General features: G+C 40.7%; 1 protein-coding gene and 2 pseudogenes across 1 annotated transcript; all 3 read right to left on the minus strand.

The window, feature by feature from the left end:
- LOC102190745 (DLA class II histocompatibility antigen, DR-1 beta chain-like) lies at positions 2,804-18,750 on the minus strand. The gene is made up of 6 exons (XM_018039087.1): positions 18,639-18,750; positions 10,192-10,461; positions 7,302-7,583; positions 5,372-5,482; positions 4,890-4,913; positions 2,804-4,584 (listed from the first exon to the last, which is right to left on the minus strand). Exons 1-6 carry the CDS (start codon positions 18,703-18,705, stop codon positions 4,571-4,573), a joined length of 768 nt encoding a protein of 255 aa, XP_017894576.1. The 5' UTR covers positions 18,706-18,750; the 3' UTR covers positions 2,804-4,570.
- LOC102190472 lies at positions 32,659-37,024 on the minus strand (annotated as a pseudogene).
- Positions 50,556-66,804, minus strand: LOC102181488 (annotated as a pseudogene).

The following is a 72,089-nucleotide window of genomic DNA, read 5'->3' on the forward strand; positions in this document are numbered from 1 at the left end:
CTCCATTCCAAGCTCTAGAGATCTTGCTTTCAGTCTGTAAATTTGCCTTATATAGATGGTTCTTGTACGTGGAATCCTCTGACAAGTAGTCTTTCGTGTTTGACTTATTTCCCTGATAATAGCTCAGTTGGTAAAGAATTCTCCTGCAGTGCAGCAGACCCTGGTTTGATTCCTGGGTCAGGAAGTTCCCCTGGAGAAAGGAAAGGCTACCCACTCTAGTATCCTGGCCTGGAGAATTCCATGGACTATACAGTCCATGGGGTCACAAAGAGTTGGACACAACTGAGCAATGTTCACTTATTTCCCTTAGGATATTTTTGAAGGTCATCCATTTTGCAGCATGTATAACAAATTTTTTAGATGTTTTTCGCTTGTTCTTTTTTTATTGCTAAATAGTTTTCCATTGCATAGATACAATGCATTTTGCTTTTCCATTCGTTAACTGATGGATATTAAGATTGTTTCCAGTTTTGTGTTATAACGACTAATATTGCTAAGAACATTTTCATGTGTGTGTGTGTGTGTGTGTGTGTGTGTGTGTGAAGTATCCATTTTGTTTAAAGGAATGAGTTTGGGTTATTCTTGACAAACAACTTGGAACTCTCTGTATTAATCTAAACCTCAAATGTCCAGGGAGCTAATTCTGGACTCACATAGCAAATAATAGGGCTTCCAAGGTGGCACAGTGGTAAAGAATCTGCCTGCCAGTGCAGGAGATGCAAGAGATGGGTGTTCGATCTCTGAATCCTCCTCACGAAGATCCCCTAGAGTAGGAAATGGCAACCCACTCCAGTCCTCTCTTGGAAAATTCCGTGGACAGAGGAGCCTGGTGGGCTAGAGTCCCTGGGGTCACAAGGAGTCAGACATGACTGAGCAACTGAGCACACACACATAACAAATAATAAGTCAGTGCAAAACAGTGCTTAATAAAATAGATGTATAATAGACTTTAGCATTTTTAAAAGTGAATAATTCCTCATTATGTGTCCTTTAAAAAAATTCCTTGAAAAATATAGTTTTCCTCATAAAATTAAGAGCCAGCATATATTCGAAAATCAAAAAAACAATCCTCCTGCTTATTTGCTTTTGGGGTGGAAGGAAGTGGCTTATGGCTGGTACTTAAGTCTCAGTGTTAAAAAAAAAAAATCCCTGAAATGACACTGTTATTTAAATACCTATCATCCTTCATGAGGCAGTTACAAAAAATACAATCGAATAGACACTGTATTTCCATACTGTAAAATCATCCTCCTTACCTCATGGACCATTTCTTTCTCTTAAAAGAGAAAGATGATTTTAAATCTCTCCTTCCCTTTGTGCATCAGAGGAGGCAGGCCCATGTCACAAAGGTGAAACGTCATTTATGTGAGCCTCCATCGTCATCCATGATCCTCCCAATGTGTGAGGAAGTGGGTCTGCTGGGAACACTAAGGGAAAAGTTTGGTTGCTTCTTATAAAACCACATGGGAAGCAACAGTTCTCTTTTCCTGCCTTTCACATCATTGGTGATGCCATTGGCCTGGTAAATCGACCAACTCTGGAAATTCCCTACCTTGGTCTATCCGTTATGTGAAATAATAAGTTAAAGGAAAATAAAGCTAATTAGATTGGATTCTTCTGCTACGAGCAGCAGAAAGTGTCTTCATAGATATATTCATACAATAGACTCTAGTGCTACCATGTAATTTCACACTACAGGCCTCAAATAAAATGAAACATTCCAATCAGAGAACATTATGACAGTACAGTTGCAACCTTGGGATCAAATAAAACATCACAACTGTATGCACATGACAGACATGATTTATCAAATCTCTACAGGATGATAACCTGTTTCACACAAATAACACATAGTATAATTCAGTTCAGTTCAGTTCAGTCGCTCAGTCGTGTCTGACTCTTTGCGACCCCATGAATCGCAGCATGCCAGGCCTCCCTGTCCATAACCATCTCCCGGAGTTCACTCAGACTCATGTCCATCGAGTCCGTGATGCCATCCAGCCATCTCATCCTCTGTCGTCCCCTTCTCCTCCTGCCCCCAATCCCTCCCAGCATCAGAGTCTTTTCCAATGAGTTAACTCTTCGCATGAGGTGGCCAAAGTACTGGAGTTTCAGCTTTAGCATCATTCCTCCCAAGGAACACCCAGGACTGATCTCCTTCAGAATGGACTGGTTGGATCTCCTTGCAGTCCAACGGACTCTCAAGAGTCTTCTCCAACACCACAGTTGAAAAGCATCAATTCTTCAGCACTCAGCTTTCTTCACAGTCCAACTCTTACATCCATACATGACTACTGAAAAAACCATTGCCTTGACTAGACGGACCTTAGTCGGCAAAGTAATGTCTCTGCTGTTGAATATGCTATCTAGGTTGGTCATAACTTTCCTTCCAAGGAGTAAGCATCTTTTAATTTCATGGCTGCAGTCACCATCTGCAGTGATTTTGGAGCCCCAAAAATAAAGTCTGACACTGTTTCCACTGTTTCCCCATCTATTTCCCACGAAGTGATGGGACCGGATGCCATGATCATTGTTTTCTGAATGATACGCAAAAACAAACTTTGCATTTGCTTGAAAATAATAGATGTGCAGGACTGTGAAGAATTCAACAATTACTTTGTAATAAACTTCTGAATCTATTGCCTACTGTTTTGATTTAATTTGCATTTGAAATTGACTCTTCAGATGGAGTAGGCTTCCCTGATGGCTCAATGGGTAAAGAACCCACCTGCAAGGCAGGAGACTGGGTTTAATCCCTGGATCGGGAAGATCCGCTGGAGGAGGAAATGGCAACCCACTCCAGTATTCTTGCCTGGAAAACATGGACAGAGGAGCCTGGCAGGCTACAGTCCATGGGGTCACAAAGAGTTGGATACGAGTGAGCATGCACATTGACTTCAGATGGAATACAACAGCAGAACCCACCGTCTTCGTAAGCAATTTAATTGCCTAAGCCTGAGCTAGGAGGAAGGCCTTAATTCCTTCTATCATGGTGGTTTCTTGAGCTAGAAGAACCACCATGGTTTCTGAGCCTATCCAACTCTTTTCTATTATTAAAGTCTTTGGAACTTAAAACTATATTCTTACTTACAATTATAGTTCAACAATCTTTAATGCAAGGGTCAAAAAAATTTGATTTACTTTTCCAGCTTGTTATCTATCATATACTTTTGGTCAAATTTGTTTGAATCATTCCAGTTTGCTTTTAGTTTTTAAGCATCACTTTGTTAATCTTTTAAAGTTATTTTTATTACATAGAATATTTGAATGTTCCTCTAGTTGAAACTATTAAATGAAATAAATTCAATGAAGTCTGACTTTCATATTTGTCCCCTTTAATCTATTCTCTCATTTGCCCAAAAGATAACAATTTTTTTTAAGTTCTGCCATTGTTTCTATTTACAAATATAAGTAGATGATAGATAGATATTCTCTTCCTCTATCTTAGTTTTTGAAATGTTATATACTGTACAAATCTCCTAAACCTACTGAAAGTACATTTTGGAGATTATTCTAAAGTAGAGAGCCTCATTTTTCTTCCAGTTGTAGGATATTTTTTTTTGTTTGGATGAACATCCCTGTATTCATAAATTTTCCTCTGTTTTTCAGAATTGTCTCTGATTTCTAAGATGAGATCCATACTGGATTTTCTTGTAACAGACAATAGTTTATCACACACTCTAGGGGGACTCAGAAATGCATCTTTTCCACTAGAGTTGTGGCTTTGTCTTAGTGGCCTTCTGAAACCTACTTACAGGGAGGAATACACCCCAGCCAAAGCATGCACGTCACTGATGTTTATCTGAGAGAGAAAAAGATTTAAATATTGAAGCCCACTATTAGTCTAATTAAAGAGGAGTTCAGGAGTGAACTAACCCAGGATTAGATACTTTGTTTAAAAAATCATGGCAAAGGAGAAAAAAACCCAGCAATATACATTTTGTAACTTTTAAATAATAGCAGATTACTATACAGTGTGTTTATCTTTGAGGTTGCAAAGATGTAGGAAACCACTACCATGGAGGGAATTAAGGCCTTTCTTCTAGCTCAGGAAAACATACCTGAGGACAGAATGCAGAAAACTCAAGGGAAAAACAGGGAAGGGAGCAAGGAAACCTCCAGATCCACAAATGACCAAATTTAGGAATATATGAGAAATAATAACCATCATTGTTTTGTGATGCTACCTGCCACTTCTGTTTTCTTTCTACTTCTTTCCTTGAAACTGTATAAAGCAGATGATTGCCAGTCCATATTTGTTTGCGATAAAAAGTTATAATATGGACAGAAGATGAGATCCAAGGCACAGGAGGCACTAAAGGTTGAAAACAAAGGGGACCAGGAAAGAATGAAGATAAGGTACGGTGATCAATACTGAGAACATCTAGGTCAAATGTGGGAGCCAAGGAAACCAACAAGAAGGAGATTTTCTGCAGGGTCACTCAACCAGGAGCAAACGAGATCCTGAAAGCACTCTTGCTGTGGAGGAATAGGAGCCAAGCAGGAGACCCTTTCAGGCCGTGAAGAAGCTGGGACAGAAGGTTCTTCTTTGAGTGTTACCATCTTCACTTCAGCTCAGGGGTCCTTCAGGAAGCAGAGGACAGTGTCATTTCCAGTCTTACTTTACAAGCAGCATTTCCCCTTGTCTCTGCCTCTCAGAGCCTTCTATTAAAGCATTGCAGTAAGAAGGGGAAATTTTCTTAAGTCTCCTTGGGCTAAAGCCACTTTACAGTTCAAACCTTCTGTTTAGTGGACAGAAGAAGCTTCAGTGTAAACTGCATGATCAGAAGTCAGATCCACAGTCTTTCTGTTTCTCTCCTGTCTTGTCACCTCTACCATCTGCTCTAGGAGACTAAATATGATTCTAAAAGAGAGTTAAAGAGCATTACCTATAGGCTGAAGTGCAGGGTGTCCTGGAAAAGAGGAAGAAAGACATATACTTAAAATATGGAGGTAAATCCATCCCCAAACACAATGTTCCCAGACCCAGAGCACTCTCCTAAGATTTCTCTCACACCACAGCCCACATCACGGATGCCAGGATAGAGAGGAGAACCAACACGAAGAACATGAAGCTTCTCTCACACAAACCCAGTGTAATTTCATCAGCCTTAGTGTCTCTTCCTGCATTTGCCCCAGGATCTCCACCCCAAATTTCATATGTGTTAACCATTTTCTGATCTTTATAGGCCATCACCTTTTATGTTTCAACCATGGCTAATCATGGGCTGTTAATTTCTGGATTTTCAGGAAATTTGAGGTCAACTAAGTAATGAGAGACTTTGTACAGGGTCACTGAACTACGCGAGCAAAGTCATGTTTCTTCTCCCAAAAGCCTGTGAGGAGTATCATCTGCCAACTGGTTACCCACCTTTCTTACTCCTGAAATGGATGAACAGCCCCACACCAAGGAAGAGCAGACCCAGAACAAAGCCTCCAACTCCACTTATCAGCTTCCTCTGAGCAGAGTCAGACTGTGCTCCTAAGAAAAGAAGCTAATTTTAGTCATTTTTATCCCAAATACAACTTCTCTATTTCAATCTTTAAGACTGAGAATTTTTTAATGTATTTATTTTTTGTTTTAGTTGAAGGATAATTGCTTTACAGAATTGTGATGGTTTCTGCCAAATGTCAACATGAATCAGCCAAAAGTATATATATGTCCCCTCCCCCTTGAACCTCCGGCCCATCTCCCTCCCCATCCCACCCCTCTAGGTTACAGAGCCCCTGTTTGAGTGCCCTGAGTCATACAGCTATCTATTTTACATATGGTGATGTAAGTTTCCATGTTACGCTCTCCATACATCTCACTCTTTCCTTCCTTTCCCCGTCCCGTGTCCATATAAGTCTGTTCTCTATGTATATGTCTCTACTGCTGCCCTGCAGAAACTTTCATCAGTACCATCTGCCTAGATTCCGTATATATGTGTTAGTACATGATATTTCTCTTTCTCTTTCTGACCTACTTCACTCTGTATACTAGGGTCTAGGTTCATCCACCTCTTTAGAACTGACTCAAATACATTCCTTTATATGGTTGAGTTTCTGCCAAATGTCAATTTGTATATACGTACACTGTATATATGTACCACAGGTTTTTTATCCATTCATCTGTCGGTGGAGATCTAGGTTGCTTCCATGTTCTAGCTATTGTAAATAGTGCTGCAATGAACATTGAGGTACACGTGTCTTTTTAATTTTGGTTTCTTCAGGGTATATGCCTAGTAGTGGGATTTTTGGGTCATATGGTGATTTTATTCCTAGTTTTTTAAGGAATCTCCATACCACCTTCCAAAGTGGCTGCATAAGATTGAGAATTTTTTACTAAACTTTTTATTTTGTATTGCAGTATGGCTAATTAACAATATTGTGACAGTTTCAGGCAGACAGCAAAGGAACTAAGCCAGACATATACATGTATCCATTCTCCCCCAAGGGAAAAGGAAATGACATCCCATTCCAGTATTCTTATCTGGGAAATCCCATGGATAGAGGAGACTGGTGGGCTACAGTCCATGGGGTAACAAAGAGCTGGACATGAGTTAGCGACTAAACAATAACAATTCTCCCCTAAACTCCCCTCCCATCCAGGCTACTACATAACATTGAGCAGACCTATTATAAGACTGAGAGTTTCGAGAAGGGGGAAAGAAGGCTGTCCTGGTAGAACTAGAATAACTGGCAATTCCTACAAAAATTTGTCTTAAAAATCACACAGAGTAGCTTCAAGATTCAGGCACTGAACTCATTTAAACATTGCAGTCTTGATATAAGGGCACAGGACTTCAGTATTAGATAGATGAGGAACCTGGGACTGAATGAGGTTAAATTGTGGTGACAGAACTAATAAAGGGCACAGCTGAGGTTGAACTCCACCCGTGTCAGGAAGATTTCTACACTGTAAAGGATTCACCTTTTCTCAGATTACAGTGAACAACTCAGAGCAACAGTGTCGGAAGTACAAGCCCAGCCTGAGGCAGGAGACTAGTGCCCAGGTCACAGGGTGACCAGGACTTGAAATTTCATGGAGGCTCAGACCAGGGACACCTCTTTTCTCCTTGTCAGGAAGAAATGCCTCCCCAGGGGTGTGTAGGTATTTGGAGAAACTATGCCAAGATATCCGTAAAGTATCAGAGGATTTCTATCACGGGATAAAGGTCTCCCCCAATAACCTCAGCTGAAGAACAGGAGAACATGAGAAAATGAACACATGGTGAAGGGAGAGGAGACACCTGACACTCAGGGGAAAACAAGCCCCCTCCACGGTGGGTGAGGAACTTAGCAGATAGAGAGCTTCTCACTCCATTCCACTGTGAGAGGGCTCGTCCGGCTGGGGTGCTCCACTTGGCAGGTGTAGACCTCTCCACCCTGAGGAACTGTTTCAAGCATCACCACGGTCTGGAAGGTCCAGTCTCCATTCTGGATCAGGCCTGTGGAGATCACCCCAGCCTCCTCTTCGTGGCCGTTCCGGAACCACCTGACTTCAATGTGGCCTGGGTAGAATCCATTCACAGAGCAGACCAGGAGGCTGTGGTGCTGCAGGGGCTGGGTCTTTGCAGGATACACAGTCACTGCAGGCTCCACTGGGAGAGAAAAGGTGGAGGAAATCAGTGAGCAAGACGAAGTGAGTCTCCTTGATTGGTTGCCTTTCTAAACCAATCACCAGAGCAGACTGCAGTCTCAGGTAAGCCAGACAGGCCATTCGGCCCAACTTTAGGAGCTAGTACTGTGAGCCTTGGCTTTAATTCTTACAGCACTGGCCCACTAGATTTGAAAGATGTTGAAAAAATATGTGGGTGTGTTTCATAGTGTGAAAAATAATTCACTGTTGAACTGAAGCATTGACAAATCTTTCAAGGCATACAGTGTATTGATTAAAAGCATGATTTCTGAAGCCAGACAGCCTGGATTAACATCCAGGCTCTTCCTCTTAGTGACTGGGAGAATTTTTACATTTCCATGTGCCTCAGCTTTCTATCTATAAAAGCGGATTATTATCCTAATTTACCTCTCAGCGCTATGTGAGGATTATTGCATGTAAGGTATGTAAAACAATAACTGGAACTTGGCCATGAAATTAAAAGACGCTTACTCCTTGGAAGAAAAGTTATGACCAACCTAGATAGCATATTGAGAAGCAGAGACATTACTTTGCCAACAAATGTCTGTTTAGTCAAGGCTATGGTTTTTCCAGTGGTCATGTATGGATGTGAGAGTTGGACTGTGAAGAAAGCTGAGTGCCAAAGAACTGATGCTTTTGAACTGCGGTGTTGGAGAAGACTCTTGAGAGTCCCTTGGACTGCAAGGAGATCCAACCAGTCCATTCTAAAGGAGATCAGCCCTGGGTGTTCTTTGGAAGGAATGATGCTAAAGCTGAAACTTCAGTACTTTGGCTACCTCATGTGAAGAGTTGACTCATTGGAAAGACTCTGATGCTGGGAGGGATTGGAGGCAGGAGGAGAAGAGGACGACAGAGGATGAGATGGCTGGATGGCATCTCCGACTCAATGGACGTGAATTTGAGTGAACTCCGGGAGATGGTGAAGGACAGGGAGGCCTGGCATGCTGCGATTCATGGGGTCGCAAAGAGTTGGACACAACTGAGTGACTGAACTGAACTGAGTCTTCAATATATGTTAGCTATTGTTATCCTTGTTTAATTGAAGAGAAAATATGAATCAAAGTGTCGATAAATTAGGGAACAGCAGTGGGGTAGGTGTGGATATAGAACATGAAGTCCTGGGAAAGCTGTCTCCAGGCACTCACATCTTAGAACACCTCAGAATGGTTCCACCCTGGGAAGAAGGAAAGACACAGGTGATTCTTTAAGTCTATGAGTTGAATCCCAAGAAAAACTTGAGTCCTGAAGGAGAGGTAAAGCAGGAAGGAAAGTCACTAATTAAAAAAAAGAAATTCTTTGACTTTCCTGGTGGTCCAGCGGTTAAGAATCCACCCGCCAATCCACCCATTGTGCAGGGGACACAAGTTCAATTTCTGATCTGGGAAGATCTCACATGCTTCAAGGAAACTAAACCCGTCCCACAACTACTGAGCCCAAGTGCTGCAACTACTGAGGCTCCCACATCCTAGAGCCCATGCTCTGCAACAAGAGAGCCCTCTGCAATGAGAAGCCCATGCTCTGCAACTAGAAAGTAGTCTTTGTTCACTGCAACTAGAGAAAGCCTACACGCAGTAAGAAAAAGCCAGCACAGTCAAAAATTAATTAATCTTAAAAGAGTACAAAACTTAAAATTTCTTATAATTGTATAACCCCAGAACCAGCTCCAAACCCGCCCTATTCTGTTTCAAGCAAGATACTGGGTTGCTTTTCAGAGATGAAAGAACAAAACCATGAGTCGTGCAGCTGAAGCATGAGCAAAGGAGAAAATATGGACCCAGAAGCAAAGTTTCTCCCTGACCACAGAAGCAAAAGACTCAGATATGAAGCAAAGGGTCCATCATCCAGGAAGATGAGGTGCTGAAGCTCCTGTACCACAGCTGACCATGAACGTCCAAGTTCCAGAGCCCTTTGTTGGGTAGCACAATCACAGACACCTCAGTGCCCTCTCCTCCTCTCTAACCAACTAGAGGGTTAGTCACTCGGTCGCGTCCAACTTTTTGCGACCCTCTGTAGCCCGCCAGGCTTCTCTGTCCATGGAATTCTACAGGCAAGAATACTTGAGTGGGTAGCCATTCTCTTCTCCAGAGGATCTTCCCCAGCCAGGGATCAAACTCAGGTCTCCTGCATTGCAGGCAGATTCTTAATGTCTGAGCCACCAGGAAAGCCTAACCCCCATCCCAGTCAGTATTCCTCCATATCCCCTTCCCCTTTCTGCCACCTCACCTCTCCCACAGCCTGCTACCATCTTTCCTTCCTGCATCTGTCCCCCACCCCTCTTACCCTTTCCGGTCCTCTCAGACTGCCGGCCCCTTCCCCTGCCACATGCTCTCGCCCCTCTCACAATCACACACTGACAAAATCACACACTGTCTCCCCGACAGCATGTGAGACTCCCAGTCTCATCCTCTCACAGCAACTTTCCTAACTTGAACTTGCTCACAATCCAGCACTCACCTGGACTCAGCCTCTGTCTCTGTCCTTCTCTCCGTCTCTCTCTCACACACACACTCCTGCACACACGCACACACACACACACAACCTCCCCGAGGCCACCCACCGGCCTCGCTCACCTCGGCGCTGCCTCAGGAAGCTACCAATGCCCTGGTAGTTGGATCTGCACACCGTGTCCACCTTGGCCCGCATCTGCTCCATGAAGTCCTTTTGCTGGTTCCAGTACTCGGCGTCCGGCCTCCCCAGCTCCGTCAGGGCCGTGAACTCCCCCACATCGCTGTCGAAGTGCACATCCTCCTTCGTGTTGTAGATGTATCTGGCAAAGAACCGCATCCGCTCCAACCCGTTGGAGAAACGACACTCACCCTTAAACTGATGCATGAAAAGGGCTGTGAAGAAGTGAAAGATCTCATCACTTGGAGGGCTCCTGGAAATGACTGACTGCAACGCCCACCAATGGGCGGGGGAGAAGCGGGTCGCTAGGTGAGGAGGGAGCGCTAGGAACTCCTTCACTGGCTCCACCGGCGCCCCTAACTACCAGCACTCATGGTTCATCTTTCATCTGCAGGGTCAAGCCAGATCATGGTGATCGGTTAAGGCCCCTCTGATCCTAAGCCATGTGGGATGCAGTCAGCTCTGCACTTGGCTGGAGACCTCCAAGCCTGAACTGGGCCAGGATTTACCCCATCACTTCTGCCTCCTGAATGCTTTCACCAGAAAAACACTCACTGCTCCTTCCTCTCATCCCACAGACCTTCAGCAGTTCCTGAAACACTTCCTTACCTGGTGCTGACCTTGTGCCAGGCCTGTGCTGCTGCCCTGGGAATCCAAAGAAGGAAAAACAGACCTCTTCCCTACCTCATCTAGGAGCATAACATTTAGTGAGAGTGATGGGCGAAACCCAACCACATAAGAGTTAATTACACAAGAGTCAGAATTGTCAGAAGAAAAGTGAGGAGTTCTAGAAGAGAGAATAATTACATTAGGGGGGCAGAGAATTTGACTCAAATGATATTTAAGACATGACATGACACAAATTTATAAATCAACTATGAAAGTGAAAGCCACTCAGTCGTGTCCAACTCGTTGCAACCCCAAGGACTGTAGCCTAACCTCATTCGGAATAGAAAAACAAACATTTGATACAATGTGTGTGAGCTCAGTCATTTCAGTCCTATCCTATTCTTTGCGATTCTATGGACGGTAGCTCGCCAGGCTCCTCTGTCCATGGAATTCTCTAGGCAAGAATACTGGAAGGGGTAGTCGTTCCCTTCTCCAGGGGATCTTCCCAACCTAGGGATCAAACCCAGATCTCCCACATTGCAGGCAGATTCTTCACCAGCTGAACCACCAGGGAAGTTCATAATCAACTACACTTCAGTTTTTGTTTTTGTTTTTTAAAAAGATGTGACATGAAAGGTTAGTTTTAGATGGGCTGAAGGCAAGAAGTGTGTGTATGTCTGGGAGAAAAAGGAGGCATATTTCAAGTAAAGGTAGTAGCATTTGTAAAGGCTTGAAAGAGATGATGATTTCTGCAGCAATCCAGAGGAAAACTTCTCACTAAAAGCACAGAGAGTGAGGAAGCACGGTGAAAGTTTTCACTGGAAAAATCACAGAAGCCAGGTTCTTAAAAGTCTTATAGTTGATGTTGGAGTTTTGAATTTATGGTAAATGGGAAACTTTTGAAGAATTTTAAGGAAATTAAAACCATGATCCCAATATACTTCTACCTTTCCTTTTTGGCATTTCCAAATCCAGACAGCTCTAAAAACCAATTTATTTTTTAAATTTGGTGACAGAACTCTCTTTTCAAATCTGACCTGATTAGGTAAGAGATCAAATATGTCTCTTAGGTGAGGGTGGCTATTCTGCACATTGTAGGCTGTCTACCAGCATCTCTGGCCTCTACTCACTTGATGTCAGAAGAAACCCTCAGTGTAACAACCAAAAATGGCTCTCAGTTCAATTCAGTCACTCAGTCAGGTCTGACTCTTTGTGATCCCATGGACTGCCCCACACCAGGCCTCCCTGTCCATCACCATCTCCCAGAGCTTGCTCAAACTCATGTCCATCAAGTCGGTGATGCCATCCAACTATCTCATCCTTTGTCATCCCCTTCTTCTCCTGCCTTCAATCTTTCCCAGCATTAGGATCTTTTCAAATGAGTCAGTTCTTCCTATTAGGTGGCCAAAGGATTGGAGTTTCAGCTTCAGCATCAGTCCTTCCAATGAATATTCAGGACTGATTTCCATTAGGATGGACTGGTTGGATCTCCTTGCAGTCCAAGGGACTCTCAAGAGTCTTCTCCAACAACACAGTTCAAAAGCATTAATTCTCAGGCACTCAGCTTTCTTTATAGTCCAACTCTCACATCCATACACAACTAATGGAAAAACCATAGCTTTGACTAAACAGACCTTTGTCGTCACAGTAATGCCTCTGTAATTTAATATGTTGTCTATGTTGGTCAGAGCTTTTCTTCCAAGGAGCAAACATCTTGTAATTTCATGGCTGCAGTTAACATCTGCAGTGATTTTGGAGCCCCCAAAAATAAAGTCTGCCACTGTTTCCCCATCTATTTGCCATGAAGTGATGGGATCAGATACCATGATCTTCATTTTCTGACTGTTGCTGCTGCTGCTGCTAAGTCACTTCAGTCATGTTCGACTCTGCGGGACCCCATAGATGGCAGCCCACGAGGCTCCCCCGTCCCTGGGATTCTCCAGGCAAGAATACTGGAGTGAATTGCAATTTCCTTCTCTGAATGTTGAGTTTTAAGCTAACTTTTTCACTCTCCTCTTTCACTTTCATCAAGAGGTTCTTTAGTTTTTCTTCGCTTTCTGCCATAAGGGTGGTGTCATCTGCATAACTGAGGTTATTGATATTCCTCCCGGCAATCTTGATTTCAGCTTGTGCTTCATCTAGCCCAGCATTTCGCATGATGTATGCTGCATATAAGTTAAGTAAGTAGAGTGACAATATACAGCCTTGACATACTCCTTTCCTGATTTGGAACCAGTCTGTTGTTCCATGTCCACTTCTAACTGTGACTTCCTGACCTGTATACAGATTTCTCAGGATGCAGGTCAGGTGGTCTGGTATTCCCATCTCTTTCAGAATTTTCCACAGTTTATTGCAATCCACACAGTCAAAGGCTTTGGCATAGTCAATAAAGCAGATGTTTTTCTGGAACTCTCTTGTTTTTTCAATGATCCAATGAATGTTGGAAATTTGATCTCTGGTTCCTCTGCCTTTTCTAAACCCAGCTTAAACATCTGGAACTACACAATTCATGTACTGTTGAAGCCTGGCTTGGAGAATTGTGAGCATTACTTTGCTGGCGTGTGAGATGAGTGCAATTGTGCAGTAGTTTAAACATTCTTTGGTATTACCTTTCTTTGGGATTGGAATGAAAACTGACCTTTTCCAGTCCTATAGCCACTGCTGAGTTTTCCTAATATGCTGGCATATTGAGTGCAGCACTTTCATAGCATTATCTTTTAGGATTTGAAATAGCTCAACTAGAATTCCATCACTTCCACTAGCTTTGTCCGTAGTGATGCTTCCTAAGGCCTACTTGACTTCGCATTCCAGGATGTTGGGCTCTAGGTAGGGATCATACCATCATGGTTATCTGGGTCATGAAGATCCTTTTTGTCTATTTTGTGTATTCTCGCCACCTCTTCTTAATATCTTCTGCTTCTGCTTCTGGCTCTAGATATTGCCAAATACTCGGGGTCAAGGAGTTGGGGGAAGGGTTGGTGATCTGTCACTGGATGAGTTCAACTAGTATAAATCATCTGAAAATATGTGGTCAAAAGCCACTGCTAATTATAGTATACTGAGAATTACATTAAAAGTTTTGCCAATATTTTATCTGTCGAAAATGTTGTTCCTATATGAAATTTCTATTTTTCAAGAATCCACTCCCAATGAAGAGCTATTTTCCCAGCAAAATAAATTTGAGTATGACTTACTTATTTCTTTGCCTCACCAGACAATTAAAAAGACATACAATGTATTTTTCACATCATCTTCCTTCTTAATTTCCCTGCCACTTGTCCACTACTTATCTATATTAGTAAGCTACAACTATAGATATTTCAGTCCTATTCAAAGCTCCAGTTAACTCATTTCTAACTTTGCCTCCTACGCCCAATAATACCAGTGTTATTGGTATTAATAATACTGAATTACTAGCCTTGGCCAGATGTAAGACTCTCATTTCTGCAGTCAAATACCCTTAGAAAGTACTCATCTCACATGCTAGCAAGGTAATGCTTAAAATTCTCCAAGCCAGGCTTCAGTAATACATGAACTGTGAAATTCCAGATGTTCAAGTTGGTTTTAGAAAAGGCAGAGGAACCAGAAATCAAATTGTCAACAACCGCTGGATCATGGAAAAAGCAAGAGAGTTCCAGAAAAACATCTATTTCTGCTTTGTTGACTATGTCAAAGCCTTTGACTGTGTGGATCACAATAAACTGTGGAAAATTCTTCAAGAGATGGGAATACCAAACCACCTGACCTGCCTCTTGAGAAACCTGTATGCAGGTCAGGAAGCAACAGTTAGAACTAGACATGGAACAACAGACTGGTTCCAAATCAGGAAAGGAGTATGTCAAGGCTGTATATTGTCACCCTACTTATTGAACTTATATGCAGAATACATCATGCGAAATGCTGGGCTGGAGGAAGCACAAGCTGGAATCAAGATTGCTGGGAGAAATATCAAGAACCTCAGGTATGCAGATGACACCACTCTTATGGCAGAAAGTGAAGAGGAAGTAAAAAACCTCTTGATGAAAGTAAAAGAGGAAAGTGAAGAAGTTGGCTTAAAGCTCAACATTCAGAAAACAAAGATTATGGCATCCGGTCCCATCACTTCATGGGAAATAGATGGGGAAACAGTGGAAACAATGGCTGACTTTATTTTTCTGGGCTCCAAAATCACTGCAGATGGATATTGCAGCCATGAAATTAAAAGATGCTTACTCCTTGGAAGGAAAGTTATGACCAACCTAGATAGTATATTCAAAAGCAGAGACATTACTTTGTCAACAAAGCTCTGTCTAGTCAAGGCTATGGTTTTTCCAGTGGTCATGTATGGATGTGAGAGTTGGACTATAAAGAAAGCTGAGAGTCCGAGAATTGATGCTTTTGAACTGTGGTGTTGGAGAAGACTCTTGAGAGTCCCATGGACTGCAAGGAGATACAACCAGCCCATCCTAAAGGAGATCAGTCCTGGGTGTTCATTGGAAGGACTGATGTTGAAGCTGAAACTCCAATACTTTGGCCACCTGATTCGAAGAGCTGACTCATTGGAAAAGATCCTGATGCTGGGAAAGATTGAGGGCAGGAGGAGAAACAGACGACAGAGGATGAGATGGTTGGATGGTATCACCAACTGATGGACATGGGTTTGGGTAGACTCTGGGAGTTGGTTATGGACAGGGAGGCCTGGCATGCTGCGGTTCATGAGGTTGCAAAGAGTCGGACACAGTTGAGCGACTGAACTGAACTGAACCCTTAGAAAATGAGAAGGTTAGAAAAAATAACATTCTCATACAGACAGCTTATAGAAAAAGAACAGGGCCTCAGACTTTGAATACAGGCCTTCACTTAGATGACAGCAGAGAGGAGTGTTTTCTGGGTCAGACTAGGTCCACTAACTATTTAGGAATTCTCTAACACCTTCTTGTCACATGACAAAGTTTGAAAAGAGCAAGTCACACAACAATCTTCCCAAATCTGTTCACTTATCTTTACTGCTGTCTCTGTCACCACCACTGTAAGTGAAGCCACAGGATACCTGCCCTGTAGAATTCTGCCATGTTCTTAAATGGTGTCCTCCACTCCACTTGTGAACCTCTGGAGTCCAGTCTCCACGTGGTAGCTAGATTATTTTTTAAAATAAACACACTGACTCTCCTTATAATCTCTCAGTAATTTCACATATCTCTATAAATAAAAGTCAAAGTTTGGGTCATGGGGGCTTTCCTAGTGGCTCACTGGTGAAGAATTTGCCTACCAAATCAGGAGACATGGGTTCAATCCCTGATCAGGGAGGATCCCACGTGTTGTGGAACAATGAAGCCCGTGCGCCACAACTATTGAGCCTGTGCTCCACAGCCCAAGAGCCGCATCTACTGAAACCCGTGTGCCCTAGAGCCTGCACTCGGCAACAGGAAAACCCACCACAATGAGCAGCCTGTGCACCACAGCTAGAGAAAAGCATGCTCAGCAACAAAGACCCAGCAGAGCCAAAGATTTTAAAAGTTCTCATCACAGCCACCAGAGCCTAATATGATTTGGCTCCTACTCTCCTCTCCAATCTCGTCTTATTTCACTGTCCAACCAGCTTGCTCTGCTTCAGCCACTCTAATCTTCATTCTGCCCCTTAAACACAGCAACCATCTTCTCACATTTCGGCCTCTCCTCTGCTCCATCTCCCTGGGACACTTGTCCCTAAGATCCTTCACGAGTCTGGCTTCTCATCGTTTACATCTCAGTTGACTGTCAGTGTCTCAGGGAGAGCTTCCTAGACGCTTGAACTGAAGTCAGGTGAATGCAGGTCTCTCTGCTCTACAACCCTGAAGTGTTCTTTCAGCACATTTATTGCTCTCTGAAATGATTTTCCCTGCTAAGTGTTTATTGAGTTGTTGTCTTCCTGTCCCGCCATTAGGTAAGCTCATGACTGCAGGGGACTTTCCTAAGTTACTGAAATAGAATTCTCTGAGCCAAGAACAGAACCCAGTATATAATAGTTGCTCAGAAAAAGACATTTGAGTTCAAAATGAACAAACCCAGTGTTCTGGAAATGGGTCTTTGTGTGACTCCTGGAAGGCAAGAAAGAGCTCAGCTCCAAAACTCCTTTTTTTTTCCCTGTAGGCATATGATATCCTTTCCATTTCCTGTGGGGAATTCAGGCAAATTTCCTTTTGCTCCTCCTACTAGTTGGAAGAAACATTCACAAGAGAGGAAAAGGTAATTTTAAGATTCAGGGAAACATTCATTAAGTTTCAACTCATCCAATTGATCTGTTATAGTGCTGAGGGTTTGTGCAAATTTTTTTCTCTAATGGGGATTTTTTTCTAATGGTCATGGCATAGTTTGAGGAAAGAATAGGGAAGAACCAGAAAGAAGAGGACACCAAACATGACTAATTAAGGAAATTAAATGGCATTATTAGTGAACCTACGAGGTTTGGGGCCAATATCTGATAAGCCAATGAGTTCCCTTGACTTGCTTCTTGACTTTCAAGCAAGAAGGATGGAAACAACCTCACATTCTCAGGACCCTTCTCAAGGTTTATGGTTTGCCATATGAAAATGCTGATATTTGACTACTTGTAACTTACAAAAACAGAATTTCCTGTAATTTATTCTCTACTAGCTGAATCCCTTTGCATGTTCTCAGTCCAGAGAATGGGGAGATAGAGGAGAAACTAATCATGTAGAAAGATTCAAAATAGATTTATAAAGAGCACTAACCTGTATCAGGTTTTCAGAAGATGCCATAAATTCTTTAAGGCGCTTAAGAACATCCTATGGATGCTCCTTATCTACAGAGTCATTCCAAGTAGTTAAAGATCCCTGGTTTAGCTCCAGGATGCTTTACCCAGGAGAAAGAGAGAAAATTAATGCCAACTTCTGTCAGAGAAGCTCCAGGGCAGGGATATAGGCATTTTAAACATTGTGGTTCAGGAAGATAGGAAAAGATACAGTGAGGGATGTCCTTTGATACATTCTCACATATTAGGAAGAGACAGCAACATCATAGACTCTGTTAAGGACATACATAGTATCTTCCTAGGAGAAAGAAAGTGGAAGTGAGGTCACTCAATTCTGTCTGACTCTGCGACCCCATGGACTGTAGCCTATCAGGCTCCTCCGTCCATGGGATTCTCCAGGCAAGAGTACTGGAGTGGGGTGCCATTGCCTTCTCCAGGAGATCTTCCCAACCCAGGGATCGAACCCGGGTCTCCCGCATTGCAGGCAGACGCTTTACCATCTGAGCCACCAGGGACCATTCTAATTCCACGAGAGTCCCTGTAAATTTTCAGAGAAACTTTTCTTTTTTCTGATATGTGTGTTGAGTGTGTGTTTTTTCGTGTCCAACTCTTTGTGATACCATGGACTGTAGCTCACCAGGCTCCTCTGTGCATGGAATTCTCCGGGCAAGAATACTGGAGTGGATTGCCGTTTCCTCCTCCAGGGGATCTTTGCAACTCAACATAATAAAGGCAATTATTCTGACTTCCTTACTTGTAAATCCTCTTAAGATCCTTAGAGGAATGGGTTGTAAGACTAGAGAGGTTTTATTGGAGGAGAAATGAGAAGACTTATCCCTTGTATATGGAGTTACCTTAAGCAGCACTCAGAAGGCAGGCATCCAAGGCCCTTTTCTTGTGGAAGGAATGAAGGCTCCATGTGCTAAGGACTGGTGATGACTGAAGAGAATGTCACAGTTTTTAAGAGATGTAGTCTGGACACAGAGACAATGGTAACTCCCTTCCTTCTCCCACCCATAATAGCTCACCCTCCCCTCAAAGGTGTGCACTTACATTGGGTTTCCCTGGCCCAAGAGAAGGGAGGGCTGAGCACCATCAGTAGCACTGCCAAAGCTGCCATCCAGTGAACCACAGACCATCATCCAGGAGGACAGAGTGTGAGGGAGCAGCTGAGAGTCACCCAGGGAGGACTAGGACCCTCTTCAACCCACGTGGCCAAACAATGCTAGCCAATGAACTCTTTCTTCCTGGGCTGGATGATCTCAGTGTTAGAAAAACCAATCAGCATCAGAGATGGAAAGCATCATCATTTGCTGGTCAGAGATTCAGGACGAAGGTCCTCTTCTGAAACTTGGAGTTTTCTCCATTAAAAAGATTATTTTAACTTAGTACTTTAAAGGTTTGATCTGTTATAGCTGAGATATCTCAATTGGGGCCCTCTCTTGCGCCAGTTCTGTGCTGGCCACTGGCGTGTCACTCGTTTGAGCCTTTTAGGAAATCTTTCCTCTTACTCGCAATACTTTGACAAATGTAGGTGTGAGTGTATGAGGAACTGAGGAAGTGGAGAGAAAATTGTTGCATTTTAAGAGTCCTATGATCTCATCCTTTTTGCATCATAATTTATTGTTGTAGATTTGGGGAAATTACTGAACTTGTTGAAAATGAAGCACTTTGATTTTTCAAGTATTTCAATTCTGAAAAATGCTGTGATTCTGTGGACAACTGAAAGAACAGTGTCCCTGGTAACAGAATTATAACTGTTGTATGGAGAGTATAGACTGTACCTCCTTACAGATAAGATTGTCTCCAATAAACTGCAGGAAATTAAATATTAGTCAATAATTCAATGCAAATGAAAATGTCTTCAGGTTTGTCCCTGATATTATGATTGACTTTAATGGCACCTCCAGAAAACACAGAGATAAAGGGGGACTTATATCATGTGACCTATGTGGAATGGAGGGTCTTAAAGGTATTTTTTATAGCATGTTATCTAACAAGGTAATAAAACCAACTGCCCACATCACAGTATGCAGGAGACTGAGAGATGGACAAAGGACTTCAAGTCAGCTGTTGGCGTGATAACTCAGCTTTAAAATGTAATATCTTACCTTAAAAAAGTGTTGAGTTCCTTATTCCTGTTTCCCATTAGGATTTCCTCATTTTACTGGGGATATGTCCCTTATTTATCAACTTCTCTTACTTTATCCTAAGAAAAGAAGACTGCTAATGAATACATTACAGAGTGTTTAGAAAAGAGAACACTATGGGAAAACTATGAATTATATCTTTTGACATAATCACATAATTTTAAGCATATAAATCTATATTAGATAATTATTGCACATTATTTTAGAATAAATGTAATATTTCAGATTTAGAATGGACTTTAGAGGCCAACTATCTAAAGTTCAGCATTAATTTACACTCCACCCCAGTTCTAATAAGCATTTATCCTTTATGTGCATTAATAGTTCTAGCGATAGTACTCACCATTTGGCAATAAAATGACTATAATTAATTGAGCAATTTTTGCTCTCTTTACCTTGTACCCAGAATTAGCAAGGACCTTTTTATACATCGTTTTGAAATATAATTCTCACATCGTTTCAGGGATTTTAGTATTCCTTCTAATCTTGCAAAAGAGGAAAATTATGCTTGGAGGTTAAATAAGCTTTGCAAGGATACAGGAGTAGAAAATGGTACATTTCAGACTGAACTAAGATATATGTGACTCCAAATAACACAAGCTCAAATATTGGATCGTGAGTGAAGTTAAGTGAAAGTTGCTCAGTTGTGTCTGACTCTTTATGATCCCATGAACTATATATAAGCTGCTAGGCTCCTCTGTCCACAGAATTCTCTAGGCCGGAATGCTGGAGTGGGTAGCCATTCCCTTCTCCAGGGGATCTTCCCAACCCAGGGATCAAACCCAGGTCTCCCACATTGCAAGTGGATTCTTTACTGTCTGAGCCACCAGGGAAGCCGTAGAACCAAAATATTTTCTGTTAAGTAGTCACAAAGAAATCAGCTAGAATTCTCATAGACTTGCCCATTAATATCGTATGTACAAAGAAGTGTTTTTTTTTTCTCTTTGATCTAGATCTTGTGTTCATTGTGCTAGAGTGAAATATACACCTCTTTATCTATTATAATTATGCCACATTATTTTTCAAAACTCCACTTTGGTTTTCCACTAGCAACTGTCCAGTGATCCCAGGTGTGCATCTGAAATGTTGTCTATTTCAAAATAAAAAATGGATTATTTTGGCAGTTCTTTTGCCATTAGTTCATTATTGTAGGTAGACAAACAAGTTTCTACCTTCAAAACACAAATTTACTAGTCATTCTCACCAGGTAGGAAAAGGAGCTACTCCCCTTGTCTTGACATCTCTTTCTAATGTTGTCAAACAAACCTACAGGAATTGCATCAAACCTAAAGATCATTGGGGAAGGGGGAGAATTAGTGTGTTTACTATGTTGAACCTACCAATACAAGAACATAGTATGTCTCTTCAAATATTTACAACTTTTGATTATTTAAGCAAGTGTTTAAAACACTTTCAGCATACAAGTTCTATACATGTTTGTTAGGTTTGTATGCATTTATCTCATTTTTGAATGATTGGTCATAATATTTTACTATTAAATTTGACTCCACATATTCACTGCAAGTATATAGAAATAGAGTTGATGTGCGTAGGTTTATTTTGCATCCTGAGACCCTGCTAAACTCGGTTGTTATTTTAGAAATATTTTTAAGTCTTTAAACATTTTCTAGAACTATCCATTTTATGAAACCACCTGGCTCTGGAGATTTCTTTTTCTTGAGTTTAAATATAAAGAATTAAAATTTTAAAATAGTTATAGAGGTGTTCAGATTATCCAGTTCATCTTGTGAGAATTTTTATATTTATACTTCTTGAGGAGTTGGCTCATTTTGCAGAAGTTATCAAATTTGTGTGTATAAAGTTGTTTGCAGTGTCACTTTATTATTTTTTGGTATCTGTAGGGTCTGTGGGTATCTCTTGTTTTCTTCTTGATACTTGTAAATACTATTTTCGTTATCAGTCTTGCTAAAAGCTTGTCATTTTTACTAATCTTTTTAAAAAGTCAGTTTTCATTTTATTGATATTTTATATTGTTCTGTTTTCAATATCACTAATTTCTGCTCATGTCTGAATCTCAATCCTTCCTTCTGCCTGCCTTGAAATTTTTGCTTTTCTTTTTTCAGTTCCTTTAGGTGGGAGCTTACTTTATTAATACGAGATTTCTCAGCTTCTCTGCAGTCAACATTTAGTGCTGTTAATGTCTTGCTAAGCACTGTTTTAGCTGTATCTCACAAATTTTGACATGTTGTCTTTTCATTTTTATTGGGAGTATAAAACCTCCACTTAGATCTTTGGATTATTTATAAACATTGGTCTGTAAATATTGTTCTCTAAATACTGATTAGATCCTGTTTGTTCATAGCATCGAGTTCTTTTCCATCCTTCTTGAGTTTCTGTTTAGTTGTTTTTAGAGGAATACTGAAATCTCCAGCTATAATTGTGAATATGTTTTTTTCTCATTTTAGTTCGATCAGTTTTTTCTTCACCTATTTTTCAGCTCCATTGTTGGGTGCAACACATTCAGAATTGCCTTGTTTACTTGGTGGAGAATATTTTTATCTTTATGTAATGTTCCTCCTCTGTTCCTGGTAATTTTATTTGTTCTAAAATCTACTTTATCTTATGTTAATACAGACTCTTCTGCTCTGTTTTGATAATATTTGCACATTGTCCCCTTTTCATTTTTCTTTTTTTTCTTTTTTTTGCATTCAACCCACTTATATTGCTGTAATTGAAGTGAACTTCTCATAGACATTAATTAGTGGGTCATTATCTTATCCATCTAGCAGTTTGATTACAGATCTTCCTCTACTTATGATAGGGTTATTTACTGATTAGTTGAAAATATCAAAACACCAAAAACAAAAACAATTTTTAAAAAGTTGAAAACGTCAAAAATGTGTTTAATACACCTAACCGACTGAACATCATAGCTTACCCGAAACTAACTTAAATGTTAAATGTTAAGCTGAAGCTGAAACTCTAATAGTTTGGCCACCTGATGTGAAGAACTGACTCATTGGAAAAGACCCTGATGCTGGGAAAGATTGAAGGCAGGAGAAGGGGACGACAGAGGATGAGATGGTTGGATGCCATCACCAGCTCAACGGACATGAGTTTGAACAAGCTTTGGGAGTTGGTGATGGACAGGGAGGCCTGGCGTGCTATAGTCCATTGGGTAGCAAAGAGTTGGACGTGACTGAACAACTGAGCTGAACTTAAATGTGACAGTTATATTAGCCCACAGTTGTGTAAAATCATCTAACATACAACCAGTTTTATAACAATTGTTTAATATCTCTTGTAATATATTGAGCCCTGTACTGAATGTGGAAACAGAATGGTTTTATGGGTGTAGAATGGTTGTAAATGTATTGATTGTTTATCCTCAAGATAGTGTGGCTGACTGGGAGCTGGAGCTCACTACCACTGCCCAGCATTTTGAGAGAGTATCATGCTGCATATTGATGACCCAGAAAAAGATCAAAATTCAATCCACAATTTCTATGAATGTATATCACTTTTGCACCATTGTAAAAGTCAAAAAATCATAAGCTGAACCATCATTAAGTGGTAGGGGACTATCTCTACTGTGGTAAACATTTACATTTATTGTAGTTGTTAGTTGAGGTTTAAATCTGTCATTTTATCATTGTTTTCTATTTGTTCCTTCTATATTTTATATGTATTTTTTCTTTTCTCTGCCTCCTATGAGTTACTAGAATGTTTTTTAGAATATTTATTTATAGTGCTCTTGGGTGTCTCTCTTTGTATAATTTTTTTAATTTAATTTATTTCTTTTAATTGGAGGCTAATTACTTTACAATATTGTATTGGTTTTGCCATACATCAATACGAATCTGCCACGGGTGCACACGTGTTCCCAATCCTGAGCCCCCCACCCACCTCCCTCCCCATACCATCCCTCTGGGTCATCCAGTTCTAATGAAGTGGATGAAACTGGAGCTGATTATACAGAGTAAAGTAAGCCAGAAAGAAAAACACCAATACAGTATACTAATGCATATATATGGAATTTAGAAAGATGGTAACTATAACTCTGTATGCAAGACAGCAAAAGAGACACAGATGTAGAGAACAGTCTTTTGGACTCTGTGGGAGAGGGAGAGGGTGGGATGATTTGGGAGAATGGCATTGAAACATGTATATATCATATAAGAAATGAATCGCCAGTCTAGGTTTGATGCAGGATACAAGATGCTTGGGGCTGGTGTATAACTTTTTAAATGGCCTGTTCTTCAGCAAATATTTTTAAATATTTAAGAAAGAAACCATGCTAATTTAATGCAAACGTCTAAAGAAAAGACACTTCAAATACTTTTATGAAACCTGTATAGTCTTTATGTCAAAAACTGGCAAGGACCCTACTAAACAAAAAGAAATTTATAGACTCATCATTCTTATAAACATAGATGTCAAACTTTAAGACGATATTAGCAAATTAAATCAGGTGCTTTATAAAAAGCAAAATGCATCAATGTCATATGGCGCCTATTCCAGGAATGAAGTTTGCTTTAACAATTGTAAATTAATGTAATTCACTATATTAACCGAAAGAAGGAGAAAAGACATATGACCATCTTGATTAAATTATAAAAATCAATTGACAGAATTCAACACTTGCATTTAATTTTTTACTCTATTAAAAACTAGAACAAAGAGTGATATTTTTTCAGTCTAAGGAAGGATAGCTACCCCACCGCACATATCAGACTCAATGGGGAAATATCATAAAATTTCCCCATGATATCTAGAGTACTTGAGATGTTAGAAAGTGAAGTCGCTCAGTCATGTCTGACTCTTTGTTACCCCATGGACTGTAGCCCACCAGGCTCCTCCATCCATGGAATTTTCTAGGCAAGAGTACTAGAGTGGGTTGCGATTTCCTTCTCCAGGGGATCTTCCCAACCTAGGGATCGAACCCAAGTATCCTGCATTGCAGGTAGATGCTTTACCGTGTGAGCCACCAGGGAATCATTTGACAATAAAAAATGCAAAAAAAAAAAAAAAAAGATACCAGGATGTGGCAAAGGAATTAAAATTATCATTACCTTGATTATAAAAATAATAGGTAATTTTATAGATTAATAACTACCAATATATCTGGATACATAAAACCAATTATATTCTGCTTTACCAGAAACAAATCAAAATCAAAGTCAAGATGATGGTACCATTCACAATAATAACCAAGAATAGTGGGTATCTAGTATTGAATACACCAAAAAGATAAATAAGGCTTCTATACTGAAAACTGGAACACATTATTGGGAAAAATCAAGGGTCTTATATAAATGATGAGAATACACATTTGGAGATTGTAAGAGTAAGTATTTAAAGCCCTATACCTCCCTCATCCAACTTCACTCCCTATAAATTTACATTTTTCTAGATGCTTCATGTAAATGGAATTATGTGACATATAGATTTTTGTGTCTGGCTTATTTCACTTAGTACAGTATACTTTAAGCTCATTCATTTTGTAACATGTATCATCATTTGTTCTAAATATTGTCATTTCACATAATTTATTCTCCTTCACGGCTGATTTATTCCATCGAATGAATGTGGCACATTTTGCTTATCCACTCACTAACTGATGGATATTTGGATTGTTTTCAGTTTCGATGATTATGAGTAATATGGCTATGAATTTTTGCATACATCTCTTTGTGAGGACATATATTTTCATATCTCTTGAGAATATTCCAAGGAGAAGAACTGCTCAATCATATGGTGAATATAACTTTTAACTTTTCAAGAAACTGTCAAAGTGTCTTTCAAAATAGTTGCAATATTATACATTCTCAGCAGCTACTCATCAGAAATTATAAAGACTTTGCTGCTTCAAATGGAATTATTACAATGAAAGTAATGGAAATGATAATAACCATTATTTTATTAATTTTTTCTTTCTCATTTTTCTTTTTTTTCTTTGCTTTCTCAATTTTTATTTATCAGGGAACCATTTTGTTGAAAGAGATGAGCTTGGAATATTTATTACCAACAACTTGAAGCTCTCTGTACTAAACTATACCTCAGTTGGTCAGCGGTATAATCTGGACTCTCTATTACTGGTGTTTATAATGAATAATGAATCAGTGCAAAAGAAAATACATCTTACTATAGATATATAGTAAGTTTTAGCATCTCGTAAAGCTAATCACACTTCCCAGGTGGCTCTGTAGTAAAGAATCCACCTGCCAATGCAAGAGACATGGACTTGATCCCTGGGTAGGGAAGAACCCTGGAGGAGGAAAGGGCAACCCACTCGAGTATTCTTACCTGGGAGATCTCATGGACAGAGGAGCCTGGCAGGCTACTGTCCCATGAGGTTGCAAAAGAGTCAGACACGACTTAGCAACTAAACAACAACAACAAAGCTAGTCACTTCTCATTATGTGTCTTTTTTCAAAAATTTCTCTGGGAAATACATCTTTCCTCATAAAGATTCAGTTCAGTTCAGTTCAGTTGCTCAGTCATGTCCGACACTTTGTGACCCCATGGACTGCAGCATGCCAGGCTGTTCATCACCAACTCACAGAATTCATCCAAACTCGTGTCCATTGAATCAATGATGCCATCCAACCACCTCATCATCTGTTGTCCCCTTCTCCTCCTGCCTTTAATCTTTCTCAGCATCAGCGCCTTTTCAAATGAGTCAGTTCTTCGCATCAGGTAGCCAGAGTATTGGAGTTTCAGCTTCAACATCAGTCCTTCCAATGAACACTCAGGACTGATCTCCTTTAGGATGGACTGGTTGGGTCTCCTTTCAGTCCAAGGGACTCTCAAGAGTCTTCTCCAACACCACAGTTCAAAAGCATCAATTCTTTGGCACTCAGCTTTCTTTATAGTCCAACTCTTACATCCATACTGACAACTGGAAAAACCATAGACTGGACTAGACGGATCTTTGTTGGCAAAGTACTGTCTCTGCTTTTTAATATGCTGTCTAGGTTGGTCATAACTTTCCTTCCAAGGAGCAAGGGCCTTTTAACTTCATGGCTGCAGTGATTTTCAGTTCAGTTCAGTTCAGTCGCTCAGTTGTGTCTGACTCTTTGCAACCCCATGAACTGCATCAGGCCAGGCCTCCCTGTCTATCACCAACTCCTGGAGTTCACTCAGACTCATGTCCATCGAGTTGGTGATGCCATCCAGCCATCTCATCCTCTGTCATCCCCTTCTCCTCCTGCCCCCAATCCCTCCCAGTTGACTCTTTACTCTTCGTATGAGGTAGCCAAAGTATTGGAGTTTCAGCTTTAGCATCATTCCTTCCAAAGAACACCCAGGACTGATCTCCTTTAGAATGGACTGGTTGGATCTCCTTGCAGTCCAAGGGACTCTCAAGAGTCTCCTCCAACACCACAGTTCAAAAGCATCAATTCTTCGGTATTCAGCTTTCTTCACAGTCCAACTCTCACATCCATACATGACCACAGGAAAAACCATAGCCTTGACTAGACAGACCTTTGTTGGCAAACTAATGTCTCTGCTGTTGAATATGCTATCTAGGTTGGTCATAACTTTCCTCCAAGGAGTAACTGTCTTTTAATTTCATGGCTGCAATCACCATCTGCAGTGATTTGGGAGCCCAAGAAAATAAAGTCTGACACTGTTTCCCCATCTATTTCCCATGAAGTGATGGGACCAGATGTCATGATCTTCATTTTCTGAATGTTGAGCTTTAAGCCAACTTTTTCACTCTCCTCTTTCACTTTCATCAAGAGGCTCTTTATTTCTTCATTTTCTGCTATAAGAATGGTGTCATCTGCATATCTGAGGTAATTGATGTTTCTCCCGGCAATCTTGATTCCAGCTTGTGCTTTATCCAGCCCAGTGTTTCTCATGATGTAGTCTCCATATAAGTTAAATAAGCAGAGTTAGGGTTAGGGTCAGTATATTAAGTTCTAAAACAAACAAATAATAACACTTTTGCTTTTGGAGTTGGGGGTTTGAGTATGGCTGGAATTTAATACTGAGTGTTAAAAAAAAACTTTGAATTGATGTGGTCTACAAGAATCTATCATGTTAAATAAATTAAAATGAAAATTAGAAAAAAGAATCTATCATCTTTCATGAGGAAAGAATTAAAAATACACTCTAAAAAGACCAGATACTATAGTTTTCTTACCCTAAAATCATTTTTCCCTGCCCCATCTACCATTCTTTTCTTTCTAGCACAAATGGCTTTGCTCCTGCTCTTCCCATAGGTATCAGGGGAGACAGGGTCACATGACAAATGATAAAGCACAGTTTGTCTGAGCTGCCATTGTGATCCAGGGTCCTCCCAGTACATGGGGAAGTGGGTCTACTGGGAACACTCTAAGAAAAGCTCAGTTGCTCCCTTTAAAAGCACAGGAGAAGATGCAATTCTCTTTTCCAGCTTTATTTAAGATTGTTGGTGATAAATTAACCATCTCTGGAGATTCCTTGCCTCAAATCTGTTATGTGAGATAATAAAGAAAAATAAAGTCGATTGGATTTTCTTTTGCTAGTGGCAAAAATCATCTTAAGTGATATGTTTATACATATACTTTAATTCTACCTTATAATTTCATAGCAAAGGTATTAAATAAAATAACATCTCATTTCTTCTCAGAGAACAATGTGAGAATAAAGTTGTAACCTCAAGATGAAACAGAGTTTATCTTAACTGAATGTATATTGGAGATGTTATTATCAGCTTATCAAACTCTTACAGAATGATATACTGTTTCACATAAAAACTGTATAATTAATATGTGCATAAAATAACCTTTGAATTTGCTTGAAAATAAAATAACAGTTATCCCTGACTGTGGAGAAATTGCTTTACACGTCTATTACTTTGAAATGAACTACTCAATCTATTATCTAGTATATAGATTTGATTTACATTTGGAAATGACTCCTTAGATGGAATACAATAGCAGAACTTAACCATCTTCTCTGTTCATTTCCCACCATTCAACATCAGAGTAATCCAAGTTTATGCCCTAATAACTAATGCTGAAGAAGCTGAAGTTGAATGATCCTATGAAGACACACAAAACCTTCTAGAATTAACACCCTAAAAAGATGTCCTTTTCATTATAGGGGACTGGAATGCAAAAGTAGGAAGTCAAGAAACACCAGGAGTAACAGGCAAATTTGGCCTTGGAGCACAGAATGAAGCAGGGCAAAGGCTAATAGAGTTTTACCGAGAGAACACGATGGTCATAGCAAACACTCTCTTCTGACAGCACAAAAGAAGACTCTACACATGGACATCACTAGATAGTCAATACTGAAATCAGATTGATTATATTCTTTGCAGCCAAAGATGGAGAAGTTCCATACAGTCAGCAAAAACAAGATTGGGAGCTGACTGTGGCTCAGATCATGAACTCCTTATTGACAAATTCAGACTTAAATTGAAGACAGTAGGGAAAACCACTAGACCATTCACGTATGACTTAAATCAAACCCCATATGATTATACAGCAGAAGTGAAAAATAGATACAAGGGACTAGATGTGATACACAGAGTGCCTGAACAACTATGGATAGAGGTTCATGACATTGTACAGGAGGCAGTGATCAAGATTATCCCCAAGAAAAAGAAATGCAGAAAGGCAAAATGGTTGTCTGAGGAGGCATTACAAATAGCTGTGAATAGGAGAGAAGTGAAAGGCAAAGGAGAAAAGGAAAGATATTCCCATTTGAATGCAGAGTTCCAAAGAACAGCAAGGAGAGATAAGAAAGCCTTCCTCCGTAATCATTGCAAAGAAATAGAGGAAAACAATAGAATGGGAAAGACTAGAGATCTCTTCAAGAAAATTAGAGATACCAAGGGAACATTTCATGCAAAGATGGGCTCGATAAAGGACAGAAATGGTCTGGACCTAACAGAAGCAGAAAATATTAAGAAGAGGTGGCAAGAATACACAGATGATCTATACAAAAAATATCTTCATGACCCAGATAATCACGATGGTGTGATCACTCAGCTAGAGCCAGACATCCTTGAAAGCAAAGTCAAGTAGGCTTTAGGAAGCATCACTATGAACAAAGCCAGTGGAGGTGATGGAATTCCAGTGGAGCTATTTCAAATCCTAAAAGATGATGCTGTGAAAGTGTTGCATTCAATATGCCAGCAAATATGGAAAGCTCAGCAGTGGCCATTGGACTGGAAAAAGGTCAGTTTTCATTCCAATCCCAGAGAAAGGCAATGCCAAAAATGTTCAAACTACTGCACAATTGCACTCATCTCACACACTTGTAAAGTAATGTTCAAAATTCTCCAATCTAGGCTTCAACAGTACGTGAACCGTGAACTTCCAGATGTTCAAGCTGGATTTAGAAAAGGCAGAGGAACCAGAGATCAAATTGCCAACATCCACTGGATCATTGAAAAAGCAAGAGAGTTCCAGAAAAACATCTATTTCTGCTTTATTGACTATGCCAAAGCCTTTGACTGTGTGAATCACAACAAACTGTGGAAAATTCTTCAAGAGATGGGAATACCAGATCACCTGAACTGCCTTCTCAGAAATCTGTATGTAGGTCAAGAAGCAACAATTAAAAATGGACATGGAACAACAGACTGGTTCCAAATCGGGAAAGGAGTATGTCAATGCTTTATATTGTCACCCTGCTTATTTAACTTATATGCAGAGTACATCGTGAGAAATACTGGGCTGGATGAAGCACAAACTGGAATCAAGATTGCCAGGAGAAATATCAATAACCACAGATATGCAGATGACACCACTCTTACAGCAGAAAGCAAAGAAAAACCAAAGAGCCTCTTGATAAAAGTGACAGAGGACAGTGAAAAAGTTAACTTAAAACTCAACATTCAGAAAACTAACATCATGGCATCTGGTCCCATCACTTCATGGCATATAGATGGGGAAACTGTGAGAGACTTTATTTTCTTGGGCTCCAAAATCACTGCAGATGGTGACTGCAACCATGAAATTAAAAGACGCTTGCTCCTTGGAAGAAAAGCTATGACCAAGCTAGACAACATATTAAAAAGCAGAGACATTGCTTTGTCAACAAAGGTCTGTCTAGTCAAAGCTATGGTTTTTCCAGTAGTCATGTATGGATGTGAGAGTTGGACTATAAAGAAAGCTGAGCACTGAAGTTTGATACTTTTGAACTGTGGTGTTGGAGAAGACTCTTGAGAGTTCCTTGGACTGTAAGAATATCCAACCAGTCTATGCTAATGGAAATCAGTCCTGAATATTCATTGGAAGGATTGATGTTGAAGCTGAAACTCCAATCCTTTGGCCACCTGATGGGAAGAACTGACTCATTGGAAAAGATCCTAATGCTGGGAAAGATTGAAGGCCAGAGGAGAAGGGGACAACAGAGGATGAGAAGGCTGGATGGCATCACCCACTCAATGAATAAGAGTTTGAGTAAACTCCGCAAGTTGGTGATGGACAGGGAAGCCTGGTGTGCTGCAGTCCATGGTGTCCCAAAGTGTCGGACATGACTGAGTAACTTAACTGAACTGAACTGAATCATCTTCTCAAACAATTCCCTGGTAGCTCAGACAATAAGGAATCTGCCTACAATACAGGAGACCCAGGTGTGATCCCTAGGTCAGGAAGATCCACTGGAAAAGGGAAAGGCAACCCACTCCAGTATTCTCGCCTGGAGACTTCCAGGGACAGACCATGGGGTCACAAAGAGTTGGCCACAACTGAGTGACTAACACTTTCACTTTAACCAATTAAGTTATCTTTCTCTGAAATCTATCCAACTCCTTAATATTACTAAAATATATGGAATTTAGAACTATATACTGACTTACAATTATAGTTTCACAATGATTTATGTGGTTAAGAATCAGCCTGCAAGCCAGGAGGCGTGGGTTCTATCCCTAGGTCAGGAAGATCCCCTGGAGAAGGAAATGGCAACCTACTCCAGTATTCTTGCCTGGAGAATTCCAGGGACAGAGGAGCCTGGCAGGCTACAGTCCATGGGGTTGCAAAGAGTCAGACACGACACTTTCTGCATTCCACAGTGTAAATGAATGTCTGTGTTTGTCTTTGAGAACACAAAGATGTAGGAGACCACAATGAAACGGGTTCATTAAGGACTTTCTCTTAGCTCAGGAAAACATACCTAATGACAGAATGTAGAAAACTCAAGTTAAAACAGGACACAAAGCAAAGAACCTTTCAGATGTGACCAAACTACAGGAAGATAAATAAAAACATCATTAGATTGCAATGGACTCTTTCTTTACATTTTTCCTTTTACATTTTACTCCCTGACACTATGTGAAGCAGAAGATTTTCACTCCATATTTGTTTGATGAAGACATTATAAAACAATGTTGGCAGAAGAAGAGTTCAGATACACAGAAGGCAGTAAAAGCTGAAAACAAAAAGGAGCTAGGAAAAATGAAGATACGGTGTTGCCTTCAGTTTAAGAACTTCCAGGTTAAGATCGGGGATTGAAGAAGCCATCAAGGAGAATATTTTCAACAGGGTCACTGGACTAAGAGCAAACCAGATCCCAAGAAAGCACTCTCTGAAGAAGAGTAAGAGCTAATCAAGAAACCTTTCCATGATGCAAAGAAGCTGGTAGAGAGTTTTTGCTTGAGCGTTCCCATCTTCACTTCAGCTTAGGAGTCCTGCAAAAGACAGTGGAGAGGGTTGTTTCCAGATCTAACTCAGCAAGCAGGCTTTGTCTGCGTGTGTGTGTGCACACATGCTCTTTCAGGGCATCATGTTAAAGCATTATATTAAAAAGGAGAGCAAATTCTTATGTCTTCCTGAGCCAAAGCTACCTTAGAGCACAGTCCTTCCTGTTTAGTGGAGAGAAGAAGCTTTAATATCAACTGCCTGATCAGAATCTTTTCCATTATTTGATTCAATTATTTGATTCAATCTGATTATTCAATTATTTGAATTATTCAATTATTTTGAATTATTCAATTCATTATTATTCAATTATTTGATTCAATCTGATTCAAAATCTTTTCCATTATTTCTCTTTCCAGTCTTGTTACCCCTACCATCTGTTATGAAGAGAGTAAATATTAGTTTAAAAGAGAATTAAAGAGCATTACCTGTTGGCTGAAGTCCAGAGTGTTTGGGGAAAGAGAAGGGAAGAAATATACTTATAATAAATGGAGGAAAGTCAGTCTCTAAAACACAGTGTCCCCAGGCCCAGATCAGTCTTCTAAGATTTCTCTAATACCACAGCCCACATCACATGAGGCCAACCTGCAAGGCCAGACAGGAGAGCAGACATCAAGAGCATGAAGCTTTCCTCTCACAAATGGAATGGAATGTCATCAGCCTTAGTGTCCATCTGTCCCAGGGTCTCCACCCTAAATCACCATGCATGCTAACCTTTTTCTTATCTCTAAATACCATAATCTCTTATGTTTCAAACATAAGTTTCTAAGTTTCCAAAGCCTATTGAATCCTAGACTTTCAGGAAATTGAGGTCAATAGGGGCTTCCCAGGTAGGTCTAGTGGTAAAGAACCTGCCTGCCAATGCAGGAGACATAAGAGAAGTGGGTTCGATCCTTGGGTGGGGAAAATCCCCTACATGAGGGCATGGCGACCCACTCCAGTATTCTTGCCTGGAGAATCCTATGAACAGAGGAGCCTGGCAGGCTACAGTCCATGGGATCACAGGGTCGAATATGACTGAAGTGATTTAGCAGGCATGCACGCAAGGGAAGGAAAGGCTCTAGATGAGTTCATTGATATTCAGAGAACTAACTGAGCAAAGCCATATTTCTTCACTCAAAAGTGAGTATCAGCTGCCAGCAGGTTCCTTACCTTTCTGATTCTTAAAGTAGATGAACAACCTGATCCCAAGGAAGAGCAGACCCAGAACAAAGCCCCCGACTCCACTCATCATCTTGCTCTGAGCAGAGTCAGATCATGCCCCTAGAAAAGAAGTCAGTTTCAGTGATCTTTATTCCAATCCAATTTCCCTAAGCTTTGAGGATGGGAGAAGAAGGTTGCCTGGAAGAATTAGAATACCTGGTCATTACAAAAAAGAGATTAAAAATCACACGGAGTAGCTACAAGGTTAAGGCATCGAACTCATTTAAACATCACAACCCTGACATAAAGCCATGACTTCTCCATCTCATGGTTGTGGAGCCTGGGACTCAAAGATGTTAAGCAGCTTGTCTAGTATGACAGACCTAATAAAAGGCAGTGCTGAGACTGGGCTCCTCCCATATCAAGAAGATCCCTACATTGTAGAGGATGTGCTCCTTCTCAAATAACAGTGAACCCAGAGCAACAGCATTAGATGTACAAGTCCAGCCCAACAAAGGGAACTGATGAACTGTGATATCATGGAGACAGAGCAGGGACAACTCTTCTCTGCCTGCCAGGAAGAACTGTCTCACCAGCAGGTATAGATATTGATAGAAACTATCAAAGCATATCTGTAAACTATCAGAGGATTTCTATCACAGGATATCACGGCTACTCCCGAACAATTTGTGCTAAGAAAGAAAGAGCTTGAAGCAAATAAAAAATATGGTATGGAGCTAGGAGAAACCTGACACTCAGAGGTAAGCAAGCCCCATCCTTGGTAGGTGAGGAACTTATGAGATCAGAAAGCTTCTCACTCTATTCCACTGTGAGAGGGCTCGTCTGGCTGGGGTGCTCCACTTAGCAGGTGTAGACCTCTCCACTCTGAGGAACTGTTTCAAGCATCACCACAGTCTGGAAGGTCCAGTCTCCATTCTGGATCAGGCCTGTGGAGATCACCCCAGCCTCCTCTTCATGGCCATTCCGGAACCACCTGACTTCAACGTGCCCTGGGTAGAAACTATTCACAGAGCAGACCAGGAGGTCGTGGTGCTGCAGGGGCTGGGTCTTTGCAGAATACACAGTCACTGTAGGCTCTACTAGGAGGGAAAAAGCAGCGGGACTAAGTGAAGGAGACAGTAAGTCTCCCTGACTGGCTGCCTTTCTTCATTCAGTCTGCTGTTCCAGACTGCAGGCTTGGATAGGCCCCACTAGAGCTGGCCATGTGGCTAAATAGCAGTTAGTGCCATGAGCCTTGTGTTTAATCCTTACAGCGTGAACACATTAGATTTGAGAGATGTGGAGGAAATTTGTGGGTTTCTTTATCCAATGAACCATTTATTCATTATTCAACTGAAGTGTTTACAATTTTTTGCAAAGCAATTGTGTATTCATTAATAGCACAACTTCTGTAACCATGCTGCCTGGGTTCACTTCCAAGCTCTCTCTCTTACTGATGGATCCTAGTACAATATTCACATTCTCTGTACCTCAGCTTTATGACCTGCCAAGGAGGATAATAATACGAAGTGATCTCTGAAGGTTATCTGAGGATGATTGCACCTAAAGTATGTTAAGCCACAACTGGAATTTAGCCTTCAATATGTGTTAGCTACATATTATTTTTGTTTCATTAGAGAGAAAATATGGTTCAAAGTAATGTGGATAACTTAGGAAAGAGTAGTGGGGTAAGTGTAGAGATAGAATATGAAATCCTGGGAAAGCTGTGTCCAGGCACTCGCACTTTAGAACGCCTCAGTTTGGGGCAGGGTTTGGAATTCACTGATACATGGTCTTAGTGCCTTGTTCTGAACTCCACCAGTCACAATAAACACAGTTAAAACAAATGAACAAACAAACAAAAACAAACAAACAAAAAGTATTTGGCCATCATGAAGGAAATATCTAACAAAAGGGAATGTAATGTGTATTTTACAACTATAAAAATAAATAATATGTAACCACACAAAAACTATTAGCATTCATTATAAAAAAAGTAACAGTGTGTTAAGTGGCAAAGCTATCAATATAATTCAGAAAGCTGGTTTCACAAGCATTTCAACTATGTAAAAGTACATATAAAGAAAACCAAAAAAGCAAGAAATTTAGACATAAACAAAGCCTTAGAGTAATCAGAAGTGCTTCAGAAGTTCCCCATCTCTCAAGAATTAGTCTGCTCTCTCTTTATCAATGAAATGCTTCCGCATGCAGACACCTGCACACTTATTTCTGGGGGGTCAGTATTAAGAGGGTGTGTACCTAGAGCAGATTGTGACTCTCCTCACATGCTGCCAATCCTTGAACATTCCTCACCTCTCCTCCCCCAACCCCTCCCCCCAACCACAGACACCTTGAAGTCCCCTCTCGCCTCTCTAAGCACCCACCCACCAGTGTTGACTCCCCTCCCCCACTCTTTTCTCCCACAAGGACCATCAGGGGTGCCTGGAGTCTCCCTTCTGCACCCAGCCCCCCCACACACACACACTCCCTCCTGGTCCTCCCAGATTCCAGGGTACTCCCCGCACCACACACACTGTCTCTTTCCTTTCACAATAACTGACAAAGTCGCACAGGCAGATGAAAGAAGAGCCCGTGGTAGTTGAGGGGTGCCTGTGGAGCCATGAGCGAGCCCTAGTGGCCCTCCTGCGCTTGGGCAGCCCTCATTCGTGGCCGTCACATCAGTTCCTTCCTGGGAGCCCACCAGGGTGACTGAATCCTACTGTTCCCATAGCACATTTCATGGTGCAGGGCAAATCCGAGTGTCATTTCTCCAGGCAACATGCTCTCACAGGAACCCTCCTTAGGCATGAAGTGAAGTGAAGTCGCTCAGTCGTGTCCGACTCTTTGCGACCCCATGGACTGTAACCTATCAGGCTCCTCAGTCCATGGGATTTTCCAGGCAAGAGTACTGGAGTGGATTGCCATTTCCTTTTCCAGGGGATCTTCCCAACCCAGGAATCGAATCCGGGTCTCCCGCATTGCAGGCAGATGCTTTACCATCTGAGCCACCAGGGAAGCTTTTTCTCCTTAAGCATACTTGCTCATAATACAACACATTCACCAGGATTCTGTCTCTCTGTCTCTTTGTCGCTCTCCCTCTTTCACACACACACACACTGTCCCCAGTCCCCTGGCCGCCCACCCCCATGCTCACCTTGCTGCTGCACTGTGACGCTCTCACCAACCCAGTAGTTGTGTCTGCAGAACGTGTCCACCACAGCCCATGTCCACTCCATGAAGTCCTTCTGATGATTCCAACTCTCAGCTAAGAGCCTGCCCAGCTCGGTCACTGCCCTGAACTCACCCACGTTGTCACTGTCAAAATGCACCAACTCCTTCTGATTATAGAAGTATCTGCCAAGAACCGCACCTGCTCAGTCCGGATGGAGAAATGACACTCGGACTCGCCCTGCACCATGAAATGTGCTGTGGGAACAGCAGGATTCAGTCGCCCTGGTGGGCTTTCAGGAAGGAACTGATGTGACGGCCACCAATGAGGGCTGCCCAAGCGCAGGAGGGCCACTAGGGAGGGCTCCTTCATTGGCTCCACAGGCACCCCTCAACCACCACGGGTCCTTCTTTCATCTGCCTACAGTGGAGGAAGGCGAAGGTGGGCAGAGGAGACCCCTCTGGTCTCCAAGTGGCTTCAATGGTTGACTGGAGCCCTTCAAGCCTGAGCTGGCCCAGGATTTTCCCCATCATCACTCTTCCCAGAAGCCCTGGCCAAAAAGACACTCGTGACTCCATCCTCTCACCCTTACAAGTTTTTTAGCTCTTCTTCCAGAGCACTTACTTCTTTACTGGTGAGCTTCAGGCCTGTGCTGCCCCTAGGAATCCAAAGAAGCTTACTATTTAGTAAAAGTGATGGAAAAAAATTCAACCATACAAGGATTTATATGAGAGTGAGAAATGTCAAAAGAGAAATGTGCAAATCTATAACAGAGAGTTACAGGATGATCTAAATTACATTAGGGTGCCAAAGAAGTCATCTCTAAAGGAAGATGGCGATGATGTGATATAAAAGGTTAAGTGGATATGAGCTAGAGGAAAAGCGGCTATGAATCTCAGTTTGGGGGAAAAGGAGTCACATTTTAGATAAAATAATTCAATGGACCAAAATATGAAAGAACTGATGAATTTCTTCATCAGTTCAAGAAATGACAAGAAAACAGTTCACTGGAGCACTGAGTGAGAGGAAGGAGAGTAAAGATGAGAAATCCCAGGGAGCTGGGTGTGTTAGGATCTTGGCTTTACAGTAACAATAAATGTAAAGGGAAACTGCTGAAGAGTTTTGAGGATATTAAAAGCAACATCATCATACAGGTCCACAATCCCACAACAGCTTTTTTAAATCCAAAAAACTCAGAATATCAGATTTAAAAAAAAAAAAAATTGGTGCAAAAGTCCATTTGGAAGATCTGACCTGAGAAGGTTAGATGTCTCTCAGTTCTTATCATCATATGTGCTTCTATATTTCAATATTTTAAATATCATACATATATGTGTGGATATATTCAGGATTTCCCTGATGGCTCAGACAGTAAAGAATCTGCCTGCAATACAGGGGACACGGGTTCAACCCCTGGGTTGAAAAGATCCCCTGGAGAAGCAAAAAGCTACCCACTCCAGTATTCCTGCTTGGATAATTCCATGGGCAGAGGAGCCTGGCAGGCTGCAGTCCATGGGGTCACAAAGAGTTGGACCCAACTGAATGACTAACACACACACATGCATAAGTATACCTTTAAATCATATATATGTATATATTTTGTTTTATCTCTCTGTTTAATTGAACTGTGAAAATATCAAAACAGAGTTAAAGAATAACCCTGCAATTAAGATGAATAAATGAAAACATTGAACAATTTCAATATGTGGATTAGCCACTAAGTCATGTCTGACTCTTTTGTGACCCCATGGACTGTAGCCCACAAAGGGTCCTCTGTCCATGAGTTTTCCCAGGTGAGAATACTGGAGAGGGTTGCTATTTTATTCTTCAGGGGATCTTCCTGACACAGGGATCAAACTCGTGTCTCCTGCATGGCAGACAGATTCTTTACCATTGAGCCACCTGGGAAGCCCTTTCAATAACATAGAATATACAATTACCACAGAAGATTGAAGCATTTTACTGAAAAACATGTGCAGTCACTACTACTTATGACTTACAAAAGCAAGTTGTTGAAAGTTAACAGGTGATGAACAACTCATGCAATATTGAAAAACATTGCATAAAGTAAAAAATAAAAATGTAGAGAGTCCCAGAAAAACATCTACTTCTACTTTGTAGACTATGCCCAAATCTTTGACTGTGTGGGTCACAACAAGCTGTGGAAAATTCTTCAAGAGATGGGAATACCAGACTACCTGACCTGCCTCCTGAGAAATCTGTATGCAGGTCAAGAAGCGATAGTTAGAACTGGACACAGAATAGACTACTCCAAAATTGGGAAAAAAAGTATGTTAAGTCTCTATATTATCACCCTGCTTATTTAATTTACATGCAAAGTACAGCATGAGAAACACTGGCCTGAATAAAGCACAAGCTGGAATAAAGATTGCCAGGAGAAATATCAATAACCTCAGATATGCAGATGACACCACCCTTATGGCAGAAAGTGAAGAGGAACTAAAGAGCCTCTTGATGAAAGTGAAAGCGGAGAGTGAAAAAGCTGGCTTAAAACTCAACATTCAAAAAACTAAGATCATGGCATCTGTTCCCATTACTTCAAGGCAAATAGATGGGAAAACAGTGACAGACTCTATTTTCTTGGGCTCCAAAATCACTGCAGGTGGTGAATGCAGCCATGAAATTAAAAGACGCTCCTTGGAAGAAAGCTATGACCAACCTAGACAGCTTATTAAAAAGCAGAGGCATTACTTTGCCAACAAAGTCTGTCTAGTCAAAGCTATGGTTTTTCCAGTAGCTATATATGGATGTGAGAGTTGGACCATAAAGAAAGCTGAGCGCCGAAGAATTGATGCTTTTGAACTGTGGTGCTGCAGAAGATTCTTGAGAGTCCCTTGGACTGTGAGGAGATCCAATCATTCCATCCTAAAGGAACTCAGTCCTGAATATTCACTGGAAGGACTGATGCTGAAGCTGAAGCTCCAATACTTTGACCACCTGATGCCAAGAACTGACTCATTGGAAAAGACTCTGATGCTATGAAAGATTGAAGACCAGAGGAGAAGGGGATGACAGAGGATGAGATGGTTGGATGGCATCACCGACTTTTGGACAAGAGTTTGAGCAAGTTCTGGAAGTTGGTGATGGGCAGGGAAGCCTGGTGTGCTGCAGTCCATGGGGTCGCAAAAAGTCAGACATGACTGAGCGACTGAAATGAACTGAACTTGCACTGACTGAACAAGTTCAAGAAAATGGTGACTGTATACAATTGCCTGGCTTTTTTTGGTAAAAGCATGGTAAAGTAAACCACAAGGAACTGAATTGAAAGGTGAGTAAAAGTGTGTGTCTAGACTTTTATATATAACACAGTGCAATCCAATGTTTTTAACTTCAACACTGTTGACATTTTTGGATCAGGTAATTCTTTGTTGTGAATGTGCTGTTTTATACATTTTAGTCTGTTTTCCTGCATCTCTGGCTTCTACACACTAGATATCAGAACAGTCCCCCAGTTGTGACAATAAAAAATAGCTCCAGATATTGCCTAAAGTTGCTTTGGCAAAGGAAGGAGATGAAAGGGATGTACTGCCTAAGAATCATGAGGTAAACCATCTGAAAAATCAGTGATTAAAAAAGAAAAACACTGCTAATGATGGTGTGCTGAGAATTGCATTTTAAATGGAATATTATATCTGTTAAAAACATTGATGTTACATGAAATATGTTTTTTTAAAATCTGGACCCAGTGCAAAGCTATTTTTCCAGCACATTTGTAACTGAATTTGTTTGAAAGGAAGGTTTACTGATTTCTTTGCCTTGTCAACAAGTCAGTGCATGTGTGCTAAGCTGCCTCAGCTGTGTCCGTCTCTGCTACACCATGGACCGTAGCCTGCCAGGTTCTTCTGTCCATAGGATTCTCCAGGCAAGAATACTGAGCAGGGTTGCCATGCCTTCCTCCAGGGGATCTTCCCCATCCAGGGGTCAATCCCGCACCTCTTAAGTCTCCTTACCACTAGTGCCACCTGGAAGCCCCAGTCAGTCACTAAGCCATGTTAATTTATTCCTCACATCATCATCATCCTTCTTGATTTTCATTCCACTGAGCCATTACTTATATTTAGTAGTAAATTTCAGCCACAGCAATTTCAGCCAGTACAATGGCCCAAACTAACTTATCTTCTAACTTTTGATTCCCTACTCTCAATAATACTAGTAGATATCAAATTGCCAGCCTTGGTCAGATATAGAACTCTCACTTCTGTAATCAAGTCCCCTCAGAAGGGGGGAAACTAAGAAAAGATGACATTCTCAATTAGATAGCTTACCAAAACTGAACAAACCTTCCTAAAGCTCTCTGGCCCTTTAGGTATGATTCTAGGGAGGAGAGGAACCTGGATCAGAGCATCCATGTTTTACTATTCACAAATCCTCTGAGGTCCTACTTGAGAGACAAGAAAGTTAAAAAATAAAGTGTGAAGTTGCTATTCACTGTAGCTTGTATGTATCAACCTACGTGGTTGTGGTTAGCAATGCTAGTCCACAGTTCTGTGTATATAGTAACAGAACTGTATGTATGGCCATACATATAGTTGGCCATCCCTTGGCCATGTGCCATTTAGCAAATAAAAATACAGTGTTCCCAATGAAAGATTCTGGATAAATTATTTGCTGTTTATTTGAAATTCAAATTTAAATTTAACTGACTGTCTTATATTTTATTTGGCAACCAAAGCTCAACTTCATAATAAAATCGATAATAAACTCCAGAGGAGAATTCATGCTCCTCAGCACATAGCCATGATCTCTAGTACATAGTGTAAATCTTTATGGAAATTTTCAAATAATAAATGTGAAATGAATTAAAATTTCCCCTATATATTGAAATATTCCATAAGGCACACTGATGTTACATATGAACATCAGAAATGTTACCAATTATTCAGACTCAGCTTAGCCACTATATATAGGTATGGAGAATATGTCACAATTTTAAGGGACATGGCCTGAACACAGTGACAAAGCTAGCTCCCTTCCTTCCCCCATCCCATGATAGCTCACCCCCTACCCTAAGGCAGACACTTATGTGGGGGTGTCCCTGGCTCAAGCCAGGGGAGGGTTCATCACTATCAGTATCACTGTCAGAGCTGCCATCCAGGAGCCTCTACGGAAACACAGTCACACCATGCTGGTGAACAGGAAACGACAAGGTGTGGGGGAGCAGGGAAGTCTCACTCAGTGAAGACATGAGTCCTCCTCCATCCACATTCCAAGTGATACCAACCAAGGGCTCATATCTTTGTTCCTGGATTGGGTGATCTCAGTGTTGGAGAACCAGTCAGCACCAGAGATGAGAAGCATCATCAGTTGCTGAGCAGAGATTTAGTATGAGCGTCCTCTTCTGAAACTTTAGAATTTCCTCCCTTAAAAGGTTTTCATTTATTGCTTCAAAGGCTTGTCCAGTCACATATGAAACATTTTAATTGAGCCCTTGTTGTGAGCCATCTGTATGCTGGCCAGTGAATTATTAATATACACAAGTTTGACTTTTAGGATTGTTTCTTTCCTCTGCATTTGGAGAAAGAGCTATTTTGACAAATATATGTGTGGATGTGTTTAGAAGTTGAGGTGGTGGATAGAAAATAATTGCAAGTTAGGAGACCTTTAATCAGTCCCTTGTTTCACTGCAACTTAGTCTTACAGATTTGGGGAAATTACTTACCCTCTGCAGTTGAAATGAAGGGACTGTGACCTTTCAGTTGCTTCAGTACTGAAAAGTGCTGTGATTCTGTGGACTCCTCAAGGAACAGTATCTCCTGGTAACTGATGATATGACAGAATTATCGCTGTTGATTAGACAGCAGCCTGTCCCTCCCAACAGCTTGAGAAGTCTCAATAAACTAAAGAAAATTTAAAGCTAGACAATAATTCAACCCGAGTAAAAAGGTTTTTCAAATATGTCTCCTGATACCATCACTGACTTTAGTGACACCTCCAGAAAACACATAAAGAAGCTTAAAAGAGACAATCTCTGTGGACTAGAAGGTATTAAAAATACCTTTGTAGAGTGCACAATCTACCAGTGTGAAAAGGCCAACTGTCCAAATCAAAATATGCAGGGAACCGAAAAATTGATAAAGGACTCAAAGTCAATCTTTGGCACAATAACTCAGTTTTAGCATAATTAGTGTTTGTATGAAAATGTGTTCAATCTTTTACTCCCAGTACTCATTATGATTTCCTCATTTTATTGGAAATATGCCCCCTAAATACATCTCCTCTCGTGCTTTATCCTAAGGAAAGATATGAGAAGACCTTGCTATTAAATTTATTATGATGTGTTCAAGAAATAGAACACAATGAAAAGGAGACAAAAATATACAATGGAGAAAAGACAGTCTCTTCAATAATTAGTGCTGGGAAAACAGGGCTGCTCCATGTAAAAAAATGAAATCAGAACATTCTCTAACACCATATACAAAAATAAACTCAAAATGGATTAAGGCTTAAATGTAAGACCAGAAACCACATAAGTTCTAGACGAAAACATAGGCAGAACGTTCTTTGACATAGATCATAGCAGAATTTTATGGATCTGACTCCTAAGGCAAAGGGAATAAAAGCAAAAATAAACAAATGGGACCTAATTAAACCTTAAAGTTTTTGCACAGTAAAGGAAACCATTCACAAAATGAAAAAACTGAATGGTAGATAATATTTGCTAATAGCATGAATGATAAGGAATTAATATCCAAAATATATAAACAGCTCATACAACTCAAAATTAAATTTTAAAAACCAAACAACCCAATTTAAAAATGAGCAAAATACCTGAATATGTATTTTTCTAAAGAAGACATACAGATGGCCACTAGGCGCACAATAAAATACTCAACATCATTGATCATCAAAGAAAGGCAAATTAAGACCACAGTGAGACATAATCTCACACCTGTAGGAATGGTTATCATCAAAAAGAACACAAGTAACACATGCGGGAGAGGATGTAGAGAAAAGGGAACACTTGTACACTGTTGGTGGGAATGTGAATTGGTGCAGCCACTGTGGAAGATTTCATGGAGGTTTTTCAAAAAACTAAAACTAGAATCCAGCAATTCCATTCCTGGGTATATATCTAAAAGGAAAAAGAAAAGAAAACACTAATTCAAAATGATTCATGCAGCATTAATTATAATTGCCAAAGTATGGAGACTAGTGTCAATCAACAGATGAATGGATAAAGAAGATGTGGTGTATATAGCCAATAAAAAATAATGAAATTTTGCCATTTGCGGCAACATGGAGGGAATTGGAGTGGTGTTATGTCAGGGAGAGCAAGACAGATATTGTATGATATTGTATGATAGCTGTTACATGTGGAATCTAAAAACTAAAACAAACTAGCGTGTGCTTGTATGCTAAGTCGCTTCAGTCGCGTCCAACTCTGTGCGATCCTGTGGACTACAACCTGCCAGGCTCCTCCATCCACGGGATTCTCCAGGCAAGAATACTGGAGTAGTTGCCATGCCCTCCTCCATGGAATCTTCCCAACCCGGGGATCGAACGTGTGTCTCTTATGTCTACCTGCGTTGACAGGTGGGTTCTTTCCACTAGTGCCACCTGGGAAGCCCAAAACAAACTAGGACTTACAGCGAAAAGAATCAGATTCAAAGATATAGAGAACAAGCTAATGGTTACCAGTGGGAAGAGGGAAATGAGGAGGGGCAAAAAAGGGAAGGGGGTTAAGAGGTACAAACTATTATGTATAGAATAAAAAATGAGCTACAAGGATATATTGTATAACAGAAGGAATGGAGCTAATATTTTATAATGTCTATAAATGGAGTTTAACCTTTTAAAATTGTGAATTACTATGTTGCATACCTGTATCATATAATATTGTATATCAACTCTACTTCAATTTAAAATAAAACAGAATGCTATTAAAAAACTATCTTACAGCCTTTATTATAATTATATAATTTTAAACACTATAGTTCTACTTTTAGGTTTATTACACTTTATTTGAATATAAATACAATCTCTCAGATGCAGAATGAACTTTAAAGTACAACTCCCTGTTTGAAGTTGTGTTAATTTACACTCCACCCGAGTTCTAATAAGCAAGCCTCCTTTACATGCCTTAATGTCTAGTGACAGAGTACTCTCCATGCTACAATTAAAATTGCTAAAATGTATTGAGCAATATTTGAGATTTTTATATACAGAATTCACAATGGCATTTTACACATTTTTAAAATTTAATTCTCACATCATCTCAATGATTTAAGTAGTCTTCTCAAAATACATAGGTAAGAATAAAATGGTTGTTGGAGGTTAAACAACATGTGCAAGGATGCAAAGCTAACGAATTGTTCACTCCTCATTGAGTCAAGTTATAGAAAGTTGTGGGCTTCCCTTGTGGTTCAACTGGTAAAGAATCCATCTGCAATGCAGGAGACCTGGGTTTGATCCCTGAGTTGGGAAGATCCCCTGGAGAAGAGAAAGGCTACCCACTCCAGTATTATGGCCTGGAGAATTCCTAGGACTATAGTCCATGGGATCACAAAGAGATAGGTGACTCCAAACCCCATAAGCTCAGCCATTACCTCATGCAACCTCACATTGAATTTCTGAAGAAAATAGTGCCCCTAGATCAAAACCATTCTCCTCACTTTAATTCATGGATATATGTATCAATCAGACTACATTTTGTAACAAATGGCAACATTATATGAATTGAGAGAATTGATGTGGTACATTTACAATTTATTCAGAATATTCCCATGACCAGCATTGTTAGTCTCCTCTGGAAATGAAAAAAAGTTGCATTTCTCTTATGTGATGATGTTCATAGCTCCCTATTAATCTCCTTCTAATTGAATATAAGTTCAGTTCAGTTCAGTTGCTCAGTCATGTCCGACTCTTTGCGACCTCATGAATCGCAGCACATCAGGCCTCCCTTCCATCACCATCTCCCAGAGTTCACTCAAACTCACGTCCATCGAGTCGATGATGCCATCCAGCCATCTCATCCTCGGTCATCCCCTTCTCCTCCTGCCCCCAATCCCTCCCAGCATCAGAGTCTTTTCCAATGAGTCAACTCTTCACATGAGGTGGCCATGGTACTGGAGTTTCAGCTTTAGTATCATTCCTTCCAAAGAACACCCAGGGCTGATCTCCTTTAGAATAGACTGGTTGGGTCTCCTTGCAGTCCAAGGGACTCTCAAGAGTCTTCTCCAACACCACAGTTCAAAAGCATCAATTCTTCGGCGCTCAGCTTTTTTCACAGTCCAACTCTCACATCTATACATGACCACTGGAAAACCCATAGCCTTGACTAGATGGACCTTTGTTGGCAAAGTAATATCTCTGCTTTTCAACATGCTATCTAGGCTGGTCATAACTTTCCTTCCAAGGAGTAAGCGTCTTTTAATTTCATGGCTGAAGTCACCATCTTCAGTGATTTTGGAGCCCAGAAAAATAAAGTCTGATACTGTGTCCACTGTTTCCCTATCTATTTCCCATGAAGTGATGGGACCAGATGCCATGATCTTAGTTTTCTGAATGTTGAGCTTTAAGCCAACTTTTTCACTCTCCTCTATCACTCTCATCAGACTTTTTAGTTCCTCTTCGCTTTTTGCCATAAGAGTGGTGTCATCTGCATATCTGAGGTGATTGATATTTCTCCTGGCAATCTTGATTCCAGCTTGTGCTTCTTCCAGCCCAGCGTTTCTCATGATGTACTCTGCATAGAAGTTAAATAAGCAGGGTGACAATATACAGCCTTGACGTACTCCTTTTCCTATTTGGAACCAGTCTGTTGTTCCATGTCCAGTTCTAACTGTTGCTTCCTGACCTGCATATAAAGCACTCCAAACTCCTATATCAAATTTTGTTTTCAATTCTTAGTTAGGACTTATCAGTATAATGCAGTGCGAGTATGAACATTTTGGAATAGAACAGAACTAGTATCTCACTTACTTTGGAAACATATATTTCTAGTAATGTGGAAAGTTCAAAACTTTTTGAAGAGTTTAGGTGAATGTCATTATTGACCCTGAATTTGAGGAAAACCTATGTCCCCAGACCCCAGTGAGAGTTCAGTACAATTGGAAGTTGTGTCATTGCAACCAGGAGAATATTACATTCAATGCTGCTGCTGCTGCTGCTGCTAAGTCACTTCAGTTGTGTCCAACTCTGTGCGACCCCATAGATGGAAGCCCACCAGGCTCCCCTGTCCCTGAGATTCTCCAGGCAAGAACACTGGAGTGGGTTGCCATTTCCTTCTCCAGTGCATGAAAGTGAAAAGTCAAAGTGAAGTCGCTCAGTCGTGTCCAACTCTTAGCGACCCCATGGACTGCGGCCCACCAGGCTCCTCTGTCCATGGGATTTTCCAGGCAAGAGTACTGGAGTGGGGTGCCATTGCCTTCTCTGATTACATTCAATATTGTAGAGCAATTTTGAGAATGTTGGAGAAGTATATAGCCCTCAATAATGACTTCTACAATACATAATTTGGTCATTTGTTTATTCCATAGTTACACCTGGAAGATAAGTGTATAAAAACTGATGTTATTAAACATCCACCTAGAGATCTAAAGATGAGCTGTGTGAGAAACGCTGCCAGAATTTATAGTTCAGAATTTGGGACCTGACCTTAAAGAAAAGTCTTTCAGAGGAGTCAAGTCAATTGTCAAAACGAGAACCAATGACTCAGTTAATTTAAAAAATGACCTTGCTATATTGTTAAGCAGGGGGGAATGTTTTCTAATAACTACAGCAAAAGATAGCATAATAACTATTAGAAGCATTAAACTTCTCAAAAAGTGAGGAAAAACGTACTACTTCTAAAAATTGTAAACTATGAAAAACACAGGATAAAAAGAATCAGTCCTATAGGAATTGATTCTGCCATCTGGACAAAATACCTAGCAGTTAGTTTATGTCCTTCCGGAACAGGAGTTAAATGCTAACTTCTTTTAGCTGTCATCATCTCCTTCGGCGCTACTGCTGTTATTAACTGCAATATCTCTAGTCTAACCATGATGCTTTTCCCACCCTAGAGTTCTATAGGCATGTGTTTTCAGGCTCTGCAAAACAAACTCCTTGTTATGCTCCTATTTGGACAAATCATTAGAACGTTTACCCAGATGGGAATCTAACAGTGCCTCTGGTTGTCCTTCTTTGTTAGTTAAAGATACAGTCACTATAAGAAGATTCACACTAAGTGTGTTGTGAAATTCTTGATAGTCTTGATAACACTAAAGTAAGCCATGAAATGTTGGGGAAAACTTGTGGCCCATTTCTGGTAAATCACTGTTAAAGTATCATCGTGAAGTTTAACTATAAAACGTCTTGGGAAAGCAAAGAGATGTAGTCAAATTCTCCACAGTTTTCCTAAGCAAGAAGTGTTGAAAATTGTGACTGTACAAATCTACCCTGAAACAAAACCAGAAACCTGGATAATTCAGACTTATCTCATAGGGCAGGGGTCTCCAACCCCCAGGCTGTGGACCACTGGCCTGTTAGGAACTGGGCCCCACAGCAGGAGGTGAGCAGCCAGCTAGTGAGCAAAGCTGCTTGGTCTGGCACTCCCCATCACTCGATTTACTGCCTTAACCATAGCCCTCTCCCACTGCCCTCGTGCATGGAAAAACTGTCTTCTGCGAAACTGGTCCCTGGTGCCAAAAACGCTTGGGACTGCTGTCATGGGGCACAAATCAATATGATAGTCCTCTCTTTATTGGATAGACCTCAAGGTATGATTTGTTACATAGAAATAGATTGTGAAATGTGCTATCTTTTAATGAATTTCACCTAAAATAGCAAATCTGCTGGCACAAACTTCTTTATAATATCCCATTGGTATCTTTTTAATACCTATAGTATCTGTAAGAACTGCATCTTTTAAATTCCAAATGTTCATTATTTGGATTTTTCTTTTTTTTCCTTATCAATCTTTCAGGTTTATTAAAAAAAAAAAACTTCTGACTCTGTTTCTTTTTTTTAATAAACATCAGTTTTCAACTGTATTTATTTTCTCTCTTGCATTATTTTTTCTTCTACTTTTAAAATCAAATTCACTTTTTCCTGATTAACTTAAGCTTTTGTATCTCTGATTTTTGTATATTTGTCCTTTTATAATTTAAGCATTTAAACCTCTAAATTTCTCTTTAGGAACAGTTTTGGTTTCATATCACAAATCTTAAAAACCTGTTTTACTATTTCTTTAAAATATTTTCTTATTTCTCATTTGATTTGTTCTTTCATAAGCCATATATTATTTAGAAGTGTATTACCTCATTGCCAAAAGTTTGGCTATTTTCTCAATGTTATTAATTATAATTTTAAAAGATTGTTGTCAGGGAATATATTCTATACGATTTTATTCCTGTGACCCTTTATGCAACTTGTTTTATGGCCATAGCATATGGTTTATTTTGTAGATATTCTTTGTAACAATCAAGGAAATACATACCCTGTAGTTATTAGAGGTAGTCAAATTCATGTCAACTATAAATTAAAAATTTTAGCTTCTTACATCTTTGATTTTACTTATATTTGTTTGCATGAATCTACAGAGATGTTTTTCTGCCTTCTATCTACTTCCTCTGAAGAAGGGAACGACAATCCACTCCAGTATTCTTGCCTGAAGAATTCCATGGACAGAGGAGCCTGGTGGGCTACAGCCCATAGGGTCGCAAAGAGTAGGTCTCAGTCGAGTGACTAACACTTTATTTCATCTACTTTCCAATTTCCCATGCCACCACAATGAATGTTACCGAACTCAAGTTTGGCTGTTCACAACTGCTCCAGAGTTAACCAATACTTCGAATGCCGACAGCCCACCACCTCTTGGGCTATTGGTTTTCTAAATAAAGTCCCTATTCCTTGTCCTAACACATTGTCTCTCAATTGACTGGCCTGTTGCATTGGCAAGCCATAGGAGTTTAGACTCAGTAAGTATTGAAGCCCATCATTAGCCTAATAAAAGAGTTCAAGAAGTACCCATGATTGGATATTTTCTTTAAAAAAGAAAACAAGGAAAAGAGAAAAAAGAACAGGATTACAGAAATTATCAGGGCATCAAGCCCTGACAAGTCACTTATATTTCTTAGATTTTTTGCCCCTTTCTGTAGCCCATGGTGTGAAGAAACTTGTGTATTTGTCTTTGAGAACACAAAGATGTATGAGACTGCCATGAAATGGGTTCAACAAGGGTTTGTTCTAGTTCAGGCAAATATTCCTAATTAGAGAATACAGAAAATCCAAGAAAAAAAACAAGAAAGGAAACAGGAAAATCTGTGGAGTGACAAAACTTCAGTAAATAAAACCATTATTGTTTTATGATGCATTTCTGTTCTTTCTACTTCCTTCCTTGAAATTGTATAAAGCAGAAGTTGTTCGCTTTGTATTTATTTGAGAAAGACTTTATGAAGAATGTGGGCAGAAGATGAGTTCAGATGCACAGGAGGCAGTAAAGGTTAAAAAGAGAAAGCACCAGAAAAAAATGAACATAAGGTATTGCAATCAATATTGGGGACTTCCAGGTCAAGAATAGGGGCTGAGGAGGCCATCTTCTGCAGGGTCACTCAACCAAGAGGAAACTAGACCCTAAGAAGTACTATCATGGAATAATTGAGTGAATTAGGAAACTTTTTCATGCTGCTGGGACAGAAGGTTTTTGCTTGAGTATCACCACCTTCACTTCAGCTCAGGAGTCCTGCAAAAGATAGAAGAGAGAGTTGTTTCCACATCTAATTCTGCAAGCAGTTTTTTCTCCTCTTTCAAGGGCCTCATGTTAAAGCATTGTAGTAAGAAGGAAAACAAATTAAGTCTCCCTGAGCCAAAAGCTACTTTAGAGCATAGGCCTTCTGTTTAGTGGAGAGAAGAAGCTTTAGTGGAAACACCTGATCATATGTCAGATCCATAGTCCTTCCCATTATTTCTGTCTCTGTCTTGTAGCTTCTACCACCTGTTCTAGGGAGACTAAACGTGTTTCTAAAAGAGAGTTAAAGAGCATTACCTGTTGGTGAAGCGCAGGGTGTCCCAGGAAAGACAAGGGAAGATACATGCTTAAAATATATGGAGGCAAGTTAGTCCCCAGATACAATATTCCCAGCCTCTGACCTCAGATTTCCCTAATACCAAACCCATATCACATGATGCCAGGGCAAGAAGGAGAGCAAACACTGAGAGCTTGTGACCTAAGAAGCTTCTGTCACATAAATTCAGTGCAACTTAGATTTCCCTAATACCAAACCCATATCACATGATGCCAGGGCAAGAAGGACAGCAGACACTGAGAGCTTGTGACCTAAGATGCTTCTGTCACATAAATTCAGTGTAACTTCTTCACTCTTAGTGTCTCTTCATGCATTTGCCCCAGGATCTCTACCACAAATCTCCATGCATGTTAACATTTTTCTTATATCTGCAAGCCATCACCTCATATTTAATCATAGGTAGCCATGGACTGTCAATTTCTGGATTTCAGGAAATTTGAAACGGAGAAGGCAATGGCACCCTACTCCAGTACTCTTGCCTGGAAAATCCCATGGATGGAGGAGCCTGGTGGGCTGCAGTCCATGGGGTCGCGAAGAGTCGGACATGACTGACTGACTTCACTTTCACTTTTCACTTTCATGCACTGGAGAAGGAAATGGCAACCCACTTCAGCGTTCTTACCTGGAGAATCCCAGGGACGGGGGAGCCTCATGGGCTGCTGTCTATGGGGTCGCACAGAGTCGGACACGACTGAAGCGACTTAGTAGTAGTAGTAGTAGTAGTAGTAGGAAAAGGAAGATTTTATAAAGGGTTGTTGAGAGACCCTTTATAGAGAATCAATTGAGCAAAGTCATATTTCTTCCCCCCAAAGTCTGTAAGGAGTGTCAGCTGCCAACAGGCTCCTTACCTTTCTGATTCCTGAAGTGGATGAACAGCCCCGCCACAAGGAAGAGCAGGCCCAGAGCAAAGCCCCCGACTCCACTCAGCATCCTGCTCTGAGCAGAGTCAGACTGTGCCTCTGAGGAAAGAAGCTAGTTTAAGTGATTTTTACCCCAATTCTAAATTCTCTGAGACTTTGAGATTCAAAACTGTGAGATTAGGGGGAAAAAGTTTACCCTGGAAGAATAATTCACCGTTTCTGGAAAAGAGATTTAAGAATCACAACAAGCAGATACAAGCTGAGCATTAAACTCATTTAAATATCACATAAGGCCGCTATTTCAACATCTTAAGGGTGAGGTGCCAGGAACTCAATGATGTGAAGTAATTTGTCTAGCATGACAGAGCTAATAAAGGGCAGAGCTAAGACGGGACTCACTTCATAACAAAAAGGGCCTTACATTGCAGAGGATGTATCCCTTGTCAAATAACGATGAACTCAGAGCAACAGGGTCAGAAGTCCAAGGCCAGCCTGAAAAAGGGGACTGGTGTCCCAGGCCATGGGATGACCCTGAACTGTGATATCATGGGACATTCAAACTAGGAACAACTCTATTCTGCTGTCAGGCATAACTGCCTTTCTGGAGGGTACAGGTATTAGTCGAAACTATCACAGGATATCTATAAATATCAAAGGATTTCTATTACAGGACATTCAGAAGACTATTCTAATAACCTAAGCTAAAGGATAGAAGAAAATAGAGCAAATGAAAATAGGCTGCAGGGAGAGGAGACACCTGACACTCAAGAGTAAGCAAGCCCCGTCTTTGGTGAGTGAAGAAGTAATGAGATCAGAGAGCTTCTCACTCCATTCCACTGTGAGAAGGCTCATCTGGCTGGGGTGATCCACTCGGCAGGTGAAGACCTCTGAGGAACTGTTTCAAGCATCACCATGGTCTGGAAGGTCCAGTCTCCATTCTGGATCAGGCCTGTGGAGATCACCCCAGCCTCCTCGTCATGGCCGTTTTGGAACCACCTGACTTCAATGTGTCCTGGATAGAAAACATTCAAAGAGCAGACAAGGAGGTCATGGTGCTGCAGGGGCTGGGTCTTTGCAGGATACACAGTCACTGTAGGCTCCGCTAGGAGAGAAAAGGTGGAGGTAATCAATGAGGAAGACAGAGTAAGTCTCCCCATTTGGCTGCCTTTCTGAATTCACTCTCCATTTCCAGACTGCAGCTCGGGCAGTTCAGTACAGTTCAGTCGCTCAGTCATGTGCGACTCTGCAACCCCATGAATCGCAGCACACCAGACCTCCCTGTCCATCACCAACTCCTGGAGTTCACTCAGACTCACGTCCATCGAGTCGGTGATGCCATCCAGCCATCTCATTCTCTGTTGTCCCCTTTCCCTCCTGCCCCCAATCCCTCCTTACATCAGAGTCTTTTCCAATGAGTCAACTCTTCACATGAGGTGGCCATGGTACTGGAGTTTCAGCTTTAGTATCATTCCTTCCAAAGAAATCCTATGGCTGATCTTCAGAATGGACTGGTTGGATCTCCTTGCAGTCCAAGGGACTCTCAACAGTCTTCTCCAACACCACAGTTCAAAAGCATCAATTCTTCGATGCTCATCTTTCTTCACAGTACAACTCTCACATCCATACATGACCACTGGAAAAACCATAGCTTTGACTAGACGGATCATTGTTGGCAAAGTAATGTCTCTGCTTTTCAATATGCTATCTAGGTTGGTCATAACTTTTCTTCCAAGGAGTAAGCATCTTTTAATTTCATGGCTACAATCACCATCTGCAGTGATTTTGGAGCCCAAAAAAATAAAGTCTGACACTGTTTCTGCTGTTTCCCCATCTATTTGCCATGAAGTGATGGGACCAGATGCCATGATCTTCGTTTTCTGAATGTTGAGCTTTAAGCCAACTTTTTCACTCTCCACTTTCACTTTCATCAAGAAGCTTTTTCGTTCCTCTTCACTTTCTGCCATAAGGGTGGTGTCATCTGCATATCTGAGGTTATTGATATTTCTCCTGGCAATCTTGATTCCAGCTTGTGCTTCTTCCAGCCCAGCGTTTCTCATGATGTACTCTGCATAGAAGTTAAATAAGCAGGGTGACAGTATACAACCTTGACGTACTCCTTTTCCTATTTGGAACCAGTCTGTTGTTCCATGTCCAGTTCTAAATGTGGCTTCCTGACCTGCATATAGGTTTCTCAAGAGGCAGGTCAGGTGGTCTGGTATTCACATCTCTTAAAGAATTTTCCACAGTTTATTGTGATCCACACAGTCGAAGGCTTTGGCATAGTCAATAAGGCAGAAATAGACATTTTTCTGGAACTCTCTTGTTTTTTCTATGATCCAGCGGTCGTCAGCAATTTGATCTCTGGTTACTCTGCCTTTTCTAAAACCAGCTTGAACATCAGGAAGTTCACGGTTCACATATTGCTAAAGCCTGGCTTGGAGAATTTTGAGCATTACTTTGCTAGCATGTGCTGCTGCTGCTACTGCTAAGTCGCTTCAGTCGTGTCCGACTCTGTGCGACCCCATAGATGGCAGCCTACCAGGCTCCCCCGTCCCTGGGATTCTCCAGGCAAGAACACTGGAGTGGGTTGCCATTTTGTTCTCCAATGCATGAAAGTGAAAAGTGAAAGTGAAGTCGCTCAGTCGTGTCAAACTCTTCACGACCCCATGGACTGCAGCCCACCAGGCTCCTCCGTCCATGGGATTTTCCAGGCAAGAGTGTTGGAGTGGGGTGCCATTGCCTTCTCCACTAGCAAGTGAGATGAGTGCAATTGTGCTGTAGCTTGAGCATTCTTTGGCATTGCCTTTCTTTGGGATTGGAATGAAAACTGACCTTTTCCAGTCTTGTGGCCACTGCTGAGTTTTCAAAATTTGCTGGCATATTGAGTGCAACATTTTCACAGCATCATCTTTCAGGATTTGAAATAGCTCCTCTGGAATTCCATCACCTCCACTAGCTTTGTTTGTAGTGATGCTTTCTAAGGTCCACTTGACTTCACATTCCAGGATGTCTGGCTCTAGGTAAGTGATCACACCATCGTGATTATCTTGGTCGTGAAGATCTTTTTGTACAGTTCTTCTGTGTATTCTTGCCACCTCTTCTTAATATCTTCTGATTCTGTTAGGTCCAGACCATTTCTGTCCTTTATTGAGCCCATCTTTGCATGAAATGTTCCCTTGGTATCTCTAATTTTCTGGAAGAGATCTCTAGTCTTTCCCATTCTGTTGTTTTCCTCTATTTCTTTGCACTGACAGCTGAGGAAGGCTTTCTTATCTGTTCTTGCATTTCTTTGGAACTCTGCATTCAGATGCTTATACCTTTCCTTTTCTCCTTTGCTTTTTGCCTCTCTTCTTTTCACAGCTATTTGTAAGGCCTCCCCAGGCAGCCATTTTGCTTTCTTGCATTTCTTTTCCATGGGGATGGTCTTGATTCGTGTCTCCTGTACAACGTCATGAACCTCCATCCATAATTCATCTGGCACTCTATCTATCAGATCTAGTCCCTTAAATCTATTTCTCACTTCCACTGTATAACCATAAGGGATTTGATTTAGGTCATACCTGAATGGTCTAGCTGTTTTGTCTACTTTCTTCAATTTAAGTCTGAATTTGGTAATAAGGAGTTCACGATCTGAGCCACAGTCAGCTCCTGGTCTTGTTTTTGTTGACTGTATAGAGCTTCTCCATCAGATATAATCAATCTGATTTCAGTGTTGACCATCTGGTGATGTCCATGTGTAGAGTCTTCTCTTGTGTTGTTGGAAGAGGGTGTTTGCTATGACCAGTGCATTTTCTTGGCAAAACTCTATTAGTCTTTGCCCTGCTTCATTCCACATTCCAAGGCCAAATTTGCCTGTTGCTCCAGGTGTTTCTTGACTTCCTACTTTTGCATTCCAGTCCCCTAGAATGAAAAGGACATCTTTTTTGGGTGTGAGTCTAAAAGGTCTTGTATGTCTTCATAGAACCGTTCAACTTCAGCTTCTACAGCACTACTGGTTGGGGCATAGACTTGGATTATTGTGATACTGAAAGGTTTGCCTTGGAAATGAACAGAGATCATTCTGTCATTTTTGAGACTGCATCCAAGTACTGCGTTTCAGATTCTTTTGTTGACCATGATGGCTACTCCATTTCTTCTAAGGGATTCCTGCCTGCAGTAGTAGATATAATGGTCATCTGAGTTAAATTCACCCATTCCAGTCCATTTTAGTTCACTGGTTCCTAGAATGTTGACATTCACTCTTGCCATCTCTTGTTTGGCCACTTCCAATTTGCCTTGATTCATGGACCTGACATTCCAGGTTCCTATGCAATATTGCTCTTTACAGCATTGGACCGTGCTTCTATCACCAGTCACATCCACAACTGGGTATTGCTTTTGCTTTGGCTCCATCCCTTCATTCTTTCTGGAGTTATTTCTCCACTGATCTCCAGTAGCATATTGGGCACCTATTGACCTGGGGAGTTCCTCTTTCAGTATCATATCATTTTGCCTTTTCATACTGTTCATGGGGTTCTCAAGGCAAGAATACTGAAGTGGTTTGCCGTTCCCTTCTCCAGTGGACCACATTCTGTCAGACCTCTCCACCATGACCCGCCCATCTTGGGTGGCCCCATGGGCATGGCTTAGTTTCATTGAGTTAGACAAGGCTGTGGTCCTAGTGTGATTAGATTGACTAGTTTTCTGTGATTATGGTTTCAATGTGTCTGCCCTCTGATGCCCTCTTGCAACACCTACCATCTTACTTTGGTTTCCAAGTAAAGTCTCTCACTCCAGTACCCTTGCCTGGAAAATCCCATGGACAGCAGAGCCTGGTAGGCTACAGTCCATGGGGTTGCAAAGAGTCGGATACGACTCTTACAGGTCTCCCTGAAAACCAGCCAACTGGCCAACTTTAGAAGTTAGTGCCACACCCTGAATTTAACCTTCACAGCACTGGCACATCAGTTTGAGAGATGTTGAGGATATTTATGTGTCTTTTTTTTTTCCCATTTCAGCAAACAATTATTGCTGAATTTTTACAAATCTGCGTAAAGCATATAGTACTTAATTAAAAGTGTCATTTCTGAATCCATGTTCCTGGACTCAAATCCAGACTCTGCGTCTTACTGATTGATCCTGGGAGATTTTTACATTGCTCTGTGCCCATCTTTCTCACCTATGGAAAGGAATAATAATACTAGTTCACCTCCTAGGGATATGTGAGGATTAATGCACCCTAAGTATGTATAGCAGTAACTGGAATTTAGCCTTCAGTGGATCACAGCTATTTATTATCCTTGTTTAATTTGAGAGAAACTATGATTCAAAGTGGGGTGCATAAATTAGGGAAGAGCAGTGGGGCAAGTACAGAGACAGAGGATGAAGCCCTGGAGGAAAGCTGTCTCCAGGCACTCACACCTTAGAACACCTGAGAAACGGTTCTACCCTGGCAAGATGGAAAGACACAGGTGAATCTCTAACTCTGAATTGAATTCCAAAAAAGGCATGAGTCCAGAAGGAGAAGGAAAGAAGAAAAGTCATTAATTTAAAAAAGAATTCTTGTAATTAAACTCTGCTGGTCAATCCCTCTCTTTTGTAAGACAAGTGAATTCAATATTGGAATTATTATCACTTTATAATTTTCTCCCTTTTCAAGAGCTTCCCAGGTGGAGCTGGTGGTAAAGAACCTGCCTGCCCATGCAAGAGATATAAGAAATGAGGGTTCCAGCCCTGGGTCAGGAAGATCCCCCGGAGGAGGGCATGGCAACCTACTCCAGTATCCTTGCCTGGAGAATCCCATGGACAGAGGAGCTTGGAGGGCTACTGTCCACAGGGTTGCAAAGAGTCGGACACGACTGAAGCAAGTTAGCATGCACATTCTTTTTAAGCTGACACTTGAGTTAGGGACAGGGTCTGGGCCTCATTAGTATGTGTGCCTAGTGTCTTGAGACAAACTCTGACAATATCAGCCTTAATAAATACAATTTTAAATAAAATAATGGAGAAACTTGGAAGAAAACAATTTTAAATATTCTAAAATGGTAAGTTTAAAATTGATGGTAAATCATTCCTAACAAGTTTGCAGCATATTTCATTAAACAAAATATTTAAATTTCTGTCATTGAAAATAATAAACTGAGTCAAAAATATAAACCACACTTGAGAAAAAGATGAATCAAATATCAACAGTGTTAATTTTGCTGGATAGAGAACCCATATCACTGAGAAAAACACCAGGACCCTAGAAATAATAGAGAATAGATAATTGCTAGAGCAGTAACAACAAGAGGACAATAAATATGTGAGAGCTGTTCAAGAATCTTAGAAATCAAAGAAATACAAATGTTTTAATAAATGTAAAATTTAAACTGAGTACCTGGCACTATATATCTTTGAAAAAGGATCTGATATCTGATAAAGGGGATTGTGAGGTAAATTCTTACAATTATAAAAACAAATGATATTAAACTACCCTAATAGTATTAGCATTATAAAAATAGTAATGTCTGTATGTTAAAAAATTATAATTCAAAAGTCGGTTACACAATCATTTCAACTATGTAAAAATACATAGACCAAAGAGGGGAAAAGGAAAAGATTTAGACAGAAAAGAAGTCTCAGAAAGATCAGAGGAGCTACAGAGTCTCCCTTCCTCCACCTTTCAGAAAGTAGTCTATGTTTTTCTCAGTGAAACATTCTTGCACACAAATGCCTGCACACTCATTTCTGGGATGTCAGTATTAAGAGGGTGGATGCCAAGAGCAGGTTGTGACTCTTCTCACGTGCTCCCAATCATTTTCCTTTCCTCACCTCTCCTCCCCTAAAGCTTCCCGCAAACACAGACACCTAGAAGCTGGCCCCCCTGAACACCCACCCGTGTCAGCCTTTCCTCCCCTCCCCTCACCTCTGTCATAGACACCAAGATGCCTGGAGCCTCCCTCCTGCATCGCTCTGCTCACACCTCCCCTCCGTCCCGGTCCTCTCGGACCCCAGGATACTGCCCGGACGGCACACGGTCTCTACCACACCTCACCTCACAGCGCACACCTCACACTGTCGCCCCTTACCAGCACTGACACCGTCACTGTCTCTTCTGCAACAGGCTCTCGTGATTTGTAGTGGTTCTCATTGTATACACTCATCCTGGATTCAGTCAAGTATCTCTGTATCTCTTTCTCCATTTCTCTCTCTCTCTCTCTCTCTCTGTCTCTCTCTCGCGCGCGCGCGCGCGCCGCTGCACCGTGAAGCGCTCACCGGTCCTGTTGATGTGTCTGCACACCGCGTCCACCTCGGCTCGCGTCCGCTGCAGGACGTTCTTCTGGCTGTTGCAGTGCTCGGCTTGAGGCCGCCCCAGCTCGGTCACCGCGCGGTACTCGCCCGCGTTGCTGTCGAAGCACGCGAACTCCGCTGGTTGTAGATATATTTGACCACACTCCGCACCGCTCCGTCCAGTTGGTGAAGTAACACAGGCCCTTAAACTGGTGCACGAAAGGCTCTGAGAGGAGACGGCCTCTCGATCAGGCTGTCTGCCCCACAGCCCCAGGCGGCACCCGACATTGTATTGGTTGAAATTTTGGGTCCCACTGAACAAAGGTCCGTCTAGTCAAGGCTATGGTTTTTCCTGTGGTCATGTATGGATGTGAGAGTTGGACTGTAAAGAAAGCTGAGCGCCAAAGAATTGATGCTTTTGAACTGTGGTGTTGAAGAAGACTCTTGAGAGTCCCTTGGACTGCAAGGAGATCCAACCCGTCCATTCTGAAGGAGATCCACCCTCGGATTTCTTTGGAAGGAATGATGCTAAAGCTGAAGCTCCAGTACTTTGGCCACCTCATGCGAAGAGTTCACTCATTGAAAAGACTCTGATGCTGGGAGGGATTGGGGGCAGGAGGAGGGGAAGACCGAGGATGAGATGGCTGGATGGCATCACTGAGTCGATGGGTGTGAGTCTGATGGGAGATGGTGATGGACAGGGAGGCCTGGCGTGCTGCAGTTCATGGGGTCGCAAAGAGCCGGACACGACTGAGTGACTGAACTGAACTGAACTGAAGCTTATATTTTTTAAGAATCCGGACCCAGTGAAGGGCTGTTTTTCTAACAAAGTTAATTTGTTCAGGACCAGGGTTTATTCATTTATTTGCTTGCTAACCAATTGCAAAGTCATAATTTATCTTTCACATCTTCTTTGTTCTTATTTTCTCGTCTCTGGTCCACTACGTCTCTACAGAAGTAAACTACAGGCACAGACATTTTATTCCTATTCATTCTTCAGCGATTTCACATTCTTTGTTTCCTAGGTCCCACAATAACAATAGGCATCAAACACTACCATTGGTCAGATGCAGAACTTTTGTTTCTGTAGTCAGGTCCCCTCAGAAGGGCAGAAGCTAAGAAGATGATATTCTCATATATATAATTAACAAAAAATGAGCAAGTCCTCAGACTGTAAGTAGAGACTATCACCTAGAAATGATGGCAGAAAAAAGAGTAGACCAGATCTACTTTACTATTCTGAATTTCTTAAATATCTTCCTGAGGCATGACAACTTTACAAAATTTAAATGTGTGAAATTACTGTTCACTACAGCTTGTATTTAGCACTGTTCATCCGGTTCATGTCTCCAATTTAAGGTTTCCAGATTCAGCAAAAAAAAAAAAAAAAAAAAAAAACAGGATTCTCAGTACTTTTGATAAATTACTCTTGTTTATCTGAATTCAGATTTAATTGAGCATGCTGTTTTTAATTTGGCAACCTTAGCCCAATTTGTTAATCTCAGAAGAAGGAAGATAATACTTCTTTGCATTTTTCAACACTTGCCCATGACCGTCTGCTCATGTGAAACTACTATATGAATTCTTCAAATAATAAATGCAGAATGAATGTAAATCTCTCATTTATATTGGATTTAGCAGCTCTTATAGCACCACTGAACCACAAATATATACATGCCCAAGACACTGTGTGTATAAACATCAGAAATTTTATCAGTAATTCAGACACAATCAAGCCACTGTTCACTAATGGTAGTTAGAACCACAAGTTGTAGAATCAGAGTTTCTGAATCTGAACATGAGCTCTTCTACTTGGCTCCGTTTTACCATCCATGAGTCTTTTTTCTTTATCTCTAAAACAGATTTGATGATAATATATTCCTCACAGGATGTTATTAAGTGTGAAATTAAAGAGCGACATTTCCTAGTGCTGATCACAAAATAGGTGCTCAGTAAATATACTGACATTTTTACTTTTATAACCCTTATGAATGTTAACTCACAAGATCTTTCTATTACTTAACTTCCTAAAGTGAGAAATATCTTCATCATCATTTGGAAATTGTCTTCAGCTAATTTTATCATGAATTACCATTTTGAGCAAATAAGAATAGAAACATTTTATATATCATACTGCAGTATGTGTGAATATAACATAAAAGGGGTATGCTGACAGAGAAGAAAGGAAATTTCTAGGTACTCATTTAGATAATATAATCTAGATTCTAGAATTAACAATGTGACCCTGAGTAAATAACTCAAAGTTTTTTAATGTTAGATTCCATAGATATACATGTTTTTAGTTGATACAGATATGATACTGATAAGAATTACATACTAAAATTTATAGGCCTGGTGCAGAATAGCCGCAAAATGTTAAGATGTTCCATGTTGATAGAAACCAGAAAAGTTTGGTTTGTTACTCCAACATTAGGGTAAAATAACTGGTATAGTCTAGGACACTAATAAATATTAGCTGTATTGATTAATGATTTTTTGCATAGCCAGTCACCTCAGCATTCAAGGGCACTCTAATGCTTCCTTGCTGGTGACTAAACATGTCTGATTCTCAGGTTTTCCCAGCTTCTCATCAAGCCCTTATCTTTATACTTTGGGTCCAGTTGATTCCCTTGTCCTAGAGCACAGTTTGTCCCTGAGGTCAGCTAGTCAGAAGAGTCATCTGTAATCCATTCCTCTTTTCTTCAGCTCCCATTCTTTCCCCAACAATCCAGTCAAGCTTCTGTCTTAAGTATTGCGTGCATATGTGCTAAGTTGCTTCAGACAGGTCCGACTCTTTGCGACCCTATGAACTATATCCCCTCTGTCCCTGGGATTCTCCAGGCAAGAATACTGGAGTGGGTTGCTTACCCTCCTCCATGGGATCTTCCTGACCCAGGGACCAAATCTGGGTCTCCTGCAGTGACAGCAAATGTCAAATCCACCATACCCAGTGCTCTCTTCTCTGTCATGTTTTTTCTCATTTTGCCCTCCTCTTAGTCATACCACAAATAGGCACTCTCCCCCTCCTTGAAAAATCTAAGTTCCCTTGCTCTCTGCATTACATTCTCTCGGTTGTCATCAACATCACTGGTGCTCCAACTAAGACCCCTACGCTGACTTACTGACCCTGGCTCACTTCTTGTCTTCTGCTACTTACTCCCTCTCCATGTGCAACTTTAACACAGCTGTCCATGTCCACAACATATATATATATTCAGCCCTGGCTTCCCCCTGAATTCCAGTCTCATAAATACAACTAGTCTCTTGACAGCTCCACATAAATGTCCAAAAAATTATTTTAAACTTAAACAAAACTTTTATTCCTAACCACTTGACTCAAGTTTTTTCTTCCCTTAGTCTTCCCTATCTCAATAAGCAGGATCCTTAACATTTATTCCAGCAATTCAAGACAGAGTCCTGAGGGATAAGCTTGATTTTCTACTCCTCCCTAATATAATTTATTAATAAGGCATACAAATATCCATTTCAAATCTATTCCCTTTCTCTTTCAGTTCAGTTCAGTTGAGTCACTCAGTCGTGTCCAACTCTTTGAGACCCCATGAATCGCAGCACGCCAGGCCTCCCTGTCCATCACCATCTCCCGGAGTTCACTCAGACTCATGTCCATCAAGTCTGTGATGCCATCCAGCCATCTCATCCTCTGTCGTCCCCTTCTCCTCCTGCCCCCAATCCCTCCCAGCATCAGAGTCTTTCCCAATGAGTCAACTCTTCGCATGAGGTGACCAAAGTACTGGAGTTTCAGCTTTAGCATCATTCCTTCCAAAGAAATCCCAGGGTTGATCTCCTTCAGAATGGACTGGTTGGATCTCCTTGCAGTCCAAGGGACTCTCAAGAGTCTTTTCCAACACCACAGTTCAAAAGCATCATTCTTCGGCGCTCAGCCTTCTTCACAGTCCAATTTTCACATCCATCCATGACCACAGGAAAAACCATAGCCTTGACTAGACGGACCTTAGTTGGCAAAGTAATGTCTCTGCTTTTGTCTTTGTCACCACCACAGTAAATGAGGACATAAGTACATCTTCCCTGGGGAATTCTATTGCAATCCTGCATGTCTCCCTGATGAATCCCTATAATACAATATACACTAGAATTATTTTTTTAGTAAATATAAACTGACTGTCTTTGTAAACCTTCAGTAGCTTCACATATCTTTTTCCATAAATTAAAAAAAGAATCTTATCTTAGCCATCAGGGCCAAATGATTTGACACCTAATTTACTCTCCAACCTCATATTTCTACTCAACAACTTACTTACTCTGCTTCAGCCACCCTAGCCTTTTTCGATCCCTTAAACACAGCACATATCTTGCCACTCTTGGTTTTTTCTCAGTTGTCTTATGTCTTTTATATAACCGCTTCCTTCTCATCATTCATTTTTCAACTATTAATAAAAGTCACTGTCTCAAGGAGGCCTCCCTAGCCACTTGAACTGAAGTCAAGTGAATCCCATTTTCTCTGTCCCATAACCCTGATATAGTTTTTATCAGAGCACTATTGCTCTCTGAAATATTTTTCTTTGTTAATTAGATTATCTTTCTCTCCTGTCACTAGCCAAGTTCCATGATAATTGGGATTTTTCTAACAATATTATTCATATAGAATTCTGAGTCCAGACAGAGCCCCATATATAATAGTTGCTCAGAAAAACATCAGTGACCTAAACAAATAAATTCATGATCTGGGGAACTGATTATTATGAGGATCTTGGAAAAGAAGAAGGAGGTCCAGTTGCAACACTCTCATTTTAATGATATTGTGTCCCTTCCACTTCCTGTAACAAATTCAGACAAAATTCCTCTTTATTCTTCTACTATTTGCCTGAAACATTCACAGGAAAGGAAAAGGTGATTTTTAAGCAAAAGGGAAATTTTCAGTAAGTTTTATTTCGTTCATTGGATCTATTATAATGCTAGGGGGTCTGTACAAACTTTGGGGACTTTCAGTAATGGTGATGACAAAGCTGGGGGAAAGTAGGGAAGAACTAGAAGGAGAGATAACAAAACATGATGAATTAAGGAACATAGTAGGCATGATGAATGAACCTCTTATTTGTTCTCTACTAGTTGAATCTCTTCTCATGTGCTCAAGTCAAAGAATGAAGAGATGTAGGAGAAAATAATCATCTAGAAAGTTTCAAAATACATTCATAGTGAACACTAACCTGTGTTAGGTTTTCAGAAGATGCTTTAAGTTCTTTAAAGCATCAAAGAACAGCCCATGTATGGTCCTCATCTAAAGAGTCATTTCAAGTACTAAAGATTACTAGAAGCTGTTTAAACTTTATCCAGCTTTATCCTGGTGTTTATCCAGGAGAAATAGGGAGAAAACTAGTCCCAGCTTTTGCCAGAGAACCTCCAGGGCAGGGATACAGACATTTTTAACATTAGGGTTCAGGGGAAACAAAAGACATGGGGGAGACCCTTTGATATATTCTCACATATTAGAGAGGGGCACCAACATCACAGATCCTCTTGAGGACATAACACAGAATCTTCTAGGGGGGATCTTTCTAACTCTTTACAGTTTCTCATAAAATTTTTAGAGAAATTTTCCCTTTCCCTGGCATAACTCAACATAATAAAGGAAAATGCCAATGGGGAATTATTTTGACACCTTTATTTCTAAATCCTTTTAAGACACTGAAAGAATGGGATGGAAGGCTAGGGATGTTCTATTGGAGGAGAAGTGAGAAAAAAAAAACTGTGTCTTGTACATATGGAAGCCCCTGATGCAGCTCTATAGAGGGCAGCTTATCTACACACTTTTTGTGTAGAAAGAATTGGGGATCCATATGACAAATATAGCTGGTCACTGAAGATTATATCACAATACTAAAGGGACATGACCTGGACACAGTGACAAAACTAAGTTCCTTCCTTCCCCTACCCCACAATAGCTCACTATCCTAGGTATATTCTTACGCTGGGTCTCCCTGGCCCAAGCCAGGGGAGGGCTCAGCACCAGTTGTTCTGTCAGAGCTGCCATCCAAGAGCCTCTGAACAAATATAGGCACACCATGCTGGAGAACAGGAAAGGGCAAGGTGTGAGGGGAGCAGGCAAGTCCACTCAAATGGGTTCTGTGATCCTCCTCCACTCAAGTGATAGCAACCAAGGAATTCAGTATTTGATCCTGGATTGGGTGATCCAATCCAGACTTTATTTTTGGGGGCTCCAAAATCACTGCTGATGGTGACTGCAGACATGAAATTAAAAGAAGCTTGCTCCTTGGAAGAAAAGCTAGGACCAACCTAGACAGCATATTAAAAAGCAGAGACATTGCTTTGCCAACAAAGATCTGTCTAGTCAAAGCTGTGGTTTTTCCAGTAGTCATGTATGAATCTGAGAGTTGGACTATAAAGAAAGCTGAGCACTGAAGAACTGATGCTTTTGAACTGTGGTGTTGGAGAAGACTTTTGAGAGTCCCTTGGACTGCAAGGAGATCCAACCAGCTCATCCTAAAGGAAATCAGTCCTGAATATTCGTTGGAAGGACTGATGTTGAAGCTGAAGCTCCAATACTTTGGCTACTTGATAGGAAGAACTGACTCATTTGAAAAGACCCCGATGCTGGGAAAGATTCAAGGCAGGAGGAGAAGGGGGTGACAGAGGATGAGATGGTTGGATTGAATCACCGACTCAATGGACGTGAGTTTGAGTAAATTCCGAGAGTTGGTGATGGACAGGGAGGCCTGACGTGCTGCAGTCCATGGGGTCACGAAGCGTCGGAAAATACTGAGTGACTCAACTGAACAGAACTGGGTGATCTCAGTATTAGAGACCAATTAGCATCACAGATGAAAAGCATCATCAGTTACTGGTCAGAGATTTAGTATGATGGTCCTCTTTCTCTAACAAAAGGATTGTTTTAATTTAGTGCTTTAAAGGTTTGATCCAGTTGGGTCTGAAACATTTTATCTGGGCCCCTATTGTGAGTCAGTTCTGTGCTGATCGGTGAAGAATCGCACACTTGAGCTTTTTAGGAGCTTTCATTCCTCTCTATTTGGAGACTGAGCTATTTTGACAAATGTATGTGTGCATGTGTTTCGGAGTTGAGGTGCTGGAGAGAAAATGATTCCAAGTTAGGAGACCTTTAATCTAGCCCTTTTTGCGCCATAACTTAGTGTTGCAGATGTGGGTAAATTAAATATCCTCTACAGTAGAAACAAAAGCATTATAATCTTTCAGTTACTTCAATACTGAAAAGTGCTGTGGTTCTGTGGACTCCTCAAGGAAGAGCATCTCCTGGTAACAGATGATGTGACAAAATGATAGCTGTGATTAGAGCGTAGCCTGTACTTCCTTACAGGTCAAAATGTCCCTGACAGACTAAAGGAAATTTAAAGTTAGTCAGTTATTTAACCTGAGTAAAAAGGTCTTTCTTTCTTTTCTGTCAGGTCTGTCTCCTGCTACTGTCACTGAGTTTAGCGGCACCTCCAGAAAATACTACGGACACAGTAGGGGAAGGAAAAGTGGGATGAATTGAGAGAGTAATAGATAGCTAGTGGGAAACTACTGTATAATACTGAGCTCAGCTCAGTACTCTATGATGACCTAGAGGGGTAGAATGGGGGAGGGGCTGAAGGGAAGCTCAAGAGGGAGGGGATATATGTATACTTACAGCTGATTCACATTGTTGTACAGCAGAAACTCACACAACATTGTAAAGCAATTTTCCTCCAACTAAATTTTTTAATTTATAAAATTTTTAAAAAGAAAATAAATAAATAGACCTTGCTAATGAATATATTACAGAGTGTTCAGTAAATGAAACACCATGGAAAAACTATGAATTGCATATTGTGATATATAATTTAAACCTAATTTTATTTTCAGATAAATAGTACACAGTAATGTAAATATCTCACATTTATAATGGACTTTAGAGGTCAATTATCATCTTAAAGTTCTGAATTAATTCACACTTCACTATAACTCTGATAAGCAATCCCTCTTTACATACCTTAATAGTTCTTGTGACAATACTTGCCATATCGCAATAAAAATAACCAAAATTTATTGAGCAACTTTTAAGCCTTTTACTTTCTACCATGAATTAATTTTGCTAGGCTTTTTTATACATCTTTTAAAAATTTAATTCTCACATCATCTCCATGAAATACACTTTCTATTTCTACAGATGGAGATAAAAAGATGATGAATGGAAAGCAACTTTTGCAATGATGCAAGGCTGGTAAATTGAGCCATTTTATGTGATTCCAAACTCCACAAGCTCAGCCATTGCATCGTACCACCTTACGTTCAATTTCCAAAGAGAATAGTGCCCCTTATATTGAATCTATTTTTATCACTTTAATTTCATGGATATGCATATCCATAAAACTACTTTTAATGAATGCCAGCACTTGACTCACTGGAAAAGACCCTGATGCTGGGAAAGATTTAAGGCAGGAGGAGAAGGGGTCAACAGAGGATGAGATGGTTGGATGGCATCACCGACTTGATGGACATGAGTTTGAGCAAGTTCCAGGAGATGGTGATGGACAGGGAAGCCTGACATGCTGCAGTCCCTGGGCTCACAAATAATCAGGCACGACGGAGCAACCGAGCTGAACTGCGCTTGATATAAATTGAGGCAGCTACTTACAGCAATTCTAGTTACTTAAAGACTACCCTCATCAGCACTGTTACTCTCCTCTGGAAATAATAAAATTTGAGTTGATCTTATGTAATTACCCCATAGGTCCCCACAAGTCTCCACCTTATTGAAGATAACAGTGTCTTTAAAATTCCTAAATCCAATCTATTGTTCTCAACAACTACTTCTGATTTCTCAGCATAATGTAATGCAAGTTTGAAATTTTGGAATGCAATAGAAATAGTATCTCTCTTATTTTGGAAGAATGTATTTCTCTTAATATGGAAAGTTCAACACTTCTTGGAGAGGTTGGATAGCAGTCACCATTGTTTCTAGATCTGAGAAGAATCTATGTCCCTAGATGCCAACAATAATTAGAACTATTAGAAATTGTGCTATTGCAACCAGGAAAATATCATGTTTAATTTGACAAATAGAAAATCATAATTTACTCAGAATTCACTACTGTGACATGGTAATCGGGTAAAGCCAAGTTAAAGTTCACCATATCATAGAATAATAGGACTGGCCAAAAAAAAATGTAATTCTATATCAAGAACATTCTGAAATACAATTACAAAGAACACTATCAAAACTTGTTCATACAAATTACACATACAATTTAAAAATCATACTAATTTATTTTTAAAAAGAATAAATCAATTACTACAACTTAAGTTCTATGTGTTATATACATTAATAAGTAACAAAAATGCGCTGTTTTAAACACTACTGGACATGACTGAGTAACTGAACAACCTCAACAGATGAGTCACCCTTATGTCTGAGACATCTGATTGTTTCTGAAAGGTAATGTCTTGTTTTTCTGTCTCCACACCTCTCCCTTCCCCCCTGGCTTCTGAGGATCATTAGTAAATCAAGTTTCTGGATTTGGCAACAGAAAATAAAGAACAAGGAGAGAGACACCGTGCCTGCAACTCCAGTGTCCTCTGCACACATTTAGCTAATCCATTTAATGAACAAGTGCAAGAATGAGGGTAATGAACAGAGCTCAAAAAGTCCTTTTTGGAGGCTATTGGAAAATAAATCTTATACAGGCTATGAAATGACAGAGAATGGGGTAAAATGAGAAAGCATCATAAGTATTGCCATGTGTTACAAACTAATTATTTTTCATATTTTGAGATTGGCAAGCTAAACATTTAAATACTTTTTAAGAATACTCCTGGTGAGGAACAGGGCTTATAAGACTATTGTATATAATATCTGAAAGGCTATTCTTTCCAACAACTAGCCATGTGTAGTTCTGAAAAACCAAATTAAAAGCTACAGAATGGGGCACCAGTGTTGAGGAGCCACACACTTCTTTTCTAGAAGGAACAGAAACTTTTAAAGTAGTAACTAATTTATTAACCATTAAAAAATTAGCATATGAAATGAAAATCAAATTAGTAAGACATCTGACAAAGTGCTGTAAGATAAGATGAAGAAATAACTTTCTTCCATAATAAAGTTATTGAATGTATTAAATTAATTTAGAGCTATGTTGCATGTGTACTTTTCAGTTTAGCTCAGTCATGTCCAACTCTTTGCCACTCCATGGACTACACCACGCCAGGCTTCCCTGTCCATCACCAACTCCTGGAGCTTGCTCAAACTCATGTCCATTGAGTCAGTGATGCCATCAACCATCTCATCCTCTGTCATCCCCTTCTCCTCCTGCTTTCAATCTTTCCCAGCATCAGGGTTTTTCCAATGAGTCCGTTCTTCGCATCAGGTGGCCAAAGTATTGGAGTTTCAGTTTCAGCATCAGTCCTTCCAATGAATAGTCAGGACTGATTTCCTTTAGGATTGGCTGGTTGGATCTCTTTGCAGTCCAAGGGACTCTCAAGAGTCTTCTCCAACATCACAGTTCAAAAGCATCAATTCTTTTGTGCTCAGCTTTCTTTATAGTCCAACTGTCACATCCATACATGGCTATTGGAAAAACCATAGCTTTGACTAGACGGACCTTTGTTGGCAAAGTAATGTCTCTGCTTTTTAATATGCTGTCTAGGTTGGTCCTAGCTTTTCTTCCAAGGAGCAAGCGTCTTTTAATTTCATGCCTGCTGTTACCATCAGCAGTGATTTTGGAGCCAAAAAAATTAAAGTCTTTCACTGTTTGCATTGTTTCCCCATCTATTTGCCATGAAGTGATGGGACCAGATGCCATGATCTTCATTTTCTGAATGTTGAGTTTTAAGCCAAATTTTTCACTCTCCACTTTCACTTTCATCAAGAGGCTTTTTAGTTCCTCTTCACTTTCTGCCATAAGGGTGGTGTCATCTGTATATCTGAGGTTACTGATATTTTTCCCCGCAATCTTGATTCCAGCTTGTGCTTCATCCAGCCCAGCGTTTCTCATGATGTACTCTGCATATAAGTTAAATAAGCAGGGTGACCATATACAACCTTGACATACTCCTTTCCCAATTTGGAACCAGCCTGTTGTTCCATGTCCAGTTCTAACTATTGCTTCCTGACCTGCGTACAGTTTTCTCAAGAGGCAGGTCAAGTGGTCTCTATTCCTGCCTCTTGAAGAATTTTCCACAGTGTGTTGTGATTCACACAGTCAAAGGCTTTGGAGTAGTCAATAAAGCAGAAGTAGTTGTTTTTCTGGAACTCTTGTTTTTTCTATGATCCAGCGGTTGTCAGCAATTTGATCTCTGGTTCCTCTGCCTTTTCTAAATCCAGCTTGAACATCTGGAAGTTCACGGTTCATGTCCTGTTGAAGCCTGGCTTGGAGAACTTTGAGCATTACTTTGCTAGTGTGTGAGATGAGTGCAATTGTGCAGTAGATTGAGCATTCTTTGCCATTGCCTTTCTTTGGGATTGGAATGAAAACTGACCTTTTCCAGTCCTGCGGCACTGCTGAATTTTCCAAATTTGCTGGCGTGTTGAGTGCAGCACTTTCACAGCATCATCTTTCAGGATTTGAAATAGCTCAACTGGAATTCCATCACTTGCACTAGCTTTGTTTGTAGTGATGCTTCCTGAGGCCCGCTTGACTTCGCATTCCAGGATGCCTAGCTCTAGGTAAGTGATCATACCATTGTGGTTGTCTGGGTCATGAAGATCTTTCTTGTACAGTTCTTCTGTGTGTATTCTTGCCACCTCTTCTTAATATCTTCTGCTTCTGTGAGGTCCATACCATTTCTGTCCTTTATTGTGCCCACCTTTGCATGAAGTGTTCCCTTGGTATCTCTAATTATCTTCAAGAGATCTCTAATCTTTCCCATTCTGTTGTTTTCCTCTATTTCTTTGCATTGATCACTGAGGAAGGCTTTCTTATCTCTCCTTGCTATTCTTTGGAACTCTGCATTCAAATGGGTATATCTCCCCATTTCTCCTTTGCCTTTCACTTCTCTTCTTTTCTCAGCTATTTTAAGCCCTCCTCAGACAACCATTTTGCCTTTTTGAATTTCTTTTCTTTGGGGATAGTCTTGATCACTGCCTCCTGTACAATGTCACAAAGCTCTGTCCATAGTTCTTCAGGCACTTTGTCTATCAGATCTAATCCCTTGAATCTATTTCTCACTTCCACTGTATAATTATAAGGGATTTGATTTAGGTCATACCTGAATGGTCTAGTGGTTTTCCCCACTTTCTTCAAGTTAAGTCTGAATTTAGCAATAAGGAATTCATGATCTGGCCCACAGTCAGCTTCCAGTCTTGTTTTGCTGACTGTATAGAGCTTCTCCATCTTTGGTTGCAAAGAATAAAATCAATCTGATTTCAGTATTGACCATCTGGTGATGTCCATGTGTAGAGTCTTCTCTTGTGTTGTTGGAAGAGCGTGTTTGCTATGACCAGTGTGTTCTCTTGGCAAAACTCTGTTAGCCTTTGACCTGCTTCGTTTTGTACTCCAAGACCAAATTTGCCTGTTACTCCAGGTATCTCATGACTTCCAACTTTTGCATTCCAGTCCCCTATAATGAAAAGGACATCTTTTTGGATGTTAGTTCTAGAAAGTCTTATAGGTCATCCAAGCACAGTCCAACTTCAGCTCCTTCAGCATTACTGGTCAGAGCATAGACTTGTAGTACTGTGATACTGAATGGTTTGCCCTGGAAACAAACAGAAATCATTCTGTCGTTTTTGAGACTGCATCCAAGTATTGTGTGGACTCTTTTGTTGACTATGATGCCTACTCCATTTCTTCTAAGGGATTCTTGCCCACAGTAGTAGATATAATGTTCATCTGAGTTAAATTCACCCATTCCAGTCCATTTTAGTTCTGATTCCTAAAATGTCGATATCTACTCTTGCCATCTCCTGTTTGACCACTTCCAATTTGCCTTGATTCGTGTACCTAACATTCCAGGTTTCTATGAAATATTGCTCTTTACAGCATGAGACTTTACTTCCATCACTGGTCACGTCCACAGCTGGGTGTTGTTTTTGCTTTGGCTCTGTCTCTTCATTCTTTCTGGAGTTATTTCTCCACTGATCTCCAATAGCATTTGAGGCATGTATTGACCTGGGGAGTTCATCTTTCAGTGTCCTATATTTTTGCCTTTTCATACTGTTCATGGGGTTCTCAAGGCAAGGATACTGAAGTGGTTTGCCATTCCCTTCTCTAGTGAACCACATATTGTCAGAACTCTCCACCATGACCCGTCCATCTTTGATGGCCCTAGATGGCATGGATCATAGTTTCATTGTGTTAGACAAGCCTT

Source organism: Capra hircus, chromosome 23 (genome assembly GCF_001704415.2).
Source record: "Capra hircus breed San Clemente chromosome 23, ASM170441v1, whole genome shotgun sequence".
In the NCBI taxonomy this organism is placed as follows: Eukaryota; Metazoa; Chordata; class Mammalia; order Artiodactyla; family Bovidae; genus Capra; species Capra hircus.

Bases quoted from the DNA above. Each gene is read 5' to 3' on its own strand.
- LOC102190745 (XM_018039087.1), bottom strand. From the start codon at position 18,705: ATGGCAGCTTTGGCAGTGCTACTGATGGTGCTCAGCCCTCCCTTCTCT. The intron at 7,584-10,191 runs GTGAGCGAGGCC...TTTCTCTCCCAG, and splicing joins CTTCCTGAGGCAGCGCCGAG to TGGAGCCTGCAGTGACTGTG. The intron at 4,914-5,371 runs GTGGGTAACCAG...CCTCTTTTCCAG, and splicing joins CCATTTCAGGAGTAAGAAAG to GACACCCTGCACTTCAGCCT.